This window comes from Vigna angularis, chromosome 5, assembly GCF_016808095.1.
Source record: "Vigna angularis cultivar LongXiaoDou No.4 chromosome 5, ASM1680809v1, whole genome shotgun sequence".
NCBI lineage: Eukaryota > Viridiplantae > Streptophyta > Magnoliopsida > Fabales > Fabaceae > Vigna > Vigna angularis.
The window spans coordinates 25,641,601-25,713,689 of record NC_068974.1 but is presented as its reverse complement, the minus strand read 5'-3'; the positions used below and the strand labels follow the sequence as shown (position 1 = coordinate 25,713,689).

The window sequence follows — 72,089 nt, the reverse complement described above, 5'->3', positions numbered from 1 at the left end:
GAAATACGAGTTTATAAGAGTATTGTTGTTGAATCAGAATATTAAACTTGTTCTGAAGAAAAGATTTGATGAAATATGAATGCAGATTATGGATTCTGATAGAAGAATAAGACTAAAAGTAGTTATAAAAGTTGGTAAGAAGAAAAAGGGTGATGAATGGCATGACGTAGTGAAGGGTAGGAAGAGGGTGAGAGATTTTATTAGGCAATTGATGAAGGAAATGTTCATAATGGGGACATTGCAATTGGTGGTGGTAGGCTTTTGCTATCAAACTGAGGCAGTCACGTGATGTGTTTGCTTTAAAGAAAGGGACCACTCAAGTTGCATGATTGGAATGCTGGGAAACACATGTGCACCAGTATTAGAAAGTGAGTTTATGCCTAACTCAACCCCACAAAACCGGCTTGTAAGGTGAGGTTTGCACCTCAATTATATATTATCATTTGGCCTTATCTCTAGTCGATGTGGGACTTCCAACACACCCCCTTCACGCCGAGGTATAGACATCTCGTGCGTGATAGTAGAAATTGGGTGGTCCGATAGCGGCCCGATTGCGGGTGGAAGAGAAGAATAGAATGCCCACTTAGAACTCGCTAGGATAGGCTCTAACCATGGCTCTGATACCATATTAGAAAGTGAGTTTATGCCTAACTCATCCCCACAAAACCGGCTTGTAAGGTGAGGTTTGCACCTCACTTATATATTATCATTTGGCCTTATCTCTAGTCGATGTGGGACTTCCAACACACCCCCTTCACGCCGAGGTATAGACATCTCGTGCGTGATAGTAGAAATTGGGTGGTCCGATAACGGCCCGATTGCGGGTGGAATAGAAGAATAGAATGTCCACTTAGAACTCGCTAGGATAGGCTCTAACTATGGCTCTGATACCATATTAGAAAGTGAGTTTATGCCTAACTCATCCCCACAAAACCGGCTTGTAGGGTGAGGTTTGCACCTCACTTATATATTATAATTTGGCCTTAACTCTAGTCGATGTGGGACTTCCAACACACCCCCTTCACGCCGAGGTATAGACATCTCGTGCGTGATAGTAGAAATTGGGTGGTCCGATAGCGGCCCGATTGCGGGTGGAAGAGAAGAATAGAATGCCCACTTAGAACTCGCTAGGATAGGCTCTAACCATGGCTCTGATACCATATTAGAAAGTGAGTTTATGCCTAACTCATCCCCACAAAACCGGCTTGTAAGGTGAGGTTTGCACCTCACTTATATATTATCATTTGGCCTTATCTCTAGTCGATGTGGGACTTCCAACACACCCCCTTCACGCCGAGGTATAGACATCTCGTGCGTGATAGTAGAAATTGGGTGGTCCGATAACGGCCCGATTGCGGGTGGAATAGAAGAATAGAATGTCCACTTAGAACTCGCTAGGATAGGCTCTAACTATGGCTCTGATACCATATTAGAAAGGCATAAACTCACTTTCTAATAACCAGTGACATCAAAGAAAGGGTGGAAGAAAAAAACAGTTGTGTCTGCTTTAACTACATGGGAGAGGGAGGTATCTGTCGGAGATTCTTTCAGTTTTTTTTTTCTTTTTTTTTTTATAATGATGTGTTATCTTGTCTTGAATCTGGATTCTTTTCGATTTTTGTTTATATTTTGTTGGGGGGCTTCAGTTCAAGTTGGAAAACAAAGACTAGTGGACGTGTGTGTTGGGATGGATGAAAGGAAGGTATGTTATTGTCAGTGAAAGTGTTGGCTCCTCTGGGTTTTGTTGTACTTTGTGTTACTGCTTTGAAGGGTTGTGATTATCTTTATTTGACGTGTTAATTTGAAGGGGGAAGAAAAAATCAAAGTGTAAATATTTAGTTAACTTGATTAAATTCTTGTAGTATATGGTGTTGTTTTTTTAACTGTTGCAAGAACTTTATTTGTTATGGATTTGATCATATATATACTCTCATAAACGAGTGGAAACTAGCTGTTTAAATTTCATTTGAGGATCAAAAACTGAACAGCAGAGAAAACATATCTCAAAGAAAGGTGGTGTGGAGGGAGGAAGACATAGGGACAAAATAACAAGAAAGAGAAAATAATTAATGTGATGAAAAATGTTAAAAAAATATTAAAAAATGAGATAAAGTGTGTGAAAAAAAGAGGAATTAATGTATGATGATATCGTCTAATTATATATGGTGAAGGATAAGTGTTAAACAAATTTATTAAATTTGAATTTAAAAAAAATGTAGAGTCACAGTTATTCCTTGGGATTAATTAAGGAAATATTGTATACAATATATAGTGAACCCGGAGTTATGATTTTAAGCCAAACGAGAGGTAGAATTTTAATGAAATAACAAATGGAAACTAATAATACCGATTCTTATATAAGTTGAGTCTGCAGTTGAACTTTCTCAAACAAGATTTCCCCTTTTACAATCATGCTATGGAGTTTCAAATTTTTTGGTTTACTAAGATCAAACAAATGATTAATTTAATACGAATTCGAAAATGCTTCATTTCTATAGAAAACACATGACACAAAAAATAGGTATTTATGTTAGGAAAACGATATAGAGGTTTTTGACAATATTTTGACACGATCATGTGTCAGTTACTTATTGGTCCATTTTTTAATTTTTTTATGCAGACGTGGAAACTAAAATTTACAGAAGTTTAATGGCGTACTGTTTTTAAAGTTTCGAGTTTTCATTTTTCTTTCGCAAACCTTCCTTGAGACTCGGCTATTCAACCTTTCTTCCTTTTATTTTGCTTGTGTATTGATATGTTTTGTGGTTCATGGTCATTGAAAGGTGAACTTTTGGACTTTCAGCCCCTAAAATTTAGGTTAAGATCGAACTATTTTGGCTTACCAGTTCTTCATTCTAAGTCACGACCTCATTTTTTATTGGCTGGTTTCTCTTGGTTGTTGGGCACCTTTTTCGACTAAGCATTGTTCCAAGTGTTCTTTGTTTTTCTATGTTTTGTCTTTCCGTCATTCTTGCAAAACTAAGTTGGTTGGTGATGTGAATCAAAAGGTTAACTATGGAATAAAAAGCTTTTATTGAAAACACACCTTTGGTTGGTTGATAAGGTTGAACGATTTCGTGAAGATTGATAGGAATGTCTTATCTGAGTTATGTGATAAATGGGTTGAAAGGAGGGGTGAGTTTTCTTTCGGGAAACAATTGTTGAATTTAATGTATTAGATGTATGTTTAAGATCAAGCCTGAGTGTGAGGGAAGAACAAATTAATTTAAATTAGATTGATGTAGACAGTGAATATAGAAAATACTTTAGTGATGGAAAAGTTGATGTTATTGTTATTTATGATTTTCTGTTGCAAGAACATCCAAATGTTCCTATAAGAACATTTTTGTAGTATTTATATTTTATCAGGGATATTTGAGTTTTTGTTACCAAATTGTAATAAAATAGTTTTTCTGATACTTTTTAACATTCTTGACGATTTCGAGTATGTTGGTAAATATAATTGGGATAGTTTAGTTTGTGAGCATTTGGTAGGGAGCTTGTGTAGTGCTTTAATAGCACTAAAGAATAAAAAACCATAACTTACTTCCATGTTGTTGGATGCGTTTATTTGTTGCAGGTAAATGATGTCTATGTACTTATCATTGAAATTAAATTTGTTTATATTGTATGATGATGTATAACTAGTTGTATGGTTTTGTTAATGTTTCAATTATGATTTTTTTTTATCATTCTGTCCAACCCAAAGTACAATTTCTGAGTATCAAAATTTTCGTGATTGTTGCATTGGATTATTGTCAAAGTAGGTGACAATGTTATCAGAAGTGTTTTGCAAAAGGCTGCGATGAGTATTTGTTTCTTTTTTGTTGCGTGTATTTCATAATATTTTATTTCCTTAATAAATTATTACCTTATTTTTTAAGTTGTTGTTGATGTTGGGGTGTTGAAAGAAGAGTTGTATCATCCTCTTGTCAAAGCAACATTTGAAAAATATGGTGTGAGATTTAAGAAACAAAATAGTATAGATAAGTAACACTTTATCTATGTTGTACAAGAACAAGAAAAGGTTGTTCGTGAACTCGAAGTTTTTGTTTCTAGGTTAGAAAATTTGGTTGAAGAAAGGACTAAAGAGCAACCTATGGAAAATATGGACGAAGATGGTGGTGCAAGTGTCGATGAGAATGAATTTCCTATAGTAGATAACATTTTTGGTTGTGGAGCTACATTGGTTGAACATCAGCACGACATCATGGAGGTTTAAGATAAGGTTCATACATACCAAAGCAATATGTGTATGCGAATGAAGGTTGGACCACAAGGACGGTTCAAGAGTCGTGCTATTAGAACCCCATTTACTGATTATGAGAGTAAAAGAGACTGAAATAGTTAGATGGTGTTGACATTGTTGTACACTTTAGTAAAAGAACATTAATTTGTTAAATTGATGTTTTACACATTGTTGTATTGTTTAGTACAATTACCTGTAAATGTAATTGATGTTGTACAATTTTGCAGTACATTAATTTTAATTTGTTATGTTAAGTTCTACTATGAGGAATTATATATGAGGTTTAATTGAAAATTGGTTTGAAGTCGTTCAAAATTTATTCATATCCTTAGATTCATGTTAATGTATGTGTGGAAAAAGTCCAAAAGAGATATCTAGTTTTTTGTACATTTCTAACCACTAATATATGATGTGTGGTTTAATAGTTATTATGTAAATAAAATTAAGTTATTAAAGAGCTTTCTATTTATATAACGCAAATGGTATTTGTGGAAACAATATGTTGGTCTTTGATTATTTTTCATGAATAACAACCGTGAAACTAACATCATCATGACTATGTTAAATATAATAACAAACAAGAAGAAAAATCATTGTTACCTACAGTCAAATCCGCATGTAAGCTCAAAAATTCATATGTAAAGTAGTGTTACATACGAGTTATATATGGATAAAAATATGTACATAAAATAGTCATAGATAATGTTATATATGAATATTTTCATATGTAATTAGAGATAAATTTATTTGTATGTAATCGCCTAACAAAATGACACAAAAAAATTGCTTGTATTAGTGTAATTTATTGACAAACCTAGACATATATATAAGAAAGGATCCATCACATGCACATTGAACACTTAAACCTCAAACAAATATTTCACATTTAATACATAAACATGATTGTCAATTATATAGAAGAACATTGTAATAAAGTCACAAAGATACGTTCTAAAATGCCTAATGCTAATAATCACGATAACCATTTTGTTCATTTTGTGGTTGATATTTTGGTTGAACGTCATTGCCTGGCTGATTTTGTTGTTCATTATTTTACAGTTGAAAAAATTGTTATGCAGCTAGAGCTACCAGAGGCGGAAGGTCATGATGACGCCAATAAAACTTTGAAATTGATAATTCATTTGTCAAATCTATTGATCATAGCTTGGTAATTGCATTTGAAGTTGAATAAAGTCCTCTGCATTTGGTTGCTGACTAGAAGATGTTCATGTTTGTCGTATGTAATTGTTGATGCAGTCATCTTGAGAACCCACATTTCCAATCTCATATATGCGTCCTTTGTACCTTCTACCCACACCCTCTAACCAACATTTGTTCCTCAACCTTTCCTCCTTTACAGGGTTTAAAGGACTGCATTTTGAGACACCAACAAATGTGTCAACACCCAATTTCGTACAGGCAAGACAATAAAGATAAACAAAATAAAAATAAACCAAATAAAAGAATAATAATTAATGGTGGGTAAAGAGAAAAAAGGAAGGAAAAATAAAATAATTTTCCTTAAAAGAATGTAAATAATTTTCAAACTTTTTGAAATATTTTTGAAATATTGGTTTCTAGATAAAGAAATGTTTAATATGGTAATAATTTGAATAAATATTATGTTAATAATTATAATCAATAATTAAAAATAATATATTGATATTATACTATAATTTGTTGTATTAGTTTCTTTTTAAAAAGAGAAGAAATATGATTTTAAAAATTGACAAAGTTTCTCACTAATTATAATAATGTCTTGAATTTTATTTGATTTGTTTTTTCTTTCAACCAAGACCATTTCTTGTCCTATTTTGTTCATTGTCAATTAATTCACAATTAAGGTAAGATTACCATAATATTATAATATGTGTATATAAATACCCTGTCAAAGAAAAAGGGGAGGGAAAAATAGAGAGAGACACTAGAAATAATACTGATAGAAAGAGAGGAAGAGAGTATAGAGGAAAATAAGTTCTCACGCGGGAGGGGCTATGTCAACAGAAACTATCAAGGAAGAACTAGGAGAATACCAAAAGCTGAAAAAGTATGTCACCTCTACACCCTGCTTTTTCTCTTTTGATTGTACTTTGAATTTTTTTCTAAAGGTATTATTTTTTTTACTACACACAAATAAAGATTTTTTAAAAATCATAAAAATAATATCTTTCTTCATGTCTTTTGGTATTGGTTACATCTCTCGCATCACGTGATATTTATTTTAAATTTTATAAAAAAATAATAAATAAAAAATTTCCAAAAAAATACAAGTACGTGTCAGCCTATGGCCAGTTTCTTTCCTTATTTTCCCACCATTCTTAAAATAAATAAAAAAATACAAAATCTTAAACAAAAAACAAAAAAATAGAATATTTTTAAACCAACTTTTTTTATACCAAAACTCTGTGATCCCTGATTTTCCATCATGAATGGAGATACATAGGAGCGAGATCAATTCTTGTCGGGTTCACTTTTCAAAAATCTAAAACAACCCATAATAACTTTCAAACAAATTTACAAACATTTTTCTAGATAAAGAATTATGCGATCCCTGATTTTTCATCATAAATGGATATACGTAGGAGCAAGTTCAATCCTTATCGGACTCATAAAACAAAAAATATTTTTTGTTTCTTAATAGTTTCTTTATATTATTATATGTAGGGAAAATTAAATATTTTGGAAAACCACGTCAACTTTATACATTTAATTTAAGATACTGTTTTTGGGCAGGCGTAATACAGTGATAATACCTTCCTTACGGGTAACCGATTCCCGAACCTAAAATCTAGTTTTCGTATACCACGCTTTTATTTTACGGTTTTCCATAGTTTTTCACGAATAAATTATGGTGGCGACTTCCAAAATTTTTTTTCTTAAACCTGTTTATTTTTAGTTCGTCGTCCCGTCGCGATCTCGGTTGCGACAAAATGCAATCTCAAATATTGCTTGAGAAAATCTTATTTGAAAATCTTCCAGTTAAATGAATAAATGTTTGTGTTAAATATATACCTAAGAGTTAGTAGCAACTAACATGTGTCCGCCTAGACCTTTCATCCAAAAATTATCCTATTGAGTGACAAATATGTGTCTGCTGAAAGATTTTGTCAACATGCACTGAGCGACCAAGCTCTTGTGATTGCAAACAAAATATGACTTGTTAACAAATATTGTAAAGTTTATAACTAGAAATTAAAGAAAATGTACTTGTCATACCAAACAAATAGCGTGATCATGCACACTAATAGATTCCCATGCAAACTGCTATCCCTTTCAGATGTCTGATTCTTCTTGGTCGTATCATACTTTTGCCTATAAATGTGTTTTGATTCTCAAAACAAAATTTATTATAAATCTTTGTTAAATGAGCTTTAATGTTGAAAATTTAGTGTAAATTTCTGGAGGTACTGAGATGGGTTTAAAAATAGATCCCAAATTGATCAACTTGATGAAGGACTTTGTACCTATGGAAATGGTGGTGAAAGGTAAGTTTATAAAGTTAAGTTTTTCTACTTGGCTTAGGAAGAGAAGCCTTCCCAGAAAGGAGGAGCATGTTTGAATCTCCTAAAAACTCTGAGTTTCAAAGAGAAGGATATTTGCATGTCTGATAGTAATGGATTTCAAGCCAAGTCTATAATGGAATGTGTGTGTGTGTGGAGTATCCTATTATTGGTATTGAAATCAAAGCAAAAATATTATTTCAGAAATGATAATTTGATACTTGACAATGTTTATTTTGGAGGGTAAGATTAAGCAAATTATTATGCATCACTGCTTGAAGGGCTTGCTGACCTTGCAAGCCCTATTAGTTCAATTAATGAAAGAGCTAAAAAAGCATCTTTAATATATCAAAATGAAAGATATCAAAAATTAAGATGGCAAAATTTATAGTAATATGAGTTTGTTCGAAAAACCACTTTCGGGCAAAAGTTGTTCAGTTTGATTTGGAGATATTATTAGAGCCCATTATTATTTTAACAATAAACAAAACTATACAAGTATCCTATGTCTAGGTGGCTACTAGTGAAGATCTCCGAGTTTATGTTTTAAGACCTGACATTGCACCTACTCTCATTTTTCATATTAACATAATGTGCATGAGTAATTCAAGAATCATGTACTTCAAGTGTTGTTGAGTTTGTTTATTGTTGATAAGTTTTAAAATTCTTCTTAAGAATCATACATAAGAGAAATATTCCTTACAAGTGGAGTATTACTTATTTAATTAAAGTAAAACATGGTACAAAGACTGATAGAAGAGTGATTAAACAACAATATATTCTTAACAAAAACGGATTTTTGGTGATGTAGGGCAATAATATTGTATACCAACACCATTTCTAGAAGAGGATCAATGAGATTTCATGATAATAAGGAGTAACAAAGAGATTTGGTTAGCTCTCTAACTGTTCTTGAAAGGTCCAAAAGAATCATTTGCAAGGCCTATAGTGATAGATACGAGAGCTATGTGATTGATGATCAAAAGGATTTAACAAATATTTCAGGGATAGAAGAGTCTACAACTACAAATATTCTCATTCCAGGTTTGCCATATGGGTCATTTGTGCTGCAGTTTGTGTCGAGGCATACATTCTTTGTAGTCTTGGAATTATTGGCAAATAGAACATGGATTTAACAGGAACTTGTTTTTAGTACTTGTTCATGTCTTGTGTTGTTGATACCTTGGCTTTCGCCAAAATTTGCATTCAACCAACGCATCATCATTCTTACCATATTCATTATCATAGAAGAGCATGCAACCATCCACACAATAATCAATCTTATGCAACTGTAATCCCAACTTTGATAGTAACTTTGTTTGCATTGTAGTAAGTTTTGGGCAAACCCGATTTCATGGGTATTACATCTAGAAGCATTTTTGCAATAAAATCTATGCATTGGTTAGGAATATTCCAATTGGACTTCCAAGCTAATAGCCTAACACACATTGATAATTTAAAGTCCGATGCTCTTTCATACAACGGCGTATTTGCCTCCAACAAAAGGTTAAAAAAAATCTCTTATTTTCTTCATTTGGAGCCTCTTCCACGTTAGAAGAATTTGATAGTTCACAAGGGTCATGTTGCATAAAAGCTATCATGCACCATGTCTTTTGTTGAAAGGTTTTTGGTTGCACAAAAGTCAACAAAACCTAGTCTCCACTAATGTAGTATAGGGGCAACCTAGGGAATCAATCCAAGGACTTGGTACATATTAAGAATAGAATTAAAACCTATTTATTTATTTACTAAAACTAGGTGAGGAAAATAAAAATGAATTTTTAAAAAAAATAAAAGAAACTGAATGCAAATGCATGATTAGACCTATCTGAATGATGTATGAAAAACAAATAAAGAAAACAAATACAGAAAAACCTGAATCAGTAAACGCAAGTAGGAAATGTAAATGGAACTAATGAACAAGCAAGGCTGTAAACTGAATCAAATTTAAAATTCTCATTACAAGAACATGAAAATGGAAATACAAGATACCAGAGTTTCTCAGAATCTCACTGCTTGTCATCCAATGGAAATGATCCAAGAACTCCAATGAAGCAAAGATTTTATCTACTTCTACGAAAGCTTAAAGTCTAGACAAAAACATGAAATTGATCTAAGTAGCGTCTGTCACCCACTACACATATCTTTACACTTTACTAGGTTCTTCAACCGTTCGAGCTTCGCACGTCCGATCATCTTTCTTATCTGATCACCTTATGGGCTGGCCTCCTTTGGTCCGATCATCCTTCTAGGCTTCTTTGAAAATGGCCCATGGAGCTCGCCTCAATTCTTCGTCACAACACTTCTTCTTCTTCGTCCAAAGTAACAAGGCCCCCCTCAGTTTGCTATCTTCGCAGCAGAGAAACGTCGTGTTTCATTAATCCACTCTAAAGGGCTGCAGCCCGATCCAGCAATCAACACATCTTTGCCCATATTAACACGGTTTTCTTCTCTATGTAGTAGCATTGTAGTGCAGTCCAACAGCAGCCCAGTCCATTTCCAGCAGCAGCAACCCAGCTATCCAAAGCTTTTCAATTGATTCCAGTCAGCAGCAGCAATTTCAATCTAATCAGATCCAATTCAAAACAGCCCATGGAGACCAGGGGTACCACTACAAAAAAGAGTGTTTAAACAGTAAAAAGAAAAAGTAAAAACCTATAACAAAAAAAAAGAATTTTATTTTTATTTTCTGAATATTTTTTTTAAAAATAAAATAGCCTATTTATTTAAAAACCTATTTTATTTAACTAAAAAGAGAAAATTAACACTATTTTTATCAAAAACTATTTTTACCCTAATTACTCTAAACTATCTTAATTATAGATAATTAAAAGCTAAAGTAACCTAAAAGAAGAGTATTAACACAAGAAATTTGAGAAAAAATAGAGTTAACATCTTCCATCGACATAAATTGGTCATTTAGTTCACCTTCCGTATCCACATCCCTCCAAGTTACATCATTATCTTCTGTCATTTTTTGTTTCACCATGATCCGTCCAAATGAAATAATTAGACTTGAAACTGTGTTTGTAAAGTTGAACCTTAACAACTCTTTTGTCAATAATCTTTGTTCAATCACATTTAATGCATGGACATCGAACTCCTTCATCATTGTGATAACGATCTAGTTCACAGGTTTTAGTTAGAAACTCTTCAACTCCCAATATAAACAACTCTTTCAAAACACATCTTCATTTATGACACTTATCATACATCCATGCACGATTTGATGGAACGTGATCCATTTTCTGTTCACATAAAAATTAATGAAAAATTCGGCAATATTTCAAACATGACTCCATATTAGGACTCTTACTCTCTAAAAAGCCTTCCTAATAAATAACCTAAAATAATTTAGGTCCTCTTCTCTTTATCTTATTATGTTTTTATACCTGTAAATCATTGAATACAGTCTTCTTTGAAGTTTCCAATTTAGATTGAAAACTTTCAACCTTCTGCATTGTTTTAAAGCTCTTATTTTGAGAAATGTATAAACAAACTAAATTTGTTTAAACTATGATTGTCAGATTAATTTTTGTGCTAAATAATTTTAATACAAACAAAATGTTAAACTATAAAACCCAATTAGATGAGTATGTAACATGCAAATGATATAACAGTTTGTAAGAGTTATATCACACCACAATAATTTAAGTATAATTGTATAAGCATAGGTTTGTTTATGTTCCTTTAATTATTAACTTTAGGTCTTACAACATGTTTTTGTTGATTGTAAAAATAAGTTTCTTATAGACTTAATGCTAAGTGGAACTGAAAAAAAAAAGTTAAGATCAATTATAAATCATTACAACTAGAGCGGTCAAAATGGGTCAAATCCGTGGGTCAATCCGGCTCACCACGGGTTCAGACCGAGTTGAGTTTGAAAAAATTGTATTTTTTTTATACGGGTCAGATTTCAACCCGGCTCATTTAAACCTGGCTGATGCGGGTTGAACCTGTGGTAGGCCGGGTTAGCCCACCAACCAACCTACCTAATTTTATTTTATTAAAATTTAATTTTAATTTTATAAAAAAATATTTATTATTTTTTTTTGCTTCAAGAAATTATTTAAGTTCTTTATTTTCAAAATTAATTAAACACTAGGAGTGAAATTTGGGAGTGAAATTTGGGAGTGAAATTTGTTTAGATTTAAATTATAAAAAGTTTGTAATTATTTTTTATTTTAAAAATATTGTAATTAAGTGAGTCAACCCATTTACCCACCAACCCGTGGTGAGTTGGGCCGAGTTTAGATTTTTCTGGCTCGCTAATAAATGAGCCGGATTGGATTGGCTCACTAAGTAACCAACCCGTGGTGGATCGAGTCAGATCGGGCTGGGTGACCCGTTTTGACAACTCTAATTACAACATAATATCTACAAATTATAATATAATATCGAAAATTGTATGATGTACTAAAACTGGCCAAACAACATAATATCTACGATATATTGATGATTCAACAGCGAATAAACTCTACTATCATAGGCTCACGGTCAAGTCCAACATCTACTACAATTCCTCACCAAACTAAAACTAAATTTGCACCAATCTACAATATAACCAATGGCAATAGCACTCCCAAACATCAGTTCTATCTGTCCAAAAATAACACTTCAAGCACCCTTCTAGTCTATTTAATTATTGCATCATGATACGTACACCAAGTCCATTTTAATCCACGTTGTACACTCCAAAGCCAACCCTCTAAACTAGTTTTTTGAACCACTACAAAGCCCCCAATATGGATCAGAAATTCTATCCAGCCAGAAAAACTGTCCAAAATGGAAGATGCCTCGCACAATTAGTCTAAGTGTCAGCAACAAACTACAAAAACACTGAGACTTCCATTACGAATTTGTAAATGGAAGTTCTACAAATGGTGAATCAAATGGTTGAGCAATACAAAAGTCAGTTCTTAGCAAACATAAAGGTTAACATAACGAGCCATGCAAGGCCATTACCACCACAAAGAAACATATCAATGAAAAAGACAAAACATCTTACCCTCTATGCTTGATATCGTTCAAAGATGAGTTGTATGTTGGGAATCCAAGTGTGAGTTCAAGTCTCACATATAGAAATGAGAAAGTAGAGATGAAAGATTCATTAACCCATTGGCTTAAGGTTTTGGGTAGAGAGTGGTGTCAATCTCTTATGTGGTTGGACTTAGTTCTCATTGGTGTTTGTGTCTCCCCGATGAACCTCCTCCTCATTAGACCCAACAGTGGTATCAGAGAGGTAAGCAAGTCTCTTTAAGTTGAACGACGATTGGAAAAGGCTACTCGTGGTTGTGGTCGGTTGAGAATGCTTCTGTTGGAGGGGGAGTGTACATATGTGGAAGGGACTCACCCTTGAGAGGGAGATTGTTGAGAATCCAAGTGTGAGTTAAAGTCTCACATTGGATAGAAATGAGAAAGTAGAGCATTATATAAATATGAAAGACTCATTAACCCATTGTCTTAAGGTTTTGGGTAGAGAGTGGTGACAATCTCTTATATGGTTGGACTCAGATGTCATTGATGTTGTATCTCCCTAGTAAATCTCCTCCTTGATATCAATTATTTATAAAATGGTGTAATTTGATTGATTGAAAAAAATTATCAATGGGACCTACTGTGTGTCACTTGAATGTTAAAGTAAGAAAGCTTACTGATATAGGAAGACAAAGACCAAAAAACCAAGAAAAGGTCATGGATTCAAAGCATATTGACGGGTATGATGGTAAATTAACAAAAAAAAACGTAAAATAACCACAAGGTTTAATGTATGATGTTAAATTAATCAACAAAAAAAACTTAAGATAACCAAAAGTTTAATGGATGATGGTAAATTAACCAAAAAAAAAAACTTAAAAATTTAAGAGGTATGTCAATTTCTTTAAAAAAAATTCATCTTAATTATTGAAAAATTAAAATAATTAAGTCTTTATCATTATTATCGTACTCTTAAAGAAAATATCACATGTTAGTTTCTAATTTTTTGTGTCACGTGACAATAACAATGTAATATGACAATGTCATGTGTCACTATAATGTCTCGTGTCATTGCATTAGTTTCAATTTGGTTCTTAGATTTTTATTTTGTCTCACTTGAGTCCTAATTTTTTTAAAATTAAACAATTTTATCATTTTCCAAATTCAAACCAAATTTAATTTGTATATATATGTTATACAAATATATTTTATTAAAATTGATATTTTTATAAAATATTTTTAACAAGATTAAATTTATTTATATTTATATTTAGTTAATTATGTTATTTAAATATATCTATAAGAGTTAAAAAAAATAATATTACACGTTGATGATTTGGTGAAAACTCTAATTAAAGATCGTTTATGTTGTTCTTTCTTCTTCCATGCTCTAAGACACCCTTCCACATTTTATTTCAATTCTTACTATCACCAATTACATCATTTTAACTTTTATATGTATATTTAAAGAAGATAATTAACATTTAGATAAAAATAACTATATATATATATATATATATATATATATATATATAAACTCAATCTTGTTAAAAATATTTAATAAAAATATCAATTTTAATAAAAATATTTATATAACTTTTGTATACAAATTAAATTTCGTTTAAATTTGAAGAGAAATAAAATTGTTTAACTTAAAAAATAAGACTAAATTGAGACAAAATAAAAATAAAAGAATCAATTAAAACTAATATAATGACATGTGACATCATGATAGTGACATGTGACACTACGTCATATTATCATTGTCATGTAGTACAATATTAGTTTGACATGTGATAAATTTTATTTTTAAGAAAAATTAAAAAAATTAAAATATATATATATATATATTTAAAAAAATTTTAAAAAAAATCACAAATTAATAACCGTCTCTTTGGCTATGTTAGTTCGATACTAAAGACACCAACATGATTGCTTCAATTTTTCAAAAATAAAAATTTAATTGAAATTAGAAAAATGAAAAACAATCGACAATTTAAAAAAAAGGACGAGTATAGACATGGATAAATGAGTATTTTCCATGACAATTTGTTTTCTTAGATAGTTAATAGATATTTTACCGAGTTCTTATAAAATACAACATTAATTTTAAATATTTACAACATTATAGTTTTATTGTATTTTTAAATACTAATGCAGAATATTTAATATATTTTATTAAATTTAGTTGCTAAAAGCTATTTAATAACTTTAAAGCCTTAATATAATAATAGTAGTGGTAATAAATAACATTATTTTTATTGAAGTATATTTTTGAAGTATTACTCTTTGTTGTTATTTTAAATTAACAGAAATTAATTATGTTAGTTATTTTTATTAAAATCTGTACAGTAACAATTCCAAAAAGCTTCATTACATAATTAAAAAATATATATATTCTTTTAAAATCCCTATCGAATTTGTGAGGTATACTGAGTTGGAGTAAAGATTTTCTCCTACGGTAAATATTATTATAACCAGTGACTTAGCAATATAATTCAGACGTCCATCTCAAAGGAAAGGAATTGATATTCAAATATAAATGCCTTAAATTTTAAATATTTGTTGCAATTCCTGGATATTTCTGTGTATCGTAATGGATTATTTTCATTTGAATTGTGATAATTTACACCAGTTTGAGCCCTCGGTAATTTCTATAGTAGAAGCATATAATTTAAACCATGTAACAAGTAACCGTTTGATCAATTTTAGTATTTTTAGTTCTTATTTAAGAACTATAAGCTTCTGATTACCACTCTAATCACTAGCTAAATTGTATTGTTGTCCTTACAAATTACGAGGGGCTAAACATTTTGAAAAGTATTTACTCTTGGGGCAAAGCCCTTCGCGGTGATACGACAACGTTTGGGTTCTTTCAATATGGGCATTGTTTTAATAGAACTGTTCCTTCCATAATAGCAATTTCATGCCTATTCAACATTTTTTGTTAAGGGAAAATGAAAAAATGGTGAAACTTTCATCATTTAAGAAAAAAATTAATTCGACGATGTTTTCCATTCAATATCATGTAAATTAACCCGTGGAGTTTTTCACTAATATACACACTAAGATGCCCATGACATTCCTCTTGCATTTGAAGCACTTGGTTACTGTTTTTGTTTGGATCTGGAAAGAAATAGAAATAAATTGTTTCACTTATAATGTTTACTACTGAATCTAAAATTTTATTTTCATATTATTTCTGCTCCCAGACAAAAGTGATAATTAGGTCCAGCCTGTTTACTTTTCCTGCAAAACCAGTTTACTATTTTTTTAAAATTAAAAATAAAAAAGGTTTGAACAATGTTTTGAAAATTCCCTTTATGCCTAACTCAGTCTATTGATTTCCGTCAGGTCTACCAGCCGAAGCTACACTTCCTGTCTTCATCAACTCCGACAAGAACGACAACACCCTTAACATCCTATTCTAATATCTAATAAAGAGGATTGGTGATTGGGATTATGAAAGCATATAAAAACGGTTATTGTTTCTTTCGTGCACATAACAGAGAAACAATTGAAAATCAGAAACTATCTCCTACCTGTTCTTGTATTTTACTTTCTAAAACAATGTTTTCAAAACAAATTTCAGAACTTCATATAACCGTTTCTCACAGTAGTTTTTAAATATAAAAAATGATAAGAGAAACAAATAAACCATTGGGTATATTTCTGTTTCATTTTCCTTCCACAACTCAAACAATGAATAAAATAATGACGAAACCTCACATAAGATTCCACTAGAGGTATTTAATTTTTTATCATAAAGATCACTCCATGCTGCAAGTTAGTTGCAAATTATGATTTTTACATACGTCTAATTCTCAAAATACTTTGTAAACAGATGCCCAACCCATTCCTCAAGTACCACTCAATCTCGTGATTCTAAGCATATTAATGGGCACGTCAAGGCACTAGCAGGGTTATCTCTTTCCAACAATGACACGTAATTAAGTACAACTTAAATATTGCACTCTATTAACCTCTAGTAGTAGTTTATACAGAAGGGCATAAACTTCTAAATAGCTGGGATGATAAAATGGTACTATCCTCAAGGTAACAAATTTCCATAATTTGGCCATCAAGGAAACAGGACTGGTAATGTAAAATGGATTTAATTTGATGTTGACGCCTAAATTTGAAGAGAACACTGAAAAGATGGATATCACAGATCAGGTTTCCCTTCTTACAGTCGAAGAAATTGATAAATCATGAAACGTGACTAATAACAAACATACATCAACAGTTGTCTCTGTTGATTTTTAAAAGTTAATACTACCAACCTTAACAGAATGAAGACCAAAATTCTACCACATGATATACTAACAACCTTCACAGTAACTGATAATGGATGGCGTTCCAAAGAATTCAACTATCCAATAAATCAATTTATTAATCCGACAAAAGATCACACAAATAAATGTTTCTAATATTTCTATAACTATCTGATCACATTTTTTCAACAAGATACTTGGTCAGAAGAAGGTGAAATGTCAACTGGAAGTGAGCATCAAACATAATTAAAATTGCTAGCAAGAATAACAGAGAACATAGAAATGCAAACACAATAAGTTTCCATAATTTGTGACTTCATCTCAAGATAATAAAAGGTAACAATTACCCTAATTAAAGGTCCTGGTTTCAAAATAAAGCTCTGTACATTATAATTATAATTATAAACATAAGCAACCAGCAGCCTTGAATTTGATATGAACTAAATTTAATCGAATTCTACTGAAAAAGCTAAACCTTACTAAGCAGTTTCTCCTTCAGCAGTTGGAGCGCTTTCAATAGGATCAGAAACCTTGCCATTAGTATTCACTTCTTTCAATTGTTTCATTTTGTCCTCCAAAGCCAGAAACCTCTCATTCAGAGATTCAACTCTACTCACATAAGCTTCAAATTTACCAGACCATTGAGATTCAAAATCAGTACAGTTCTTTTCAAACTCTGTCATAAAATCCCTTAACTTCGCCCTTTCTTCTGCTTCTTTCTTTAGACGTTCCTTCTCCACCTCCACCACAGTCAAAACAAGACCCCCGGAGCCAGGAACATCCGCGTAGAGTGGTTCGTCACCCTGAGGATAGCGTGCTCTATATTCAGCAAAAGCCTTTCGTGTTTCTTTCATGGCTTTTCTATATCCATCGACAAGGCTTTGCATCATATAAAGTTCTTTCTCAAACCTATATACCTCCATCTGTCTTTTCTGACTCTCCTCAAACTTCGCTTTATGCAAATGTTCAATCAAGTTATCTCGCTTTTGTAGCTCATTCATTAAGAGTTGCTGATTCATTGTAGATTCTTCGCAAGCCTGATCTTTTGCGGCATACATGATTCTAGCTTTCTCCGTCAAATGTTCTATCTGTTCCATGCATGTTTCAAAGTCCGCTGGTTTGGTGTTCCACGGGCTATCACTTCTCAGCCTCTTATTACTGCCATTCAAAGAATGATGAGAGTTATGATTATCAAGGGCAAGGTTGTCTCTCTTGTGACCATTACCAAAAAGTGATGAACCAGAAATCATCTGAGACTCATCCCTGGATGACAGGAAATCCCCGACCGGATTGTCACGAAGATCAATCCCAGAACCAAAAGGCAATTGTTCAGCATCCATCACATGAGCGAGACCATTCCCAGAAGCTATCCCCTCCATAGGAATACACTTTGGAGAGAGATGGAACCCACCCTCGTGCTCATCCTCTTCTCCATCCTCCTCCTCCTCCCCTTCCTCCTCTTGCTGCCCATCTTCTCCCTCGTCCTCTATCATTTGTTCACAGCCCAGACCCTTCACATCACCATGACAGGGCCGCAGAAATGGCTCTTCCACACAGCTCTTTTGATCCATAAGCCACATCCCAGGCTCTTCAACGTCCTTAACCTGCTCAAAATCCATCATTTGTTCCTGTCCACCCTGCTCCTTCTCCACTTCAACCTTCCCAACATTATTGTCTTGCCCAAGACTCAACTCAATGTGGTGCTCCTGCAATTCCTGAACCTGCCCTTCCAATTCCTGAACCCGTCCCTCTAACTCCTGAACCTGACCCCCATCAACCTCATCCATCTTAACATCCCCACTCCCATCCACCTCTTCCTTTACCCCCTCCTCATCTTCATCTTCCTCTTCTCCTTCCTCCTTCACCTCGTTCTCCTCTTCCCCAACCTCAACGGCCATCTCCAACAACTCCTTATGTTGCGTCTTAATCATAAGCTGCAAATGCGAAGCGTAATAACAATTCACCAACTGCGGCGCCCTCAATTCCTTCTCAACCATACACCAAATCATTCCTGCCCAATCAATCTTCTCGAAATTCCCCTCCTTGATCAAATCCAACCACCCTAAAATTTCACCAGTCATCATACAAGTCTCATAAGGCAAAAGCATCCAATGATACACTAACTCCTCAACAAACGCAGTAGATTCATTCAAGTCTACCGAATCATCAACCACAGCAACGGAAGCAGCGGCGCCAACGGTCTTCTTCGGCAGCTTCAGGGCGCGGCCGAGATCGGCGCGGCTGACATTGATCCTAAGCCCGTTGACGTAGCCGCATCGATAATTGGGGACATAGCTAACTATGAGCTGCGCAAGGAGATCGGCGCGGAGCGCTGAATCGAACTCGACGTGGACAAAATCCCAGAGCCCCAGACACTTCAAGAGGCTCTGGTGTTTATCGAATTCAAGGGTTTTCGCAGGCGTGAAGGGAATAGGTTTTAGGGTTTCGACGATACCCGGAATCTTCTCCCGCCACTTTCTCTCCTTCGCGGTCCTCTTGTTACCCATTTTCTTCTTCTTGGCCGTGCGCCGTGTGGCAGTACCGCCTCCACCGACGGCGCCGCCGGGGACATTGGGCTCCGCGTCATCAGGCTCCGTATCGTCAACGGTGACTATGGGAATCGGTTCGTGCATCATAGAATCATGATCTTGGTTAGGGTTAGACAATCGAGGATCGGGATCGGGTAGGGTTAGGGTTTCAGTTTGGGGAGATTGGGAAACGGTAGGTGGTGAGTTTTGCGGTGGAGATGGATCCTTTGATTGGCATTGATCGGCGGCGCTAGGGTTAAGGTCTTCGTCGGAGATTTCACTCTCGATTGGCTTGGTCATGGCGAGAGGGAAAACAAAAAAAAGGAAAAATTTTCGAAATGGTGAGAGAGTGAACTGTCAGAGATCAAAGGCGAAGTTTTAAAGACGGGTTTGGAATGCAAAGTGGGAACAGTTTGACTAATTGGGCCTTTGAGATATTAACTTTTGTCTTTTCAGATTCTTCTTACACATTATATTTTGAACATCAATGTAAATTTAAAATATTCTTAAAAGATATCAAAAATATTGTGATATTCAGTCAAAAAAAATTAAACATTAAACGAATCTTATTAAATGTAGATGGTGAGAATTTTTTAAAGGATTTAATTCAGATTTTCAAAATATTAAAAAATATTTGAATTTTATTGAATTATTTTCTTAGTTAAATACTTTTCAATTTTTTTATGTGTAAATCTCATTTTTAAATCAAATATGTTATTCAAATTTTTCTTGATCATAATCTTACAGTCTCATTACTTTCTTCCAATTTCAAATATATATATATATATATATATATATATATAAAAGGTAATTGTTTTGTGTTATTGTTTCTTACAATCAATTTTTAGTTTATTGTTAATATTATTATACATATTAATTCAATAAATAGATAAAACATTATATTTGTTCTTTAACTTATTTTTTGTTTAAATATTTTCTTGTTAATCCGAATACTATCAATATAAATATATATATATATATATATATATATATATATAAAAGATTTATGTTTATTATTATTATAATAAAAGGTTCATACAATCATCATTTTAGATTATACAAGATAACTTCTTTTTCTGAGTTTTTTTCTTTGTAAAAAGAATAAAGGATAAGCTTGTTTATATATTTTAAGAAAAAACAATTATTGTAATTTTTTACTTATTTATTTAAATTCTTAAAAACAACAAGTTATAACAAAAGTAAAAAATAATTTATTTTAATAAACTATTGAGAATAACTCATGATATAAACTATTGTGGAAAGTAATTACATAGACTCAAAAGTAAATTTTATAATTTCTTTTAATATTAAAACTACCTCTCTGTTTAAAAGCAAATGTCTCGTGTCTTCTTATCTTTTATACACTAACATCGCGTGTCTTTCGTTCTTTATTTTATCTTCATTCTTTATATATTTAAATAAAGGTAATAATATTATTATTATTAGGTTTAATGTTTTGGTAGGTCTCTATTTTCGTTTGGAATCTTAAATAGGTCCTTTTTTTTGGCGTCTCAATTGGATCCTTGTTTTTGTAAAATTAAAGCAATTAGATGTCTGTCGTCAAATTAGACAAACAGTCGTTTAAGTTTGGGTTACGTGGCATGGTCAGTGTATTCATTAATCACATGTGGCATTAAAAACGAGTTTTGGCATGCTGACGTGGCATGCTGACATCCTGGTGGTCGGTCACTCGGACTGGTGGTCAGTCATTCAGTCTGGTGATCGGTGTGATGGTTGGCCTTATACTCGGCCACTTAGTCTGGTGGTCGGCTTGATGTTCGGCCTGGTGGTCGACCACTCGGTCTGATGGTCGGTCGACCTGGTGGTGCCAGTCAGCCTGATGGTCGGCCTGGTGATCAGTCGACTTGGTGGTGCCAGTCGACTTGGTGGTGCCAGTCGGCCTGGTGATCAGTCGACTTGGTGGTGCCAGTCGGCCTGATGGTCGGCCTGGTGGTCGGTCACTCGATCTGGTGGTCGGCCGGACTGGTCAGTTTCCTAGCACCACCAGACCGACCACTAGGCCGAGTGGCCGACCACCAAACCGAGTGGCTAACTATCAAGCCAACTACCAGACTGAGTGGTTAACCACCAGGCCGACCACCAGGGTGTCAGCATGCCAAAAATCGTTTTTAATGCCACGTGTGATTAATGAATACACTGACCATGGCATGTAACTCAAACTTAAACGGTTTTGTCCAATTTGATGGCAGGCCTCTAATTGCTTCAAATTTACAAAAACAAGACCCAATTGAGACACCGAAAAAAAGGACCTATTTGAGATTCCAAACGAAAATAGGAACCTACCGAGACATTAAACCTTATTATTATTATATAGTATTATAACAAATATGATTTCTTTTCTTTTTCTTCAAAAATTATATCTCTATGTTCATCTCTTTTTGTTATTTTTTTATGCCAAAATCACAATAAATAAAATAGTTATAAAAATTTCTATTTTAGTGATTACATAATACGTACATATAAAATTAATTGAAACTAAAATTATAAGTCGATAAAAAAATGGATAATAGGCTTTTAACTTTAAAAAAATGGCATATAAATAAAAGTAGAAATATTTTAAAACTTTGAAAATTAAAATGGAAATAAATAAGTATTCGTAATTTAATTCAAGATTCCAAAAGGAGAAATACTTTATAACAATATAATAAATTAGAATGACAAAAAATTTAAAAAATAAGTCATTTTTTGGGGTTAAATTAGGTTTAAAGTTCACTTCTTAATCTGATAAAAGTTTTTTTCCTTGTTATTTATTATTTACATAATTAATAATTTAGAGACACACTAATTATGTTATAGTTATCCAAAATAATTATATTAGCATATAACAACGTTTACATCAACTTAATTTGAAAAACTAAAAATTGATCATATAACTACAACTATTTCAAAAGATAGAAGCTAAACATAAGTCATACGATTCTATATTTATATAGTTGCATCAACATCTTCCTCCTCAAATAAACTCACACTTATTTTCTTATCTACTCACACGAATAAATATCATAATTGCAAAAGAAGAACAACAAACACAATAAGCACAAGTACAGTAAATGGTAAGCTAGTTTGTAAAAGAAATAAGTGTATAGCAATTAAATTAATTTCACCATAAAATAGTGTATTTCAAACATTCATAAAAACAAATCAAATATACAATTACAGACTCTCTAGACTCAATTATCCATATTTAAGCATTGATGTATGATTATGTGAGTTTTTACACTTATGGTGACATCTACTGCTCTATAGAGTCATTATCAATGGGTTTCATCCTACCAAACACAAAGTTAGTCCCTTTAACCGTTAAAAGAACTTTGGGGTCGTTCTTAATGACAGAATCTCCTATCCCTCTTGCTACATAACTCATTCAACTCTACATGAGTCTTGAATGGATAGGATAAACCTTCAGTACTAACTTTTTACATCAATGCATACACTAAAAGAACTTCACCATATAATCTCCCTACAATATTCTTAAAATTAGGCCAAACTCATAGTTTCATCCACAAACATGATTTCACATCAAATTACAAATACCAAACAATCACCCATATTTGTATTCATCCATACTAACTAATATTTCCATACATGCTCATATCCATTAACAAACTCATCATCATCATCATCACAATTTAATATATCATTGTACACATACATATTCATCATTGAATTCATCAAAAAATTTATAAACAACCATATACATTCTCTTATTCCAAGATCAAACCAAAACCACACATAAGAAATGTTTTTTCACAAAAGAGAAACCTAAAATAGGACAAACATAAGAGACTAAATTTTCTAACTATGGACATCTAATCAAAGATCCCACTAGACTGACTTACCATTCTCAACACCTTAACTAATTGAAAACCTTGCATTTGTCCTATGTGATATGGTGTTCAACAGTGTAGATTGGCCTTGTCATTCCTCCCAAAGATAACTCCTCACTTCAAATTTAAAGTTTGAATAATCTTTTACTTTTGCCTGGTTGTTTATAAATTGATATATTAAAGTCATCTTCAACACATTTTCCAATACCTTTTGTAGGGCTTTACCAAAAACTAAAGATAACCTTGGGTCTTCTTCTAATACAAGTTAGTTAACACTTCACACCACCATATTCTCTCATTGATGTACCACTCAAACCGACAAGAAGTGAACACTTTTAGTCAACCGATTCACAACCACCCTCATAACATTCGCTTCCTTTACTTACTTTGGCTAGTGGGTAACAAAGTCCATAACAATGTTATCACACTTCCGTACTAGAATTTTCAACTATTGTAACGACAAAACCCATTCTAGCACTCTATCTTCCTTTTTTAATCCACTAACCAGTAACCATCCCTCAACAACATCTTGGTTTAACCTAAAATCACTAAATTGATTAGTACCTATTAACTCTATAGTACATCTCAACTTAAGATTGTTCGATTTGCCTTTTTTCAACCACTTTGGTTAAAGTTTGGACACTCAATCTTAATGTGTCATTGTTTTCCACAAGTAAAATTAGAAGTACTATTAGATTAATTTCTTTTAAATTGTACCTCTTTTTGATTACCTTTGTTACCTTTCCTCTTGAGAAATTATCCAAACGTCTTAACATGGAATTTTAAGTTTTCATTGTCATTGAACTGAACAACATATTCATCTAACTTATCATTCTTTCGAGTGATTGACTTTAATGCAATGTTCTTTACCTTTTTTCTCATCATTCTCTTGTTCATTCAATCGGTTCATATCAGTTCATGCTCCCTAAGCTTTTGAAACAAAGTAGTGGTTATTGTTGCAAGTCCTTAAATTTTAAGATTGTCATGACTTTAGGTTGCCAATTTCTATTAGGACACCTCAAGACTTTGACGTTCAACTCTTCTTTGTCAAAGTTCTTTCTCAAGCCAATAAGATGATTCACAATGTGTGTAAACCTTTTCTGAACTTCAATTATGGTTTCTCCTAAATGTATTCTAAAAAGCTCGTATTCTTTGATTAATGCATGCTTCCTTGCCCACTTCACATCATTGGTTCATTCGTGTGTGACTTCAAGCACATCACACATGTCCTTTTTCATAACTATATTGAGAAACCCTTAAAACTCATCCAAATTCAAGTCGAATGTCAAGATAATTTTGGCAACATAATCATATTAAGCCTTCTTTTTCTCATCCTTTGTCCAAAGGTTCCATGGCTTATCAACCTATTTTTATCAATAACATGCTTAGGAACGGATGGTTCATTCATGATAGCATTCCAAATCCCTTGGTTAATAGATTCTATAAAAAAAAGTTCATACATATTTTTCAAAATAGGTAGTTCACACCACTAAACATAAGAGGTATATGAATAGAGGCACCTTCAGCAAAGAGAAGCTTGCTTTAAGCCATTTAAAAAAAATGTTTTCAAGATCAAACTAATTTTCAAGAACCCGCTCTAATACCAATTACAATCCCAATAAGGGGGTTTAAGCCAATAAAGGGGGGTTGAATTGACCTTTTTTTCAAAACTTAGTTCTTTTATAAATCTATAAAAGACCTTTGTATAAAATTAACAAGAAAACATGAATCAACAATGCATCAGTTCAAGATCAGTCATTTTAACTGACTAAAAATTGAAATCAACGGGTTAAAACTTTAACAATGAATTTTACAATAAGGTCACTTAAAATATGATTTCAAGTTTGATTAATTTGATAACCAAGATCAATCATAATAATAACATGTACATTGATTTATCAATTTATTATGAAATCACACAAAGATTAATTATTATATATCAATCAAATTAATTTCCTTGATAAAAGCAACTTAGTGCAATAAACTACAAAAAAATTAAACCAATGAACACAATTTTTATACTGATTTAATCTAATTGAGCTACATCCTATTGGTCAAGATACCTAAGCTTGACCTTCACTAACACAAGATATTACAATAAAAATTAAATCAATGAACACAATTTCTATACTAATTCACTCTAATGGAGTTACATCTAGTTGGTCAAGACAACCTAAGCTTGATCTTCACTAACTCAAGAAATTACAATAGCCTTGCAATTGAATTCTTTAAAACATAAACCAAACAATACAAGTTTCTTGAATCACATAAGAGACAACAAACGCACAACAAGAATCCCTTTTGCAAACTTGAATAATGTTTCAGTTTTATTGTATTTTGGCATATGCTACATTTCAATTTGATTCTTGATTATGTTTGATTTGGATAGTGTTTGAAATCCTATGATTAAATGATATTGGGTAATCAATTTTAACTCTCTGTACTTCTACTTCTTGGATATTTATTTATGTTTTCATTCAATCTGTTTGTGAATTAGTTTGTACTTGTTGTTGAATCAATTAATCACTCATCTTATTTCAGTTTGAGATTGAGTGGGAACTGGTTTCAAGTTCTGATCCAACTAATTTTCCTCCTCCTGTTAGATGTTATGAATTGATCTAAGATTATAATTGGTTATAGAGTTTTTATCTTAATACAATCAATTCATTCAAGCAGTCATTGAGTGATCATACTAAAGTTTGATGATCTTAGACTCTAGTGATGATTTACATTTATCTTAATATAATTAATTCATTCTTGACTCTAGTGTCAAGAATGAATCTAGAGTTACATTTAAAGAGCACTCCTAGAACAATGAATGGTTTACGTAAGTACATAGACAAGATTAATAGTGGTGCAATGAAAGAGGATGAGATGAAATCCACTCATAGCCTCTAGTTCACTTAATATATATAATATATACTGCTATCAATATTTTCCAAATATAAAAATCGAAAAACAAACTACCAATATGATTACTAAATCCATGTGGATATGATAACCTCCCATTTGACTGTACTACAAATGACTTGATGCATTTGTCAATAGGTCACATAGTTTGATGAATAATTTAAACCTTGATACTTCATGATGTTAGGGATTTTGAGGGTTAAGCCTAATGAACATAAAAAATCATAACACAAGTTTACCTTATCATTAATCAATTATCCTAACTAAATTTTGAAAAAGAGTTATAACATTTCTCTAGAATAAACGACTATAATACGTGTTGATTGATTAAAAATGTCCTCTTTAATTGCAAAAACACATTGAATTGGTTATAAAAGATTTTAATCAATTTCAATATTGAGACCTCTAAAAACACTTAGAAACATTTTTTAGTGTAATGGGTTATGAAAATGGATAATAGATTATTATGTTTTAAACCTCTTATAAACAATGTAAGCGATTAGAAAAGGACTTACTCAATTAAAAACGTTCAAAAAACTTTTTATAGTGAGTTTTAACTTTACAAATTTTTTTATTTCAATTTCTTTTATTTTAGGTTGTGTGATGAATTAAAAAGTCCTTGTGAAGACCTTGTGTGAATGACACAAACAACAATTAAAGAAAGCTAAACTCTAAGACACATATTCAACAACAACATCTTTAATCATCATCAAAACATCTTCATCTTCACTTGAATCTTTAAGTTCAACTCAAATAACTAACAAATTGAACATTATTAAGGCCTGAAGCCTACCAGTGGAAAAACAGGATTCTATGACGGGCTATTATGATAGGTGAAATCTACCTATCATAATACATTGACCGGTGGCAATTTTGTAACAAAATTAAGATATATTATGATGTATTTTAAAAAATCTATCATAATAGTTGCAGCAGTGACATTTTCGTAATAAAAGTTACATATATTATGATAGGTAAAAGACCACCTATTATAATAAGTTAAACGCGGTGGCAAAATAGAAATTATGGGAAAAACATATTATGATAGATATTAAAACACCTATCATAAAATAGGTTGAAAACCCCTCTTTCAATTCACTTCTTTCAATCTCGTCATTCCCCCGTTTCATTTCTTCCCGTCCCGCACAAAAGATCTACCGCTTCCCCATTTCATTTCTTCCAATCCCACACAGCATTATTACAACTTTTCTTTCTCGTCCCCTCTTCCAATCCCGCACAACATTTTTTCTCTCATCCCAGGGCACAAACACACCTACACATCTGGAAACCCTACACGTCTCGAAGGCTTGACGACGCGCACACTCATCGAAGCCTCAACGCCGTCGACGACACGCCTCCACGTCGTCTCCTGGTGGCCGCCGAGGAATGCGAGCTTCCGGTCATCTATCTCAACCGCTTAGAGGACAGTGACGAGACTGTGAAGGAAGAGTACAAGCCGCACATTGCTAGGGCTTCACAGGAGTGGGGTTTCTTCCAGGTGGTCTCTCTCAAGTATGTCTCTTCACTCACTACTCACAGGAGTAGGGTTTCTATAACGCAACAACTACCAACTGAATCAGAGAGGAGCATTAGTTGTGACTGCAGTTTCGAAGAGAGTCATGTTGTGAAGATGTATGACTACGAAACTAGTTTATTTTCCTTGGGTTACGTGTTTTCGCGGTTTTACCTCTCGAATTTCCATATTCAGTTATCTAAATCAAGAAGTAGTCTCAAATTTCTGTTTTAGCCCTGATTAACAATGTTTATATGTTTTAGGACTCTCAAGCGACTTAGTATACCTGGCACACTCCCACCTCAACTGGCCAAACTACCTTTTCTCCAAGAAGTGTATGACCAATTTAAAAAAGTTAATCGTTGTTTCTTGTTAAGAAAATTGTAATGGGTGTTACAACTTGATTTGGTTCATTCCCGTTATGAACATTTTATAGTTTAGTGACTCTTTTATCTTAATATTTCCAAAAAAAATTCCTCTATGGACAGGGATTTTGCTTACAATTTCTTCATCGGTTCAATTCCAGAGGGGGCTTCAATGAAATTAGCTTTGATGTGAGTTTTAGTCTTTTCCAACTACTGCAAACTTTTCGCTCTATCATTCTTATTTTATATTACTGACATATTACATTCTTATTTAATAATGAAACTGAATATTTGTTTTTATGTAGAAGTATTGACACAATGAATGAAACAGTTTGGCATTGCTTCTGTTAGTTACCTAACAGGTAATGTGCTTAGTGGCAACATACCGAATTCAGTCTTAAAGGATGGAAGTAGCATGTAAGTTTCTTGTGGTTCAAAATTCTTTATCTATATTAATTTTCTGCAATTAAGGTTTTACTCTTGTAGATTTGGATTAGTATAGCTCAATAGATTTCTTAGTCATTGAGTATGTGGTTCACTGTAGAATAGAATGGCATAAAAAATCACGATGAAATTATTTCCTGAGTAAAAGCAATTGCATGTAGACAATACCCAGTTGGTTTCATACTTTATTCTAGATGTATTTCAGCACTATGTTAAAGGTCAGTAAAAGTCTTGGAATATTACTTCTTTGGACATTTAGATTACTGATATCAAGTGCAGTCAGTAGCATTTTTTTGTCATTGAGAAAAAAATGTTGGCTTTGACTTCCAGAGTCTTCATACTAAAGTTATTTTCTCTTTATCCACAGTATGCGGGTGAGCTTTATCTTCTAGCCATTGATCAAGGTTACATTAATCAGCCAGATCTGGTCTGGGAAAAACTGAATGAGGTAAAAAGTATTATTATATGATCTTTTTTGTTGGGATCATTTTAAAAATTTCCTTCTATGTTGCCACAGGTAAATGTAGATATTCTCAGCTAAACATCCTGAAAACTGAGTTTATATGCTTTGTGATTTGAACTCCATACTTAGGGACAAGTTGTGCATGCAATTTTTTTTAACTTGTAGTAAATTCTGTGTGCACGAATCTTTATTTAGTTTCATTTTTTATTATACTATTTGCATATCCTTCTCGTTCCATCTTATTCTATTGTGTATTTCCCTACTTTCGTTGAACAATATTGAATTGCAGAAAGTTTATGTTCTTATGTTTCAGGTCAATGGTGATTCATTGTTTATGACCAGTAATTTCAAGGAATTCAAGGTAGAAAATCATGAAAATAGCACATGGGATGAAAAAAATGCCTTGACCAGCACTACTGTATGTATATATATTCTTTTAAAAGGGGAATATATTAATATTTGCAAATCAACTTTTCTTAGATATTTGGACATCTTCTCATCAGGACTATCTTACCATCATCCATAGTGCAACACATGCAAACTTAGATATCAAGTAATTTTCATAATTTGTTGTTGGTCATGAAAACTTTTAAATTATTCGTTTTTTCAAAATTATAGTCTTAACTAGTGTGCAATTGTAACAATTTTGATATGCAATTAGCAATAGCCTTGCAACAGCAGGAATTTGAGCAACAACCATCACGCCAGAATTATTTACAACAATCATCTAATAGTGGTAACTCTAGACTGGTCACAGGACCCAGGAACATATGCCTTTACTACAACTAATTTAAAGTGTTTTTGGCAAATGATATTGTTGTCTGCAGTGTTTATATATAGTATGTATGTCACGTACACTGTTGCCAGTTTCCTTGTCTCATTGAGTGCCATTGGATGGGATCTTTTCAATTTGTTGGGAGGGGGATCTTTATTTTATCGATTAGCAAATCCAGAGATTGAAGCTTTAACTTAATTATTTTATTTGTAGATCTTTAATGATTGATTCCAATGGAAGCTCGAGACATTGAAGACATTAGAACTAAGTGGGCTTCTTTTATTTTAAGTGTTAGTAAATTGTACAAAATTTACTACAATGTAGTGTAGGTTAATGTTATATTTGGATTTAATATATGGTTTGATGTACAAATTATGTATTAAATATTATTAAACAATTTAATGTTTGAAATGAATTTCATTATGATAGTTTAATTGAATATGTTCATTTCATGTTATATTGATTATAAATTGATTTATGAGATGATAATACATGAAATTAATTGTAAATTGATTGGATATGTCAAATGTAATAATGAATTTTTTTTTAACAAAAGAAGTTTTTATGATAGGTGAACCATGTATGTAATAAAAGTTTATTTCTGAAAAGCATATATTATGATAAGTGAACAATTACTTGTTATAATATATTCGACATATTATGAAAGGTGAAAAAATTTATGTCATAAAACACTACATATTATGATAGGTAAATTCAGCTACATCATAATATATTCGCTATATTATGACTGATAAGTGTGCATTTGTTATAATACACTGGACCTATTATGATAGGTGACAAAAAGTACGTCATAATACGCTGGACCTATTATGATGGAGTTTTCTGTATGTCATAAAATGCGCAGACCTATTATGATGCCCAAAACTATGATGTCAAGTTACCTATCATAATAGGTCATATTTACCTATCATAAAAAGCGATTTTTCTACTAGTTTGAGGGTCTATATCAAATGTTACTCTAGCATTACCTAAGTGATTGAAAGCTAGATCTCGTAGCCATGTACATGTAAAAAAAACATCTTTAAGCACCATATTCAAATTGAACATAACCAAAGTTAGTATTAAAAAAAAAAACATTACTTATTTCGATTATGGAAGTATTAGAATTTTCTCCTTTAGTCCTTCATTATGCTAACTACGTGTATCATGTACTTTCATCCTTATAATCTTCCTTATTCAGAGAAGGTATTTGTCTTGAGAAACTATGGTACTTCTCTTTTAAATCATCATGTTGTTAGATGTAATAAAAACAAATCTGAAGATACAGATAAAATAATTTTAGGCATACAAGGAAGTTGAAGGCCAACAAGATAGATCAAGTGCTACATAGTGAATTGTTTTCTAATCTAATTAATAGGTGCAATTTGTCCTACAAAGGTGTTCGAGTGTCCAAAATATGACGTTGATAAACTACTTGTGTTTTTGAAGCATTTATAGTTTTTAATAACATTATTATAGGGAGAATGTATAATAAGAAAAAAGATTGTACTTAATAAAATACTTAATTTCCATTTTAGTGATTTACTTAACTTATGATTATAAACATCTATTAACAGTAACAATTTCATAAATTTAACTATCCATTTTATTGATTTAAATTGAAAGATAAATATAAATCTTAGTCTTTGTTGTATACCTTCTCCTTATGTGGATGTTGAATTGTTTAATAAAATTAATGCTTTTTTTTCGCAAGATTGAGAAATGAAGAAAAAATTATTTCTATTATTTTGGATAATTTTTATGATAAAATTTTTCTACAAAATACTTTAAAATGTCAACTTATTTTACAAATTAATTTATATGTGTTGTTGTACATCTTAATTTTAATTATTCATGAAGAATTAGACGTTCTTAGCGATGCTCTTAATCAAATTAGAAATAATATAAAATATGTGAAGGGTTTAGCACTAGAAAAGGCTTTTAACGTTTGTTATTTTGGGTCTTTTACGTTTGATTCTGACCCGACGTCTTTACAGGTGACGTCAAATGGGACGTCAGTTTGCATAGTCAGACGTCTATATAGACATCGGACATTATAGATCAGACGTCTATATAGATTTCTGAAACTACATATTAGACGTCTAAAACGTCGCCGTATTTGATTGGATCTTTTTTCGCTTGAGGCCTCTCGGGTTGCTCCTGACTCATGATGATTCGAGTTTACAACTTCATATTTAAGTTGAAGAGAATGGATTCTACGTTTTTTTTGTATTGGATGGTTTTAAAAACGTAGTGGAGGGAATTGGAGAACTGCAAAACGCAAGAAATCGCCGCCCAAGAATGCCGCCCAAGGACATGAGCAAAACTGCATCAAAACCCAACGAAAACGCATTTTAATCGGTTCAATGAAAGATAATTCATCAAAGAGTAATGTAATCGGAGTAAAATTAATTTAAAACGGTGCAAAATCGCCGCCCAAGAATGTCGCCAGAGGACATGAGCAAAACTGCACCAAAACCTAACGAAAACGCATTTTAATCGGTTCAATGAAAGATAATTCATCAAAGAGTAATGTAATCAGAGTAAAATTAATTTAAAACGGTGCAAAAGTGAGAAAACAAACCTGAAAAACATAGCCCATAGAGAGAAAACGCGAGGAAGATGATGAGCAGTGAGTGCACGTAACGGTTGTCTCGCGTTTGTGGTGTTTTAATGTAGACATTTAGAAGTCGGTTCCCTCATAACAGACGTCTAAAGGGCTTTAGAAGTCGGAGTGGCAGGATCAGACGTCTAAATGGAGTCAAAAAATGACTTTTAAAATTTCTAGGCTAAGTAATTAGAAGTCGGTTCCCCCCATAACAGACGTCTAAATGGCTTTAGAAGTCGGAGTGACGGGATCAGACGTCTAAATGGAGTCAAAAAGTAACTTTTTAAATTTATGGGCTAAGTACTTAGAAGTCGGTTCCCCCATAACAAAAGTCTAAATGGCTTTAGACACTAGTGCAAAACGCGGAAAAGAACGCGGCTAATACGTCTTGGTTTCCAGAAAATCGAAGTATATGTAAAGAGGGTGGCATTTTTGCAATTTAAATAAATTTATAGGCCTCGGTTCCCCTTGAATCGAAGCACAAAGGTCAAATTACCTCGGTTAATTGTCTAACCGAGGCATAATCTTCTGCTGTTTCCCACCTAACTCTAAGTCTTCCACTAACAACTTTTTGAAATTGACCAACAACTTCGGTTCAATTAAACCCGAGGCAGTAGGGTAATGTATAGGCATCGGGTTTAGTAAAGAACCGAGGCAATTTTTTTATTTTCACCCTCAAAGGAAATTACTTTACTCTGCACTATACTCTTCTTTTTCCTTTGCTCCCGCGAACTCCTTCGCTCCGCTGCATCCAACCTCTCCTTCATCGCCGCCGCTACAGGGTCACCGCTTCGTTGGTGCCTCTACAGTGTTTTCGCATTGCCTCTTCTCGCAGTTTTCTTCTTCTTCTACGCTCCAATGTCGCTCCTTGTGTTATCTGCTCTAAGCCCTGCCTCGCTGCCATCGGGAGCCACCACCACCTCGTCGTGTGCGACGGCTTCGAGTGCGACTTCCACCTCGCCTACGAGTGCATCGCCTTTGGAGTGAAGAGCAAGCGGTGGCCGTTGGGAGTGAAGAAGCTTCTCGATAACAGCTTTTAGGGTTCTAATCCAGATCCAGATCCCGATCCCCTTTCTCTCCCTTTTCTTTTTGTTTCTCAGATGGTGTTGTTCGTGGACCGCTTGGTGCGACCCGTGCCAGTGGTGGAGTCGCTGGCCTAGCACCCGCTTGCCGCTTGCCATCAGGAGCCGCTTCTCGCTTGTCGCTTGCCGTTGACGATTTTCAGAAACTAGGAAATGGGGTTTGAGGCTGGGACGGATTTTATTGCTGAAGCATGAAAATGAGGAGGTTATTGAGTACTTTGAGTGTGCAATTTCAAAAGTATGAATCCTTGGTTTCTTTTGATTTTTTTTTCCATTTGTTATGCTGGTTTTATATGCTCTATCATGTATCTATTACTCTGAACTATTATGAATCCTTGGTGTCTTCAACTCCTAATTATTTTCTGATTTTTTGATGCGGAAGAACTAGACCTTTTGATTCTTTCATCCCAGTGGACTGGAGTTGCTTGTGAACGATATGATAAGTGTAAAAAATTACATATACTGAGCACTTATTTTAATCTCCTTTGATGTATTATGGAGTAAAATCTCATGAAAAGTTGTATAAAATGTATATATAATTAATTTTATATCAATATGAGTGTTTTTGTGTGTTTATTTCGCAATAGAATAAGGATTGGAAAATATCAAAGAGACCCTACGTGCATCAGTAGCCCAGACAGAGTGCATTAGTGGCCTAGCCAAAGTGCATCAGTGGCCCAGCCAGAGCGCACCAGTGGCCCAGCGACCAGGACCCAGTGGCCCAGCGACTAGGACCCAGTGGCCCAGCGACTAGGACCCAGTGGCCTAGCGAGTTGACCCTACTCGCCCAACGAAAAATCACTTAAGACCCATCTCTTTAAGGACGCGAACCGGAGGCAGAGAAGGCAGTTTTGGAGGGGGAAACTCTCCAGAGCTCAGGGACGACGGTGTGGAGGTGCGACTTCACTGCAGAAGCTCATGAAGGTCGCTTGGGCATATGGAAGCATCTTTTTTCTCCTCCTTGGGTCTTCTTCTTCTTCCATCCACCATGTTTGTAAGCTTGAGGTTCTTCCATGGAAATGGAGAACCAAATTCATCTTGTTAAGAGTTGATGTAATTACTAGATTCTTGTGTATTTGTTGAATGATTTGAATATATATATGTCTGCTCTGTTAATTTCTAGTTTCTTGTTTCCAATCTTTAATGCTTTCTTGTAATGGAAACATTCATGAATTGATTTTTGGGATTCATGGGGTATGGGAAAGTATCTTGTGATCTAGATCTGAAACAAGTGGCCTAGTGGATGTATGAAATCTAGTAGGGAAATTACTACATTAGTTGTCTTAAGATCTTTGTTCTTTAATGCGGATTTTCTTATTAATTGATCATGGATTTGATTGTTAATAGAGGCTTTAGGCTTTTCACCTAAGAAATTAGGGATAAAGTAATTTCGATGGTTGACATTAGTAATTAATGGAGAGGAGATGAAACTTTTTATGCACAAGAGTGAAAATGGTGAAATCTAATCTGAGCAAAGCCGATCCATATCATTTATGACCTTTATCCATATCTAAGTGTCTTCACTACCAAAGTCCAACCTTGTAATTATGTATAAATTTATGTTTATGCACTTGTTTGTAAATTGATGTTATGTTATTGAGTCTAGATGAGTTGTTAATCGCACAATTCATTAGTATTACGAGTCTCTTGGGAAAACGATACTTGGACTTACCATTTTATATTACTTGAAGCGATTCGGTACACTTACCGAAATATTCGACCAACACGATAGCTTGTTCCTGACTTGCATACCCAAACCCAATACTGAGTATCTTGTTACTTGAGTGAAAATTGCACCTCAATTCTGCCTTAAAAACAAATTTTGGGAGTTGGTTTGTGTTTTGGAATTAGTTGGCTTGGTTGGGACAGGGCTGCTGTATTAAAGGTTTGAGGAAAAGGACCCAGCAGGTTCAGCAATTTTTTGAATTTTTTTTTATTGAATTTTCTAAGATACTGTCTCGATTCAAAAGAGGACCAAGGCGAAAATCGATCACTTTTTGACTCAGTTCACAAACGTGGCATTAAACTTATCCTTTTTATCTCGCCTGTATATGTCTCGGTTGTAGAACCGGTGCCTATAAGCGAAATTAACCGGTGTCATTTCCCTTTATTGCACTTGTGAGAAGTCGGTTCCCCCCATAACAGACATCTAAATAGAATACAAAATTAATTTTTTTTTAACTTTTTCGTTTAGTTTTGGCGTCCATTCGGGGGAGTCGACGTATATGAGTATTTAGAAGTTGGGTCCCCCATAGTCGACGTCTAATATAGTTGTTTTATTTACGAAAAATGCCACCGATAATTTTTTACGTTGGATATTCGAGGGTCGGACGTCTAAAGGGTGACGTTAAAGACCTTTTATGCACTAGTGTAGAGAGTGAATGATGAAATTCAATCAATGTTTTCAAAGGTTTAATGATATTTCTGCATCAAGTTGGTTGTGCTTGATGTCTTTACAAGATGAAATTCAACTTAATGCTTAAAAATTTCTTATATTATCAACATGTGTTTTGGAAGCTTGTATTTGGTTGGCAAATTTAATACATATTGTCCTTTAGAAAAAAAAGAGAAAATGAATAGAATAATTTGTAAGTTCGATTGTAATCATATGATATCATTACCTTAGTTTTGCTACAAGTTATCCTACTCTCAACTTGATTTTTTATTAGTTTGAAAAGTTAAACTTTTGTTAACGAAAAATGTAAAAGATGAGGATAAAGTGATTAGGAATATATCTAAATTGATAAGGGTGAAGTTTGAGAAATGTTAAGATGAATGTAGTGTTGTGTTTGCACTTAGTACAATTTTAAAATCGACGACGAAATTGGAGACATTGTGTTTTTCTATTAAAAATTTGATCCACTTATGTAGAAGCAAAATTTTGGAAAAATGAAGGAAGAAACCTATACAAGATTTTCACTTAAATGGATATGCTACAATGGTGGAAGAATAGCAATGTTTATAAGATTCTTTTTAATACTTAGTGGTTTGTTAATATGAATATGCATTTATGAGTGATTGTTAGATTCTTAAGTATAGAAATCATTTCTTACTTGAAAATATGAAAGCAATTATTAGTTGTTATAGTTGAAAACATGATTTTAAAAGATAATTCAAGTAATTTAATTAAGACTATTTACTTTAATTAATTTTTATTATTTTAATGCATGTAAATGTTGATAAGGAAAATAACAATGATGGAAAAGTTGAGGAAAGGAGTTATATCCGATGTTATTTAAACGGAAGAAGAACATAGTGATTGATTTATATGTTGTGTTATTTGATAATTGAATTATTTTGTTTTAAGATTTTATTGAAAAGTTATGTTGTATAATTTGTCACCTACATATTTTTCAAGGAAAAAAAACTAATATATATATATATATATATAATTGTAATCTATTTTAACATTGAGGGTGACTAGTTTCTATTGCTTCATGTTCATTTTCGTATTCATTCAATTTTGACATGTAAAAAGGAAAATGCTGGAAGGAAAGAAAATATAAAAATGAAGAAACATATAAAATGCAAGTGAAAATTTAAAAATATCAATATCAGATTAAAACATTTATGCATGCAATGCTAATTGTTTCGGGTATAAAATCGATTCACTTCAAACATCTACGTAATTCGATACTTAAGGCAACAAATTATTCATAAAGGAATTCAAAGCAATGGTATTAATTCGATACTTAAGGCAACAAATTATTCGTAAAGGAATTCAAAGCAATGATATTAATGCACAATAAATGCGATCACCTACCTCACCTTTGATTTATATTTATAGTTTTTGGTATGGGCTTGAGATTACTAAACCTTAATTTCGGTCTCATCTCAACCTAATACCCTTAAGAGAGTTGTTCCCTTCACCACCCCAAATGCTTCCTACACCTTCCCACTTTTTTTTATTCTAAAAATACCCTACATTAATTTAACTTTATTTACCTTTTTGCAACCTAAAATGATTTTTAAAAAAGTACCATGGGATTGTGACCACTACTGTAAAAGGGAAACAAGATCAAGGGCAAGAAGAATAATGCCAGTCCGCAAGTCGCACAACACTAGAAAATTGTAGAAGGTGTACAAATGAAATTAGCAATCTCGATCATTTAAAAATCAAACTAAAGACATGGATACACCCAAAATTATAAGAATAGAAACTCAAGATGTAATGACACCAATGCAGAACAAAATGAAACTTACATCAATTAATTAACTTTAGAAGATTTCTTCCAAAAGTCATATTCTGCTACTTAAGGTCTGTTAGAATATCATCATACAGGATTATTTTCATGCAAGATTTTGATGAGTTTTATTTATTCTAGAGCTATGGTATAGATATCATCATGATTGAGAAAACTGGACCAGGCTAGTCTGGACAACTGATTTGACTGTGAGCCAGTCCTTTGATCAGTTCAGTCTAGCCACTAAAAACTGGTTTATGCTATCTAGGAGTCATCCTTCTCATAATTTATGCTTAAACGGATATTAACATTTGTCCTTCAACATATATTATATCCGTTCATGGATATTAATATCTATTTAAGTAAATAGATTCAACGCATATTTATATTTGTTTAAATATTATTGAAGGGTAAAAGAGGAATAGGAAGATGGAGGGAGAACTGTGTGGCAGTGGAGGAAGTAATTCTCTATCTTTAATTACCATTTAATTTAATTCATGTAGAGAAAACATGTCTTATTTGCTGGTCCATAGACTTTTTCGTCGCTTAGCTGTTCTCTTTTTTTTCAGAGTCGTCTGATTTATTTGGTATAAACTATTATTTAGGACCGTCCTGCTTTTATGGTATACTAATATTATATTTTCACCGGACTTTTTTTCCTTCTCATTCATGCTTTTCAGAGAAAAGAAATGATGTATAATATGATCGAGAAATAACTTAAAATGTTTTTGTATAATATATGACTTGACTTATTATATTAATCAGAAAAATGAGTTAAGAAAATGTTAGAAAGCATGATATTAATTATTATACAGAATGTTATATCAAGTGAAATATTGCATTCATGATTTTTTTTTATTCAAGATATTTTTATATTAATTTGTTGTCGTGATTTTACATTTTACATTTTGGTACATTAAATTTTAACTTTTAATATGATATTTTACTGTTTTCCTAGAGCTTCTTGTTGATAAGACCAATCAATTATGCAAAATGATTTATGTTTTTCTATAAAATGAGCAAAATGAATATTTTAAGGGAGACTTAAATAAGTTTCATAATTTTATAAATTACACATGATCTGAATGGTGAAGAATGATAAATATAAAGTTTATTTTATAATCTTTTCAGATTGTAAATAAGTTATTATATTACCAAAAATAAGAAAGTAAATTTAGAAGCCAATAAATTATTCTGAAATTAAACTAAAATTTATCAAATAATTTGAGAAATATAATTTATTGGATACTCAACAAAATTCATCATAGAGCTAAATCTGTTTTAAATGTTTTAATACATAATCTACCCATAAGATGAAAACACTAAAACATATAATAGTAGAAAAGTAAGATTTATTTAAATTAAAGTTAATTTATTCTATATGAATTATATATATAAATGTAAATAAAATATTGGAACGTGTGAACGTTGCAAGCAGACAAAGTTCCAGATGTACCAGACAGTCACTGTTACAACTCCAAAACGTGTTCCTTTCTCTCATTCATTCTTTCTCTGTCTCTTCAATTTCCCCCTTCAACACAGAAACGGTCACATTTCCAACATCCCAATAACTCCACCATCTTTCATCTTCTTCTTCTTTTTCATCTTCTTCACACACTCTTAAATTCCACACATTAACCCAAATCCAAACCCAACCCATTTCACTTTCTTCATCTCCTTCACTTTCCAACCACTCTCCCACAATGTCCACATCAAAAAGCCTTGTTCTTTCGCTCCTCCTCCTTCTGGGATTCTCGCCGCTCATCGCCGCCGCCAATGGCAGCGCTCCGCCGCAGGAGCTCTGGTGTGTGGCGAAGAACAACGCGGACGACGCGTCGCTGCAGGCCGCGCTCGACTGGGCCTGCGGTGCCGGCGGCGCGGACTGCGGACCAATCCAGAGTGGTGGGCCCTGCTACGACCCCAGCAGCGTGCAGAATACGGCATCGTTTGCCTTCAACGACTACTTTCTCAAACACGGCATGACCGACGATAGCTGCAACTTCAACAACAACGCTGCCGTCACTTCCCTCAACCCTAGTCAGTGAAAACCCCCTTTCTCAATATGGGACAGTGAAAATAGTGTCTTCAGATTGGGTTTGTTGTTTAAGCAGAAGGCTCATTCTTTCTTCTTTTTGGGTGTATTTTTTTTCAGGTTTTGGCAACTGCAAGTTCCACTCCGGGTAAATTGAGCTTAGATTTTATTTTTTTATAATGAACTTCGTTTTTTTTTTATAGAGAAAGTTTTGATTTTGGTGATTGAACATTCATTTACGTTTATGCATTGATAAACTGAAACCGTTGGCTGGAGATAGAAAGGTTTGCATTTGAAATGCATATTTTAAGTTTGATCTCATTTACCAAACGAGTGAACGAGGAAATTCCCTGAATGCAGGTTATATCCTTGATATTTCAACACATTCATGATTTGTTATGTATGGACATAATATCGACTAGTTCTGGTTTTTCTTTCCAAATTTGTTACTATTTTCTTGAAAGTGAGTTGGATCCTGTCTTTGAGACATTCTTTTTGGTGATGCAGCATGGTAGGGAGCAATGGGAGTTTTGCTGGGTCGACACCTTCGTCTTCTGTTGGATTGGGACCAAGTGAAGATTTGAGTGGGTGCAGGAAAGTTTCCTGGGGGTGGTGGTTATGGTCTTTGATGTTTATGGTTTCTGTTTTTGGATCATAGGAGGTGGAAACTGAAAATAGCCCTTGATTTGATAGGGAATTGCAAAAGAGAAAGTTTTGCTTGTTCGCATTGCACAGGTTAGACATCGTAGGATATATATCAAATTTTGTTTTATGGCAACCTAGATCACAATGAATGTATCTGTTTTGCTGAGATTTGTGCCTTGTTTTTGAGTTTTGGTCAATGCTTTATTGTAGACACATGTTCAAATTGTGAGATTTAGTTTAAGTTACGAGGAAGAGAAAAGATTGGCAATTTACCCTAATCCCTCGATTGATAAATTTAGTCTAAATATATAAATATATTTCCTTTTAGACTCCCTTAGAAAAAAATGTTTGAGGAGATATATATAGAATATTGTGTGTTTATTTTCTTCTATACTCATATACCCTCTTTCAGTAGTAATGCTTTTTTGGAAACCCATCAACAAGTATTACTTTTGTGTGATATAATTGAATAAAAGCATACATAATTAAAATAGAGATAAGAAGAGAAGACGAAATGTGAGATTAAACTGGAAACTGTCATGAAGAAAAACAGAGGAAACTAACAAATAACGTGTTAAGAGTGATATAATTATATTGAAAATTGCTATGCATGAGGTGGTCCCTCCTTGACTTCTACAAATTAATTCTTGAAATAGGTATATGATGATGCCAGTTTTTGTATGACCATGTGATACATAACATAATATTCGTTAAGACATTCAATCCTGAAAAATCTGTCTATCGTTTTCTTTGAGAAAATTCTGCCTCAATAGTCGTCAACCTAAGTGTGAACATGTTATAAGGTTTGGAGAAATATATTTTATTATAAAATTTATTTCAACATCTAAGCAAACAAAGTCATGTTTACTTGTGATAAAAGAGATATGGGGAATTGGGTTGTAGCAAGTTGCGTAAAAATAACTGTTAGGCAAAAATATAATCAATCTCACACATTCAGCTTTAGATTCATGCTTTGATTCTCATAGAATGAAACCCCTCCAATATCAAAGCTAAAAATTCAGAATCTTGATGAATTTCCCAAAAAAAGAAATTAATTAACCACTCGCTGACAGAAACCAAAAGCCAAAAGAAGCTTACATGGTCTACCCTATAGTTTTCAGTAATTCAGACAATCTACAAGTTGGTGATTCAACACCAAATCTCTTCAACTTTAACTAATAACGCGTGAAAAGTAAATTGGCTAAAAGAAAATACTTAGTACTTTTCTAAAGTGTTTTTCTGATGTTTTGCAAGATATATATACGAGTTCATCTTATTAACCTGTGTTGGTGTTTCATACAAACTTTTACTTGTATACTTCACAAAAACATTGAGTTCGAATTTCAATTGAAGATCAATACAAAAAAAAAACAAACCCCAATTTAAGAACAAGTATTTGTATATTTCTCCTTCTGTATGTGCATCACTGACAAGAAAACTAAGAACACAGATTATGAGGACAACCTACCATAAACTCATTGTCTCTCCAAATCATGATCAACACCATCATCCTCATCATGGCCATTAGGTTGGACTCTTCTGGAAGATCTTTCCCTGCTAAGCATCCTTCTAAAAGAGCTCAACCGTGAATTCGAACCATTACCTTTGAAAGATTCACCATTATCAACACCATCATCAATCATAGGAGGTGGTGCATTATCAAGAGCAAGACTAACAGGACCTTCACGATCATGTGGTTGGATCCGAGGTTTAACCTCGGCCCGACAAAGAGGGCACGTAGAGTGAGAACCAAGCCACATGTCAATACAACTCACATGAAAAAAGTGGTTACAGTTGGGTAGCAGCTTCACTTTTTCTTCACCTTCCAGGGCATTCAAGCACACAACACACTCCATTACCGATGAAGCATCACCACCACCGCCACTCTTATTATTGTCACCACTACTATCTCTTAAAACCTTTGCCTTCACCGTGAACGTTGGCAGCGACGCTACTATGCCAGGATCGAGTCCTGTGTTCGCTGGTTCGATCCTGCGGTTTGCAGCGTCCATGTCGGCGACATGAAGGGCTGCAAGGTTGAGTCGGCGAACGGAGGCACGGTGGCGAGATCGGCGCGTGAGCATGCACCGCGCGTAGACGTAGAGGGAGAAGACAAGGAACAAGACAACCGTGAATGAAACCATGGATATGTAGAGTATCTTTTTGTTTTCGCTGGTGCCGTTGTCTGAATCGTCACTGTTTGGAACATATGGGAGGTCGTGTTCTTGATCATTGCGGAAGATATCCATGGTTTCGGGTGAGAGAGAAAGAGAAAGAAGAAAAGAGAGAAAGGGTATCTGTGTGATGGAAGAAAAGAACTGAGTGAAGAATGAAACTTTGTTTCGTAGTTATGCGTTTGAAGGTCGTTTGAAGGTGAAGAACATTCCAAGATCCTATGTGGTTGGTTCATACATAGGGACAAGTTAGTTAAGTAATTTTCTTTTTCTTACTTTTTATTCAAATTTAAAATATTCTATTTAAATATGTTGAATAATTGACTTTAATGTTTTTAATCTATAATATAAAAGGTTTTCACATCTAGAAATTCTGTTGACAAAGTATGGTGTAATAAGTTTATATTGTTTTAGCCTAGTGATAAATCTTAATAAAAAATTTTAGGCACTATCTCTAATAAAAGAAAATCTTTACGTATACTTTTCATACATATTGGATATTATTATTATTATTATTATTATTATTATTATTATAGCAAAAATATATATGATACTCTCTTTTTATAAAAATAAAAAGTAATAAAATTATTATTATAATTATAAAATAAATATAAATAATTTTTATAATTTTAATGTAAATAATTTATATTTATTTTATAGGCAATTTTATAATTTAAAAATTATTAAATTTTAAAAAAACAGTAAATTAGATAAAATAATTATTTTAATTTTAAAAATTATTTAAAACGTAAATTCGGAACAAAAATGTGGATAAAAATGGATAATTCTCTTTACAAGATCAGTATATTTAATTAATAAATTTAGTTATATATTTGCAACTTATTAGAGCTACTTTCTATTATTGATTTTCTATAAATTGTGACATACCGATTATATAGAAAAATATATATAATAAAAACGTTATCATGCATAATATAGGAAAGTAGTTAAGAGTAATTAGGATTACAGTCATCTTCAAAATAATTTCAGAATTTAAACTTTAATAAAAAAGGTCTAAACTGTAAACTTAAAGAGGAAAAATATTTCGAAATATCATCAAATGACTAAGAAACCCCTAGGAAGCCTAAACTGCAGCATTGTCGTCTTCTTCCAAAGTTGTCTCCAAGGAAACCTCCTCGCCATCTGCTCCCATCCAAGTGGATGATCATCGCAAAAGGAATCATACACAAACAAGCAAGGGTGAGCTAGGTATAAAAAAAACATGTTATACAGTCACACACACAGCATGCATACTTCACTCAAAACATGGTAAATGATATTACAAGACTTGTTGCATTATAAACCGACTCGTCCGGACTAGAATGATTGCCGAGCTATGGCGGGGTATGCACTCGTGGTGACCTCTATTGCTTTGCAAAGCCATTGTCAATGGGTTCCACCCTACCACACTCACGAGGTTAGTCCGTTCCGCGCCCTGGAGCATACTGGAAGCCTCCAAGACTAGGACCTCCTGCTACTACTCACCACATGATTCAATCCTCTCTACTTGAGAATGATTGATCATTGTAGTTTCAGGAAAACCCCCAAGACTGAGCTGCCATGCAATCATTCTACACACTACTAGGGCACCACCATGTATCCTCTCTTTGAGGATCATAGAATTACGTCCATGAACCATACTTGTTACACTTACGCCAATCACAACTTTGTTTCATACATACTTCCAAACTATAATTCACACACAATACAACATACCCTCAATCATGTTGCAAAATCAAGCCACCCAAATCAGTTATATAAACATACATACACCCTGGCAGTCAAACAACATCAAACAGCTCAAACAGATAAGGAAAAATGTGAAACTCACTGAACCAGGTCGCACAGCGCACCAGGGTGCAAGGCAAGACAACAAAAATTCGCACAGCGCACCACCCTTGGTGCGCTGAGCGAATTTTCCTGACGGGGGGAAACTTTTCAGCTAAAATTCGCATAGCGCACAGGGTGCGCTATGCGACTCTACATAATTTGCAGAACAAAATTCTGAAAATTTCAAGCACTCAACACCCTAGAACTCATTCTAGACCTCTTCCTTAACTTCTAATGATCCTAGATCGTAGTATAAGCCTAATTAAACTTGTCTATTTGATTATAAACATTATTAACATGATTCTAAAGTGATCAATATCCAACTTTTAGCTTAAAACTCCGATTTCATTAACCCAAGAACCCAATTTCAATTCTACCATTTTGAACATGACTTTACTCAGTTTTATGACCCTAACCAGTTCTAACTGACTCATCCAAGCTAGCAAAACTGCCCAATTGCACTCAAGAACACCTATGCTCAAATTTACTACCTCAGTTCCTCTCAAAAGACCTAAAATAGTACTCCAGTAACTGTTTACTCATCTAACAAGGCTAACGCATGATTTCCACCTCACACTCCTTGCTAACCCAATTGGCATCGGAGGAGAATCCAATGTCTGAACGCATCAGACTCACCGTCGACGCCAGCACATATGACTAGTCACAACTGACTGGATCAAACCAAAGCTGCTCTATGATCAGGGATGTGCCAACTCAGGTTTTTAAGATTCCTCTATCCTACCAACAAAGTACTCTCAACAAGTCACAATTGATTTATCTAAGTCACCCAAACTGTCCTATGGTGTTCTAGACTCCAATTGCCCAATTTCAATACCTTACTTCCCCTCACAGTAACCTAAAATAGTACCTGTGTACCTACTTACTATCCATATTAACGATATTACATAATTCTTAATCCAAACCTCTATAATAAAATCAAGTACAACCAACAAACTCATCCAAGTCAAATAATAATTAGCACACCATGGTTACACAAATTTCACATTATCAACAAATGCAACTCAACATGCTCACCACCAAAATATAGTATAACAGTAAGACAATTCACAATTTATCAAACATGCACATCATACAGCTCCTTAAAAAAATATAACTAGCTCCCCTTACCTGGGTTTCTCCAAGCACAACTAATTGAAAATGCCCTAACAGTACCCTTCACAGCACGAGAACTCAACCTGACCCTACAAACCACCAAAGTGGTGATAGCAACAACTTTTAAAGCTTGATTTGGTAGAAAATATGAAGACGAACCCCACTAGCAACATGCAACCAGTAACATTGCATGCCATAGGCTCCAGAAACAGCAAAGGAAAGGGGAAAAATCACTTACCGGTCCAATCGAAAATATGATTGGGTCAAAAGGAAACCTTTGTTGTGGTGAACGCCTGAGCACCTTCAAATCCAAGATTGAATGGTTCAGTGAATGAAAATTTTTAGAGAGAATGCAGAGATAATTTAGGGCAAAAGAGTTTTTAGAGAGAGCGCTCAAGCAACTGAATCAAACTTTTAAGAAATCTTTTCTAAAGCTAAGTTGTCCTTGGTTTGATGGGTCTACCTACCTCGCATAAGGCCCAATGACTCCTTTATATTTTTACATGCCCTCACATCCAATTATGTCTTAAAAGAATAAATCGAATTATTAAATGAAATGTTATACCGAGAAATGTCAATAAAAGAGAATATTTAGTGTTTTAAATTAAATTGGAATTTTGTCTCACCGAATTAGATTCCTAAAGGAATGTGGTTTCAATTATAAATAACATCAGATATTTATAATCATTTAAATAGATATAATGTTTTGTCCAATCTTGATTTTAATTTCTAGATTGATTAAAATTTAATTTTTTTTCTTTCAACCCTGTATTTGCTTCCTTTTCATTTATTTCTGCTTTATAGGTTTCATCTAGTAATATGTTTTAATTTAGTCAAAATGATTATATATCAGGCTTTTGGTAAAAAAATGATAGATATATGGTGATAATTATAAAATTAAATAATAAAAACTGTAATCCATCATTAAATATAAATATGGTGAATTTGAATTTCATTTTAACACGTAAATACTCATTTTTTTTCTCGTAATGGGAATATGTATTTTCAAGCAACAAATAATAGAAATTCTTGTTCTGACGTCGAGTGGAAGAGGAAACAGAAGAGTCAAAGAAACTTCCAATTTTTTTTCCAAAACTTTGACTGTGAAAATATATAATCAACGACGTTTAATAGAAAGGGACGGAACCATAGAGACTAAAATTTAGAAGTTTGTTTGTTGGAATTTTTTTTCTTGAAAATAAACATAAAATCAACCACCTAGAAGACCTAACACTTTATATTTTGTGAATAAATTTTCTAATTTTTTTCTTTTCATTTAAAGAATTTTAAATATTAATTTGTCATACTATTGAAAAATATATTTAATATATATTTTAATTAATAGTTATTTTAAAATTGTGTTAATATACAATTAATAAATATATTTAAATTATATAAAATTATGATTAAAGATTATTAATTTTTAGTATTAAAAATGTTAAACAATATAATGAGTAACAATAATCATAATTAATAATGTTTTAGTATTATACTAACATAATAATATTTGAGTGAGTATTTCTTGGAAAATATTAATTGGATTTATAAGATCCTCATTAACTGTGGACCTATGTTTATCATTGAAATAATACTTATCTCAAGTATATAATAACAAAATAGATAATAATAACAAAATGATACCTCATAATAAAAACTAACTATAATACCAAACTGCCAATATTAGTTATGATATGTGGATATTGTCCCCAATAAACATATGTTTGAGTTATTCTAAAATGGAAAGGCTTAATAGGCCTATTGGACCGTGCTCTTTAGTATGTCTGTTGGGCCAGGTAGGAACATAAGGCACCCTCAATCTTGGGAGTTTGATTTGCCATACATGATCTTGTATGATCTCTTGACCGGGCCTTGGCCCATTTTTATAGTTTGTAGGTGGATTGACCATTCGGTCGAGCTTGTATGTGGATTGACCCTTTGATTGAGCTTCGCAGGTAGATTGGCCATTTGATTGAGCTCATATGTGGATTGACCCTCCGACTGAGCTTCGCAGGTAGATTGGTCATTCGGCCGAGCTCGTAAGTAGATTGGCCCTCCGACCGAGTTTCGCAGGTAGTTTGGTCATTCGACCAAGGTCGTATGTGGATTCGTCCTCCAATCGAGATTCGTAGGTAATCGATTAGCTAAATGAGGAATCGATTATCATAGAGCAAGTTTTCATAAACAAAAGCTCATAATGGCTACTAGAATAATTCATTAGTAAGCATGATAATGGATTATTAATTGATTAAGACTTATAATAATCAAATAAGGTTAAATATGTTTTTCGTCCCTCAAGTATCAAGCGTTTTTGGGTTTCGTCCCTCTTCCAAACTTTGCTTTACTTTGATCATTTACCTTAAGAAACTCTAATTTTTAGTCCTCAAAAAGCAACAACGTTAAATTTAATTTGATTTGTCTAACGGTGTGCCACATCACTTTTGTTATTTTTTTCCTGAATCGTGTCAATTTGCATCTTCCGGCCGTGAGACTTCACTCTCTTATTCATCTCCATCAACCTCTTCAATGCTTTCAATGACGTTGTTAGGAAGTTACAAGTTTAGGTAAGAAGGAATAAAAGAGGAGGGAAGTAAATAGCGGGAAGGTGAAAGTTTGTTAGTTTGTTAGGGGAAGAGAGAGAGTATATAATAAAAGCTGAGATGTCGAGGAGGGTATGAGATATTTTGTTTGGGTTTAGACTGGACCTCTTGGCCAGTGGAGGAAGGGAGGCTTCCTTGGGGGATATCTATACTTGTATTTTCTTTCTACACATTACAGAGGAAATAAAAATACATATACATACAATTTCTTTTATATTGTTGAGTGTATGAGTGAGAAGAGAAGCTATTGTTTTGGTTCCTTGAATAAAGGAACCTAACAGTTTTGGTTCGACCTGCTGGATCTGTTTGGAGGGAAGAGGAGTGAGTTGTAGCGGAAAAGAATGGAGGGACGAATGGTGGCTATGGAATCGACGGTGGAAGAGTTGAAGGCAGAAATGCGAGCAATGACTCTCGAGTTCTGACGAGCTTTCGGACGACGCTCTGGGAACCGAGATCGGAGCTTCGAAGGGAGTTGGAATTCTGTCAATGTCGATTGAGAGCAACGATCATCGGAGAGTTCGGAGGAGGAATCAGAGGATGACCAAGGCGTAGTACAATGTAGCTGGATGAAGCGCGTTGAGCTCCCAACTTTTGAAGGTAGTGATCCCACGGGTTGGATCGCAAAGGCTGAGAAGTTTTTTTAAATCCAAGGAGTGACAAAAAAAGAGAAGATGAAGCTGATTTATATATGTATGGAGGGAGGCACTAACTACTAGTTCCGCTTCTGGCGAAGAAAACTAGACACCCAACATGGAAATTGTTTTCAGAGGCGCTAACGCGGACGTTCGAAGGACTGAATGTGGCACACTATATTTGAGAAGTTGGCTGTCGTGCAACAGAAAGGGAGCGTCGACGAGTATATCTAGGAATTCGAAGTACTCGTGGCGCAAGCAACCGGAGTAACTAAAGAGCAACTACTAGGATATTTTTTTGCTGGGTTGCAGGAGGGATTGCGCAACTTAGTAAGACCGCACAACCCACTAGACTTGTTGACGGCAATGGAACGAGCTCGCGACGTCGAATAAGCTGAGTTGGCACCGCGACGGAATGGTGGAGTTGGAGGAAAAGGAGGGGCATCGTGGGGAAGATACTCCGCGAGTTCCGGGATAATTGAGAGAACGAAAACCTTTCGAGGCCCATCGAAGGGGTCTGCGGAGGGCAAGGGATGAAAAAGGACATTAGTGCGAATAACTTGAATTCGAAGACGAGCTAGTTGCGGAGGACGAAACACTTTAGGAAGGGGAGGTCAGAACTCTGCCGTACCAGAGTATATTAAGAGACGTGAAGAGGGACGTTGCTTCGACTACAGCGGACCTTATAGTCCTGGTCATCGCTGCGCGAAGAGAAGCATGCATGTCATGATATTGGCGAAGAAGGATGGAGAAGACGAAGTAGAGGATAATGCCGAGATGGAACAAATGACGATGGAACTATTGGGGTTGTGGGCCGAAAGACTCACACAATCTAATACCATGAAGCTGCAAGGTTGGATGCAGAGGAGGAGAGTTCTGGTGTTAATTGACATCGGAGCTAGTCATAGTTTTATATCCACAATATTGGTGAAAGAGTTGGGTTTGGAAAGCACCGACACACATCCTTATAAAGTGTGCTTAGGGGATGGGCAAAAGAAAGTGACCAGTGGGTATTGTACAGGAGTCCCCGTGAAATTAGACGGTTTGGAAGTTAGAGATAAATTGTATCTCCTTAAGTTAGGCAGTGTGGATGTAATATTGGGAATGACTTGATTAGCTTCCCTAGGAGAGATTAAAGTGGATTAGGGACAACTCATTATGAAGGTGGAGCAGGAAGGGAAAGAAGTAGAGATAAAAGGGGATCCCACTTTGACACGTAGAATGGTGACACCCGAAGTTCTCTTAAAAGAAAAAGAGATAAAAGCCATGACTCTCGTGTGGAGCTTAAGTCAAACAGAAGCGATAGAGGTAGATGAGGACGCAGAGAGATGGGCACCAGTGCAAGAGGCAAGGCTGAAACAGATTATGTCAGACTTTGAGGGGGTATTTCGAGAACCTCAGGGGCTGCCACCTAAGAGAAAAGTAGACCACCGAATACTTTGAAGGAAGGCACCGAGCCCATAAGTGTCAGGCCATACTGCTACCTACATCTTATGAAAACGGAGATAGAGAGGCAAGTTGAGGAAATGCTTAATCTTGGCATTATTCGCCCTAGCAATAGGCCATTCTCAAGTCCAGTAATATTAATGAAAAAGAAGGATGAGAGCTGGAGATTTTGTGTGGATTACAGAGTACTTAATAGGGTCACTGTGGTGGATAAATATCCAATACCTGTTATAGAAGAATTGTTGGATGAGTTACAAGGGGCAACACATTTTTCTAAGATTGATTTAAAGGCTGGATATCATCAAATCAGGATGAAAACTGAAGATATTCCTAAGACAACCTTTAGAACGCATCAGGGGCACTATGAATTTCTCATGATGCCTTTTTGGGTTGACAAACACCCCTGCCACGTTCCAAGATTTGATGAATTCTGTCCTAAGGCCGTTTTTAAGGAGGTGTGTGTTAGTTTTTTTTAATGATATATTACTATATAGTAAGTCTTGGGATGAACATATATAGCATTTACACCAAGTTTTGGAGGTGTTAGTACAATAGAAATTATTTGCTAATAAAAACAAATGTGAATTTGGGAGAGAGCAAATTCGTTATTTGGGGCATAAAATTTCAAAGGCAGGAGTTGAGATGGATGAGGAGAAGGTTTCTACGGTGATAGCATGGTCCGAGCCCAAAAGTATTAGAGAGCTGAGAGGATTCTTGGGGTTGACTAGATACTACAGGAGATTCATCAAAGATTATAGGAAGATTGCATGGGCAGAGGCAATGCAGAGACTCAAAACAACAGTAACCACGACTCCGGTATTAGCATTACCTGATTTTGCCCAAACCTTCTAGGTGGAATGCAATGCTTCAGGCACCGATGTAGGAGCAGTTCTGTCTTAGAATAGAAAACCGATTTCTTATTTTAGCAAGGCTCTATCAGAAATGTCACTCACCAAATCGGTCTATGAGAAGGAATTGATGACTTTGGTGTTAGCCATCCAACACTAGCGACCCTACCTTTTGGGCCAAAGGTTCGTTGTTTATACTGACGAGAGGAGTTTGAGATATTTGTTGGAGCAACGTATTACTACCTAAAACCAACAAAATTGGCTGGCTAAATTGTTGGGATATGAATTTGATATTGTATATAGGACAGGGGCATCCAATAAGGTGGTGGATGGGCTCTCAAGGAAAGGGGAGGAATTGAAGGAGGGAGAAAAAGTGCTGCAAATGATATCCAGACCTATTTGGCCAAATTTTCAAGATTTAATGGAGGAGGTGGAGAGGGATGCTAATTTGAAGAAAATTATGAAGGAATTAAAAGTGATCCAAACTCTCATTCGGCTTATACAATGGAGAAAGGGAGATTACACTATAAAGGGAAACTAGTCCTCTCTGCCCAGTCTGAGTGGATACCTAAATTGTTAGCAGAATTTCACAACACGTTGATGGGAGGGCACTCGGGAGTTTATAGAACTTACAAGAGAATGACACATTCGCTCCATTGGGTGGGCATGAAGAAGACCGTAACAGAATATGTGGTTGCTTGCTTAGTTTGTCAACAACATAAGTATTTAGCATCTTATCCCCAAGGACTTCTTTACCCACTCCCTATTCCTAAGGCGATATGGGAGGAAATTAGAATGGATTTTGTGGTGAAACTCCAAAAATCCCAAGGATATGATGCGATAATGGTAGTAGTGGATAGGCTGAGTAAATATGGCCATTTTATTCCCATCAAACACCCCTACACGGCCAAATCTATCACAAAACTTTTTGTGAAGGAGGTGATTAGACTTCACGGGATTCCACTATCTATTGTGAGTGATAGAGACCCTACTTTCATCAGCCTATTTTGGAAAGAACTCTTCAAGTTGTAGGCAACACAGCTTCGTATGAGCACCGCTTACCATCCAGAAACGAATGGGAAAACTGAGGTCTTAAACCGGGTGTTGGAGACATATTTACGCTGCTTCAGCTCTGAACAACCCAAGGTTTGGAGTAGTGTCCTACCATGGGCATAATACTGGTACAACACCAGTTACCAAGGAGCCTCTAAATGCACACCTTTTGAGTCCGTTTATGGGAGACCAGCACCAACCATCACATGCTACATACCAGGCGAGACAGTAGTGGAAGTAGTCGCTCAGGATCTGCAAACTTGTGATGAAGCATTGAAACAGTTGCGGTATCATCTCGCAAGGGCCCAGGATCAGATGACTTATTATGCTAATAAGAAAAGAAAGGAAGCCATGATAAAGGAAGGGGATTAGGTCTTCCTTAAAATCAGACCCCATAAGCAAGTTTCTATGCCTACAAAATCACATCCCAAGTTGTCAACACATTATTATGGCCCATTTTTGGTGGAAAAACGAGTAGGACCAGTGGCTTTCAAGCTGCAGGTACCAGAAACAACAAGAATATACCCAGTATTCCATGTTTCACAGTTGAAAATTGCTATTGGTGAACATCATGTTGAAGGCGCACTACTAGTAGAGCTGCAGGCTGATAAACATGTGTATCGACCAATGAAAGTCCTCCAAAAACGAACCGTACAGTATCAAGGAAAGGAGCTACCCCAAGTGTTAATACAATGGCAGGAAGGTGGATTGGAGGGTGCTACTTGGGAAGAAGTGTAGTATATCAAACAATAGTTTCCAGATTTCAACCTTGAGGACAAGTTTGATGTTGAGGAAGCAGGTAATGTTAGGAAATTACAAGTTTATGTAAGAAGGAATAAAAGAGGAGGGAACTAAATAGCGGGAAAGTGAAAGTTTGTTAGTTTGTTAGGGGGAGAGAGAATATATAATAAAAGCTAAGATGTCGAGGAAAGTAGGGATATTTTGTTTGGATTTAGACTGGACCTCTTGGCCAGTGGAGGAAAGGAGGCTTCCTTGGGGGAGATCTATCCTTGTATTTTCTTTCTACACATTACAAAGGAAATAAAAATACATATACATACAATTTCTTTTCTGTTGTTGAGTGTGTGAGTGAGAAGATAAGCTATTGTTTGGATTCCTTGAATAAAGGAACCTAACAGACTTCAACAATGTTGTCAACGATGCCACCACAAGCACCATGATCACCCTCCTCCCTCACCCCTTCTCGTACTCCTCCTCTCCCATGTTGCTTAGGCAGTGGTAGTCGTTCCTTTATTCCTGGGTGCAACCTCCATACTTGATTCAAAATCACCATGTTAGTCAAAACTATAAACCAATGCCCAAATTTAAACACTCAAATAATCAACTGATTATACCCTCTCTAAAGTCGCTCTTGAATCTGCAAAGTTTAAAAAAAAGACAAAAATGGAATTTGGGAAAGAAGAATGAAATAATGGGGACATACAATACCTTTATTGTAGTTCCAAAGTTGTGTCTGGGTTTGATATTGAGACCAAATTTGGTGACATTAATTCGTATCAAACTAGATAATTAACTTTTTAAATAGATGAATTAAATCTCGCCAACAAATTTGGCATCACAATGAAGAAAGAAAAGTATATGATAGTAATTGGTGTAAAACCACAATATTCATCTGTTTTCATCACTATTTGTTTGAGACATTTTTTATTAGAAAACAGTAGATAATTATTGTCTGCTTTATTAAAATGTTCCTTAATATGGCTGCCAAGCTCAATACAATGAAGCGTCAGGTTTAAGAGCAAGTCCGTTCTTAACGACATCAAACAACATATCTTGTACATCTTGCTGCAAGGATTGCCCCAAAAGGCATTCATTGTCTTTTTATGTAGTTGACCGCAAAGTACTTTTGCATTGAGGCCAAAGGAGAGAAAACTTCCAAACTTTGCAGTTGTTAACTCTACTGTCTCATATGCCAAGGTAAAATAAGTTACTATTTTTTTTGGATTAAATTTTATCTTGTTTTTTCTTTCAACACATACACTCTCTAATATTTTTTGAGTTAATGTTTCTGTTGTGACTTTAATGTAACTGTTGAAAAAAAAAAGAGATACTAACTCATACTAATAAGTTTAGTTGTCATGTTTTCAAAGTAGACAAGTCCCCAGTGGTTAGTGGTTGCTTTGGTAGTTGATGACTTGATGTGTCCCTCTCTTCCATATTACTCAAAAATACTTGTTTGACATTTGAGAGGGTGAAAATAGGAACTTGCGGGAAGAATCTGATCTATCATTATAATCCCTCCCCCTAACCTTGGGGAGTTAGTTACACGATAAATTGTACACATTTTTATTTGAAGTTGACCCTGACTACTTGAAAATTAGAATAGTTATTCTAGTTGCAACTTTCAATGTTACAAAACTTATTTCAGAATCAAGAAGCCAAATCAACAAATACCTAAGATGATTTATGATCTATCTCAATGTGGTTTGTTAAAAAATAAAATTTAACTGTTGTCTATCACAATTATTTGAAAATGGTACGATTAAACAATGTCTTTATTTAGTTGTCAAAGTAGGTAACATTGTCAATGAAAGCTGAAAAGGTTTTGGAACAGAGAATGCAAAAGAATTTCAGAGGAGATGTAATATATAATGGAGAATATAATATCAAAATATGCATTTTGTAAATTGCTGTATTTCAGCGTGTGAGGAAGCCTTTTAGGAATGCATCATTTTTTTCTTTGTTTTTGAGAATAAATCATTTCTAGGTTGCTAAATTGTATAAACACTAGTTCTGGTTTTGGTTCTATTTCTGTGATATTTTTCTGTCATGGGTTTGTACATATTTTAGGCTAGAACTTCAAAATTAGATAACTTCAAAATGTTCTTAAAAACTTAAAAAAAAGAGGGTCGATCTTGAGCATTACATTGAAAATTCTCATTCCCCTCCCCAAACTACAAAAATTGTCTAATGGTGGTGAAAGATTGACATAAAATTTTTCCCTCCCTTTTTTCGTTCATCTAAATTTATCCTTGGACAAAGTACTTCCAATGAAACTCTTTGCTAAATTATTTAAATGAATAAAAAAATGTAAGCCATCCCCATCCTCTCTTCGCTTCACCTTCTCACTCCACGTGTCACCCTCACTTCTCGCGCAAGCTTCGATCTTTAGATTCTCATTCGCACTTGCATAGCAAACCTAAACCGCCGCCACTGAGAAACTCTAATTTGTGTCTCTTTGTTCGTGATTCAACCTCCATGCACAAAACCAATCGTGACCTCCATGAGCTAACCAGGTTGAAGAGGATGATGGAAATGAATCAAGGAGAGAGAGAGAGAGAAGTGTCACAGCCTGAAGATGTCTGAAGACGCAGATTGACACGTTTCAGAAAAAAAAAAGTGATGTGGCACACCGTTAGCTACATCATATTAAATTTAATGTCATTGCTTTTTGAGGACTAAAAATTAGAGTTTATTAAGGTAAAGGATCAAAGTGAAGTAAAGTTTGGAGGAGGGACGAAACCCAAAAACGCTTGATACTTGAGGGAAGAAAAACATATTTAACTCTAATCGATTATAACAACTAGCTATTGCAGTTTTCTGACATATTTTTGACCGTTGGACATTTCATTTAATGGTTAGTCGATTACCAAAGTGGGATAATTGATTATTACAACAGAAAAGTCTGAAAACAGATTTTGGAGGTGTCACTAAGTGAAGTCTTTATATAGAAGTTCTAGACTCTATTCAAGATACAAAATAACTCATTCTAAACGAAAGGGAAGTAAGAAGGTAGGGTTTTTGTGAAACTCTCTAAAAAAGCTTTGAAACTTGATGTGGGCTAGAGCGAGAACTTTCACTACAAGTGTGAACAAGTGTTGTTGCTATTGCTAAGTGAAGTCTGTCATCCTTCATGAGACTCAGAGGAAGTGTCCATCCCTTGTGGTGTTCAAGGGAAATGAGTATCATTTTTTGCAGTCTCAAGAAAGGTGTTTTCTAAACCTTAAACTTTGTATCTGTGGGATTGTAAGGTTTATTGGTTTTGTGATAATGAAAATGTTGATCTCTTTGAGGTATTAGGAACTGGACGTATGATTCTTTTGATCCAAACCAATATAAAATTATCTATGCAAATTTCTCTCTTCCCTTACTTTGTTCATTTTGTTTAATTATCTACTAAGTAAGTTTAATTAGAGAGAAAAATTTTAAAGGCACATGTTTTTGAAAAGAAACTCATTCACCTCCCTTCTTGGTTGATGTTAACACACAAACATTATGTGGCACCATTCTGACAATCACAATATCAGAATTGGATTTTGAAATTCAACAAACACAATATTAGAACAGGATTTCAAAATCTAATTACCAAAGTTGTGCTTATCGGATTTTGAAGTCCGATTACTAATATGGTGCTTACTTGATTTCGAATTTTGGTAACCAAAATCTAGTACACAAGTTTCACCATATTTCCAAATACGCTACTAAAATGTTTACCAAATTTCATAATTCAGTAATAATTTTGGTAAACTGAAATTCAAAATTAAGAGAATAACAAATTTTAACGTAACTGGATTTCAAAATTTAGTGATCATCTCTAAAAAAATAAATTTTAAAATCTGATTTATTATGTGTATTGTATTTATCAAAATTTGAAATCTAATTTCTAAAAATAGTCATTAAATTTTGAAATTCGATTTTGTTAGAATCTATTATTCATAAAAATTTTGAAATTTAGTTACCAATTCTAAAAATTGATTTTTGAAATCCGATACACGAACAAAGAATAAAGAAAATTATGAAATTCGGTTGATTCTTGCCAGAAAACTCCATATAGAATCGTGTACATGAAATACATGCCTATATTTCAAACGATCTGTAGATTCAACTCTCTTCTACTACCACAAATATATTTGACTTCAACCGACTTCAACCAACATGAAAACCAAGCATTGTTGCGAAGAATACAAACTCTCTTCGTTTGTGAAGAAATGAAGAAATGAATGCAGTTTGTGGTTAATGAAGAAAAATGACTTGAGAATACGCTAAAAGAAGTAAATAACGATATAAGAGTCCAATAAATATTTACAAGAGATTAACAATAATAATTACTACTTACCTAATTAATTTAATATATTGTATATTTAGGGTAAAAATGGCATGACCATAGAAACTTGGGGTGCATAAAGATATACGTGGGGTGTAGGAAGAATGCCTCTCCTCTTTTGTCCAACCCATAAAAAATGAATTGGACTGGTACATAATTCCAAAGTGAGTTAAAAATCTTTTATATGTCCTATAAAAAATAGGATTAATATATCTACACACTTAACTGCCAAAAAATATAGAAAATAATTGAAACTATTTATTTAATAAATTTAATTTAAACAAATTTTTTTAGGTAAAATGTAAGATATATCTATAATTTACTTTACATTTTATTTGAATATTAATTTATTTAGCATTAAATTAAATCTATAAAATAAATCGACAATAACAACCAAGACATATTTTAATTTTTCAAGATAAATAATTTCTTTTAAGAAAGTACACGACAAAACTTGAACATAAATTTTGAATGTTGCTTTTTATTTGTTGTTCTTTTAAAAGGATTTGCCCAATCGGTTGATTAAGGACCAAGACGAAATTGATTACGATGAGCAAACGAATTAAAATACTTAATTATTTTTAAATGAATTGAGTTTACCAACCTGAACCTAATTTACCATTTTAATTTTACTATATCTCACACTTTATGGATAATTCTGAAAAAACAGCTGATTTATTTCAGCACAAAATATCCATTTATCACATTGAATCAAACCAATGTTAATAAACTAAGTAATATGTGTCCAATCACTTGTTAGAAATTATAATTTCAATATCATCCACAGTATATAACGAGATTTCTCATTTTAATGCATACATTTCATATTTATATTTTATATTTAATTATATATTAAAACAGTACTATATACAATGAAGATTTTCCCGACACATTTCATATTTTTATTTTATTCTTAATATATTTTAAAATTAAAAAACCAATAATTTTTAAAAATATATAATAAAAATTCTATTTCTTAATATATACATTTTATTTTTATATTTTATCCTTAATTATATTTTAAAATAATAAAAAATATTTATCAACTGTTTTTTTATGGAAGTATTTTTTCCTTTTCTTAAAAAGTATAGAGGCGTGATGTGTTGTGTTTTGCCACTAATTTGGATACAGTGATTACACCAATCTCTCTTGCTAAAAATATCAGTGCACCTTTTGTTTCTCTATAAGTAGAAACTAATTTTGGACTATTATGCGATCATCATCATCCATTCTCACTTTTGTGAATAAGCTACAATTATAACTTTTATTAGGAAGTGATTTAAGGAGAAAAGGAAGTTTTATTGCTAATCACGTTGGCAAGTCTGTGAATCATTAAAGGTCACCAGACTTGCAGAATCAGATTTTCCATTTTCTAACCTTAGCCTACTATGTTTGGATATTCGTCTGAAAAGTACTTTAGTGTCAAACATACTTCTACAGAAGGATACTCTTTGTATTTTTTGATCTGAAAATGCTTTTTGAAGGATCTTAACAGCAATCCAAACATGCTGCAAAATATTTATGAACAAGATTAAGTTGTTTCATAGATCTAGCATCATTATTAAATTCACAATCCATTAAAGTTTGATATAATTCAAGTATGCACAGTTAAAGTCTTAGAAAGGTAGGATGAGCATTCAAATTCTAGGATGCTCATGGCAACTTTGACTTTCTTTTGTAAAAAGTGACATTAACACTAACACACTAAACAATGTATAGGTAGTTAGTTACTAATAGCCTGCAACACAGTTTTCTTCTAAATTTATTGTTCTTTAACTTTTCTTCTAAACTTGATGTCACATAGTTTGATTGTAAGCCTACAGTTATGTTTAGGGGATACTCATCATGAGGGATATTGACCATTATTTCTGCTGTTTCAACAACCACGTGCATGAATATACCACATAAAGAGCAAAAGAAAATAGATGAGTTTCATGAAAATGCTGGAACTATTCCACAAATCTCATTAAATGCAAAGGGGTGTCAGCCCTTTAAGTCAGAAACAAAAACAAATAATGTGCATACAATATGGAATTTCTAGTTTTCAATGACAGTACTATTGAGTGAAGTTGAAGCTGACAAACAAATACACTGTTACTGACCATATGGTTTAAGGAAATGTTTGACTTCCAAAATGTTCCTTTAAGGGTCGTACTTGAGGGGCAAGGAAAAGGGAAGCCATCTCTTCCTATTAGAGGGAAGAATAAGTCCAAATCAGATCCTGTTTCTTTAGATGTGGTTTTGCCAAGAATGGACATGGAACTTCTGATTTTCATCAGATATCAGATGAAATATGTTTTTCTCAACATTCAAAATACAGTAAGGACTATAACCACCAAACTCAACTCAATGACAATTTCATCAATGTAGATTATACATATAGATTGCAGGGTAAAATGAAGGGAACTCACATTAAATTTAAAACCAAAAAGGAAAGTCAAATTGAAAGGAAATCTTTGTAGATCATAACAATGTGCCTAAATAATCTTCACTCGGTTCCAAAATCTGGTAGAGAACACTCCTGCATGTAATGAGATGCATGAGAGAAAACTCAAAAAAATGAACGCACTCAATAAACAAAATGCATGATAGAAATTTAACAAGGAGTGGTTAATTGAAGAGGGGGATAAATAGCTTTGTTGCTTGGATTGAAGCTTTGCATGGGATATTGCTTCGCCTAGTTTATAATATTTGTTCCATAAAAGGCAGATTATGACAACTGTACTATTATTATCAGGAACAATTCTAAATATTCTTTCAACATATTCCTAATAATCCTTATACTTCATTTGCATAGTAAGTATTAAATGTGTTTTCATTTAGTCTTTTCTTTATAAAGTAGTAGATTGTAAGATGATACAACACTACTCTATTATGAGTAGAATACCTGATATGAAGACTACAGCATTGTTCAGTTCTTGTTGTGGGGTCGGTCAGTGGATAGAACTAGGAGAAGAAGATGGCCTATTGGAAGCATCTCCATGGTTCTCTTCCACATCTTGAATTCTATCTGGAATGCAGAAACCGGTTAATCCATCAGAGACAGCAAACCTGCTGCCAAAGATGGAAGGTTGGTGAACTGGTTGGGGCCTCTGATGCTCAGAGGAAGTCATTGGAAATGAAAAACTGGACTGAAGGGTCTCACTTTGAGCATAAGCTGAAGCAGAACCTTGGCCTATAAATGGCTGTGAGTTGAGAAAGAATCCCATTCTGCTCACATGATCCCCGGTTGTTGCTTCATTGTTCCAAGTCACAGTTCTTTGATAATGGTTCTCAAACGAAACTGGGGTTGAGCCAGCAAAAAGGGTTTGAATTTGGTGCTCATTTGAAGGAGGTGCTTGATTTGCACCTTGTTGCGATGGCCAGTTAATAAGGCCAGGGTGGTCTTGGAAACAGTGGAGAGATAGGCCAAGATCTTCTGAGTTGTTGTTGGTTTGAAAATTGATGGGGTCAGTGTCAACATGGGTAGAAATAAAGGCCCCCAGTTGCCTATGGAGCTGAAAGTTGTAGCCACAAGACTCTGACTGTTGTTGATGAGGTTCTTCTTGTTGTTGTTCAACGGCCATGATTCCACTTGATCCTGCAGCATCATTCTGCTTTTCCTCATGAATAGGTGGATGCCATGGAGGAAGCTCAGCAAGCTTGTCAATGGAAGACTTTGCCTTCTTGATGAGCCAGTCCACAGCCTTGCTTGGTCTGTCATAGCCAAGTCTGTCTTGAACGTCATAGAACTCAATGGCTGTGTGTGCTGAGAGTCTAACCCGGCGATCACGAGGCCCTTTGGAAGTATAGACCTTGCTGTGGCGATCTTTTCTACCCGTGGACCTAACAATGTGTCCTCCTTCCACTTGAACAATATCTCCTACACTGCTCCTCATGACCCTTGTGAATGTTCCTTCTCTATTATGCTTCCTGTGTTTTATGGCTTGGTCCAAAGTAGATGGTTCTATTCCGTGGGAACTTCTTCCTATACCTACAACATATGAAGGTTGGTTTTGAGATACCTGATAATGAGCTGTGTGTGTGCTGATCAAGTTTTGTTGTTGTGAGTCATGTGGACTTTGTATAGGACTTGGTGGATGATACTGATTCCCACTGAAATCCAGTTTTTTTTTTTTTTTTTCAATATCTCTCCCTTTTCTCTTCTATATGCGGCTCTATTATTTTTTTCTTGTAAGGGTTTGTTTTCTCATAGGTTTTCCTTAGGCAGACACACTTTGCTTTGCTTGCTGTTGCCCTTAACTATAGTTGCCTGTAGTCCTTCATCTGCTGCGGCTACCCACAGGCTTTGAATTGTGACAATTCTGCCACTGTGCTGGTCCCAAAAGGTCACACCTGCAATTGCAATCTTTCAGATTCCTTTTACCCACTCACAAAACCATATGAAAGAAAATATACAAACAAAAAGCTTAATTGCTCATGCTTCTTCATGTGACCTACGGTAATCTTATCTATGTTCTCTTCTTCTACAGAGAGTAAAAGGACAGGGTAAATCAGTAGATTTGTGATAAGTTAACTGATGACATCTACATGGGAACTCAAATCTTGGAGAAGAATTAAAATGCAGCAGTTTTTTTTTTTTTTTTTTTTTCAACTTGAACCTGTTGTACTAGGAGGGTAAAAGCACAAACTACTAGAACATTCAAGTATTGATTTATTGAACTTTGAGGTGAGGGTATATCACATGGCTCAAAAGGTTTGCAGCAAAGAATTGATGGACAGAGAGTGAGAAGGGAAAAGGTACCTTGGCCTATTGAAAAAGCTTGCGGATGCTTCTGCCAAGCGTGGCAGGGTGAGGTCAGAGATGAAATTAAAGATCTTTTGGTAGTTGGTAGCCCCACAAACGCAAATGTTAAGAAACCATGTCACTATGCTCTCTTGCAGTTATATATATCTCTTTGGATCTCAACCTTCTCTTTATCAGTCAATCCGGTATTTTCAACAGTCAAAAACTAAACAGATTCATGTAGCAAAACCACACTTCTCAACATGCATTATTTCATACACATAAACTGCACTACACTACACATACTTTAAGGGTGCGGTTATCCATCAATCATTCCAGACGATAATGATAATGATACCTCAACTTTCCTCTTCTACTGCACGTACCCTTTAACCTATATGGTAACTGTAATAACCCCACGTTGCTAGTGATGAGCTATGATTATCAAGTTCATGAATGATACACATGTAACTATCAATGGCCATCTCTTCCACCCACGCTTTTTCAAGGCTTTGATCATGACATGTTACATTTTGTTGCTTCCTTTTCCTCTATGTTAAGCAATTAGTGGTTCCTCTAAAACAACTGCATGCCCTATCATGCACTCTCATTTTTATCATCAAGTTCTTCTTCAAATTTTCTACCAACTCAATTAATGCTTCCTACAAGAGAGGAAATTTTTTCTTACAATACCTCATTCAAACCCATTGTCAAACAGGCCGCATGCATTTAACCAGCCTGATGGATCCTTTTTTGGCTGTAGGGAAACAAACAAAAGGTAAGAAACAGCAAAAGAGAGAACATGGAGACGGATTCAATAACCTTTTTCCGAGAAAATTCATCATAATTTTAATTAATTTTCATATATTAAATCAACAATTTCAATGTTTTTTAAAAAAAATTGAACTGCTTAAATCAATGCAAAAATTTAATCTGCCTACTTATTTACTTCCATATCTCCGTGACCAGATTCTTTATTATGTGTTTTTGGTACTATTATCTGCTCAACCTTTCAAATATACCGGTGTTAATAATAATATTAAAATTGTTTTTAACATATTTTAAAATGTCAAAATAAATAAAAAAAAATTTAGTAAAGAATCCAAATTCTATATTTCCTAAATAATATTGAAGGTTGAACTTATATTACCATTTAGTAGCCTTTAAGCCAAGAGTAAACATCTGATTTTCTTAAACTTTGATTAAGGAATGGTAAAATTCTTGATGTTTGTAAAATTTTGTTTCAAGAAAATATAAATATAAAATACGTATTATTTTATTTTTAAAAGTATTTACCATTCAAAACTAAAACATTATATTTTTCATGTTTGTTTTTTACAGACGAGTCTAAAGATTGATCTATAAAAGGATTTTTAGCAAGTTAATTTTAGTAAAGTGAAATGAAAATTGAACTCACCTTTTTAGAAAAGATTAAATTTTAGTCTAGATATTTTATCACTTAGATGAACACGCGTTATCTCTTTTTTTTTATTTTTTATTTTAAACTAATATTATGTAAATACTTAAAACAATCATCTAAATTTATTCTATTCCAAACTGTAAACGACACCCCAAAAGCCACATGCTATGACATATGTGAAGACTTAGATTTAAGTGATATTCTTTTCACATTCTTCCAAAACAATCAATATTGATATTTGGCAAAAATACAAAAAGAATGTAATTTTTTTTAATTATAAAAATGGAACATATTTAAGAAGAATTACAAAAATGGATAAATTATGTTAATTTCACATGATTTTTATCATAAAGAAATCATATTAACTTAGCATAATTTTTTACTCAATTAATATTACAATTATATTGAAATGATTATAATAAAATTATACTAAATTAATACGACTTACTTATTTTCATAATTTTTGTTTAAATTTGTCCCATTTTAATAATGTTAAAAAAATTATACCATTTTAATACTTTTTATCATCTTTACGAAAACAATAAATATACTTTTATTGGAAGTTACAATAAAATGTATTGAGTTAGTAATGTGAAATAATATTTCAGTTATCGATATTTCTTTATTTATTTATATTTTACTTTTTATTCCTAAACTAATGGATATCAAGACTGTATTTATTTGAATGTAAAACTAGTAACAACCAATTAATTGAGTTGAAAGAATTATACAGTAGAAATTATTTCTAGTTATACAATATTTTTTAATTTATTTTTCATTAAAATTAATAAAAGTTGTTTATATTTTTTAGTACTTATTTTTTTCCTGTGTTTTAGTCTCTTCAATGTTTGAAGTTTGTAGTTAGGCTTTTAAGATCACACAATTTCTTATTTAACTTCTAAGACATGAACAAAACAAATGGAGGACAAACATAAACCAAAATGTCACATCATTGGTTTTTCGGACATAATATTCTTTATATGACATAAATTAATAATTTAGCTTAATATATTAATATATTATTTACATATTCTGCTATATATATATATATATATTTATATAGATATATAGATATAGATATTAATAGTGTACAATGATTATTTCTTTAGAGAGGAGCAAAGGGGTGGGGATATATCAATGGTGAAAGAAGTTACAGTGTAGATGGATGGTGACAAGTGGAATCTAAGAAGGAAGATGTTGACCAGTAAAACCTATTGATTTTCAGTTTTCTCTTGGATATTCATGCATACCTTTCAAATTTTTTTATGCCTATTAATTTTTATCTTATTTATGTTTTTTACTTATATATTTATATAGCAAGAGGATATTAGGGTCACTTCTAATTTTGGAACTCAACCTTTTAAAAAAATTTCATTACATGCAATCACAAATATTGTACTACAGATTTAGACTTAATGACTTTGACTTTGAATCATAATAATATATATAAACACCTTTGCTAAATAATAAGAAGAAAAGTTTATTATTCATACATGATTGCCTATATATAAAAAAAAAAAGTAGATGTAAATGGTAGTAACCTAACCATGTACAGTGCAAGCTAGGGTGAGTAATGGTAAAGCTAGGTGTGATCAATCCTAGTCTCTATAATAAGTTAATTTTATGTGTGAAAGAATTTAATAGTTAATTATTTAATTAAATTTTAATTATTTTATTTTAATCATCATTATTATTAAAGTTTATTATATATCACATTTGAAATTATATTAAATTAATTTATAATAAAAATATTAAATTATAAATTTAAATGTAATCATTATCTTTAATGATGTTATTTTAATAAATTTAAAATTGAAACATTTTGTGTTTATGATAGAGACTACCATAAAAATTAAGAGTGAATAATAGAATCTTTCCAGTATATATATATATATATATATATATATATATATATATATATATATATATATATATACGTATCTTATTGTAAGTTAAAAAATTTTAAAAACATTGTAATATCTAAATAGTACAATATTATTAAATAAAAATTTAAATCCCCATTTATCCAAAATAATTATACTTATATATAACGAGAGTATACATAAAGTACTTTAAGAAATTAAAATTCACCACAAAATTACAAAGTTTTCGAAAGCTAAACCTAGCTCTCATAATTTTATATCTATACAATTGCACTAACATTTTCACATGAAGTACATCATTACTTGATTCTTCATATGTTCATATTGGTAAAGGTGATCATCAGAAAAGAAAAACAACAAACACAAGACACAAGCACAAGAGATGGTGCTAAATTATAAAAGAAACAATCATGTAACAGTTAAACTGATTTCATTATAAAATAACATGTTTCAAACATCTATATAATAATCAAACATACAATTATAAACTTTCTAGACTTAATTATCGAGATAGATGCATTTAATGTCAAAATCACTAGAGACATGTGTTTGTGGTGACCTCTAATGCTCTGCACAGTCATTACCAATGAGTTTCATCCTACCACTCACAATGTTAATCATCTTCACATCTTAGGTCATTATCATGCCTTCAAACTAGAATCTCCTAGTACTCTCACCACATAATTATTTCTAATCTATATGAGTGTCATGATCAATTACAACTGTTGGGATCATTATACTCGTCTGAGTCGGTCACCAAGACAAACCATTGACTTTGATACCACTGTTGGGTCTATCGAGGAGGAGGTTCCCTGTAGGTTACACAAACACCAATAACATTTGAGCCAACTATATAAGGGATCGACACCACTCTCTACCCAAAACCTTAAGGCAATGGGTTAATGGGTCTTTCATCTTTATATACTACTCTACTTTCTCATTTCTATCCAATGTGGGACTTAGACTCACACTTGGATACCCAACAATTCATCCATAAATCCATCAAACATTTCATAAACAACAATAATAACAAAAACACAAAACCAAAGAATATGAAAAACAACAAAGCAGAACACAAAGCAGATATGTGTTAAGTAGTAAAAGGGTGACACTCAATGCTGAAGCTTTCAGAAAAATTGGCACAACACAGAAGCTCTCAACAAAAGTGGCACTCAGTAGTGAAAATCTTCGCTCAACGCCCTATCACGAAAATGCCATTATTTTCAAAGTTTTAAATTTGGCGCTCAGCGCCTTTATACTACTACTCAGCATCATGACAACAATTTTCTGAATTTATAAAGTTTAACTTGCATAATCACTCAAATTGGAACTTTCCATTTTCTTAACCCAAATAATTGTGAAAGTCGACCATGAGATGTATCAATCTGAACAATTGCTCAAGTACAACTTCTTCATTCAATCATACACTAAAAATCAATAACACATTTCAAGCAAACAAAAACACATTTGAAATATAAAACTTAATTGCTTTACTTATATAGTTCATCAATACATTTCAAGCAACATATTAATCATTTCAACATCACACCAAAATTCATTCAAAAATGTAAATAACTAGCCACCTTTAAAATCATTGAATTTAACTTCCCTCACTTGTGAAAGCACATCAAACAACTCTAGATTCTCAAAACACCTTTAGTCTTACAAGATACTCTCTCTACACATGGAAACACCACAAGATCAACTAGGACATACGGTTATGATCATTGGAAGCAAAGACTCATGCTGATTATTTGAAGAGCACAGACAAGCATGAAATGTCCACATGCAAGACAAAACAGATTGGATAATAGAGAAAGACAAAAAACTTGACTTACACGATCATATAAACTGATTGGTCCAAACTAAAGAACTCATAACAAGGATCACTTCTACAATCTTGAATCTTTAATCGACGAATGGAGAGTGAGAACTCCTAGAGAGAAGTTTAAAAACTCTAGAAATGTGATTTCTAGAGATGACGTGTTTTAATATAATGAAACTCATTTATAAAACTTCTTATTTATATAAAATCTTTTTAAAAGTTAAAACAATTGAGTCTTACTATTTTTAAACCACTTTCAATTCTAAAATATCATTTTCTAGGTCTCATAAACACAATATTAAAATATTTGTATAAAAAAATAAATGTTAAATTCTTTTTGTATTTTCACTATAATAAATAATGTTCAACAAACTTTATATTATTTGTTCTTAACTAATAAGGTTACTTGCTAGCATTTATTTAGTTTTAATTTAGCAATATAAGATATTTAATACTGAAAATGTTTCTAACATATTGTAATGAATGATTGAAAATATTTTTTTCAAATAAATTAGTAACTTAATTTTGTTTTTGTTCAAAGAAAAAAATTATAGAGATACTGGACATAATTGAATTTTGCATTTACATGTTTGTGAAAGTAAAATTTGAAAGGTTTTCTTGTATTAGTAAAATTTAGGAGCTTATAGATTATATATTTTATCAACAAATAGATTTGGTAAAATTAGGAAATTGTCAAATCACATAAATTTAGTCGAGTGGTCTATATATAGACCTTGCATAAATTTTATTTATTAGTATTAGGAATGATTAGGAAAGTATTTAAAGTGTTTTTGAGTAGTAATAATGACTAAGTGAAGAAAAAAAGCTATACTAGTCACCAATTAATACTAACAACACATTATTTGACAACATTTTTTATTACATTCATTTTAATACAAATCACAAAATTAGGACAAAAATTCATTAATATAACGTGAAATTTAATAAATTTTACCATTATAAATAAATTTTAATCAATAGAAGAGAGTATATTAAAAAAGAAACAAGAAATGTGTTTTAAATATTTTTTTCATATTGATGTCTCATAATTTTCTTTATTTTATTTGTAAGAGAATGATAATTAATAAGAATTAATGTATGTTTTTTTTACTTTATTGAAAATATCATTCTCTAAACCAGTTTTTTACACAGCATTTTAATTAGGTTTAAAAGTAGTGCAAAATTTAGATAAATAAGTCAAGTTTAGTTGTTGTAAATAAACCATTATTCAATGTACCTATTCTTCTACATATGCATTGTATCTACAATGTGTGCATTGTATCTGCAATGTGACTGTGAGTTTGTTGTGATTTTCTATCTAAATAAATATCAATGAAGATAATTAATATATAAGGTTACCATTGATAGGTTAGGATGACTTTGAAAATCTTGATTTGGAACTAAAATTATGTTAGCAAAGAATATTTTTAAAAACGAGTTTAACCTAGGCAAACTTTAGTCTCTATGACAGAATTTTAAATTCAAAATCTTAAAATTTCTTTATTCTTTTTTCTTTTTTTTAAAGTGTTCAACATTTTTATGTCTAAACTTAGACTCATATTACTTAAAATACCAATAAATAATCAGCAATCACCTTGTATATTCTTTATTATTACAATTTTTTTTTTCTAAAACCCTATTATTGTGTCTACTTATTGATTAAAAATTTTTGTTTTTTTATTAGGTTAATAAAAAATTATAAAAACTTAATTCACATGTTCTGTCTAATTAATATGTTTAGTGATCTAGCTCAACGAAACTCTTTCAACTTTAGAAATATTCTAATATGTACTTATCGGTGTAAATATTCATATATTAACAATATATGTGACAAAATCTCAGTAGTTTGATTATGTTATGATATTCCTTAATATCAATATTTGGTGAATATTTGGTATATCAGGTAGGTGACAATTATCATGATTATTCCACTAATTATCATATGTTTAATAAGTTATTATTTTAGTGATTTTTTTTATATTGGTATTACCAGTTTTATCACATTATTTATAAGGTTTAAAAATTATATAAGTACACAGTATTTTACCAGAAAATACACACTCTCTCGTACTCACTCTTAGTCTCTTTTCGGGATTCCTCAATCCACTTAGATCTTTCTACTTATGGAGCCAAAAATAAGGTTCTAAAGACAAATCATTGATTCTCTTAAGCCCTCCATTGGGGATGAATCCTTATTCCCCTTAGACCTCAAGTGAGGGGCTTATGTTCAGGTACATCCAATAGTCCCACATTGCTTAGTCGAGCCCAAAGACAATGTAAATACTTCATTCTCCTTCAACAATTTAAGGCACCTTTTAAGGACAAAACTGTGACAAAGCTTTAGGCTCCAATGTGAACAATACCTCAGATGCACAATAATTAACCCTAACGATGATAGTCGACTGACTTGGAATCAAAACATTAGCGCGCACCGTGGGGCTCGAACTCACGACCAGAGCTCCCAACCAAAAGGCAACAACTCTCACGGTGCTCTTTGAACGATGATGGGTCCTCCAACAAGAAAGGCAATGAGGCAACAATTATTTTAGAAGAATCTGACGATCTCATCCTTAAACAAGACATCTACTTCAATTTCAGTGCGTCACACAATCAAACAAAGGATGAGGCCTTGATCTACAGACTAAAACTAGCCTATGAGCTCAAAGTAAAGAAGTTATGTTGCTATAATGACTCTCAACTTCTCACGGGCCAAGTAAAAGGAAGTTGTCAAACTAAATATCCCTCCTTGTAGCAATACCTCCACATGGTAAAGAACCTTTCAGAACAATTTGATGAGTTCAAGATCAACCATGTGTCAAGAGAAGAAAATGACAAGGTCGATGTGTTATCCAAACTAGCTAGCATGAAGAAACCTGACCAACATAGTACTCTCATTCAACAGACCCTTTCAACATCAAGTTAGGATCGAGAAGACATACTTGAGATCTCCTCAACCTCTGAGTTGGATGACTTCAATCCTAAGTTATCTAACTACAAAAGTGTTACCCGCCAACCCAACAAAATCAAGGTCGATATGTAGTCAGATGACATTATACACTATGTATAATGGGGAACACTAGCACTAGTACAAAAACACCGTATAACGTTGGTGTTTTTTGGCCTTTCACGTCGAATTCGAGGTCAACGTCATATCGGGAGACGTTAAATTGACGTCGAACATAAAACAATTCGACGTTCATAGTAAAGCAAATTAACGTCGAATCTTGTCAATACTCGACGTTAATAAACTTTTTTTGTTTTTTTAATTAATTGTGATCCTTTTTTACAACTCTACGAGACCTGAAAAGTATAAAAACAACAAATTTCAATTTTTGGTATTTTATAAAGCATGAACTATGAACGTGTAGTGTAGTATCAATAACAAACAACAATAGCAAACAATAAAATAGTTCAATCAAACAACAACAACAAACCGGTTCAACCAAACAAAAACAATAAACAAGTTCAACAAAAAAAACACAACAAATAAGTTCTTTAAAATGAAAACGAAAACTAACCTTCAAAAGGTGGTTCGTCGAAAAAAAGTGTTGCCGCCAGTGAGAGAGAAAGCAAAATGCACCTATGAAGGACAAGAACACGAAAATAATCGGTCAAAACATACGAAAATCATACCTAAAGTAGTTAATTAACATGGATTTGTAACAAATAAAAGAAAGGTTACATGTGATGATCGTCAAACTTCATTCCAGAAAAGTTTGAGCAGAGAAGAGGGTATCGTGCGTTAAGATAAAGTGAATGAATTTTCAATCTCGCGCTCAAATTTTTATTGAATTCACTAACCTTTTAACGTCTAACGCTGAGGCATTCGACGTTTTATATCATTTTAACGTCTAATTCTAGGGAATTGGACGTCATACATAAATACATTTTCACCTTTGTGCCAAACATTTTCGCAAAATTTACCCAATATAACAAATTCACGTCGAATTACAATTCTAAACGACGTCTAATAATTACATTTATTTACAAAAATGCCACCAGTCATTTTTAACATTGGCTATTTAGTGGTTGGATATTGAACACGTGATGTTATACGTTATTTCTGCACTAGTGTAGGTCGAGAGAACACTCATAGACATAGATAAATTTGTCCTCATTCTTACTAGGTCGAGAGAACACTCTTTCACTAAAAGAACAAGGAAGGGCAATAAGCCCATCGGAATAGAAGTTGAAAGTAGCCACCAGCTTGAATACTCTTGCTTCAGTCACAAACTCAAAGACATGAAAAACTACCTCGTTTTGAATCCAAGTATACCTAGAGTTCCTAATAGGGGAAATCAGTCGTGCCTTTTGGCCATCGATGCAAGTGGCTCAACCCACATCGTAGGCAATGCAACCTTCTTACCTTAGCATCTTCTTCTTCTTTTTCTTGGGAGCCACAATAGTGACCCTAGAAGAAGCCACTACGGGAGGAGCGACAATGAGGGGCTCTAGTAAGGATACCCCTCATCAAAAGAAGAAGGAGACACAAGGGAAGAACCCTCACTCAATCTCCCTCTCCAATATGGAACGACGATAACCATGACCAATATCAAATGAGAAAGTAGAAGACATACCTATGGTATTGAAGAAAACATTGTGATGGAGGAAAAGGCTCGAAAGGGATGGCTCAGAATGCAAAGACGTAGACAAAGTATATGAACAACAGAAAAAGGAGGAAATTTTGAGTGTAAGGAAGAAATGCGAAAAGGAAGGGCCAAAAAGTGAAGAATTAAAAATGAAACAACGACTTATCAAACGTCATTTCCCTCAAAGTTGTGCAAAACTCTTAGCACTTTATCTCTTGGGTTCAACTGCTAAGATGCAGCCTCGTTAACTTTAATTAAAGCCATTTAATGTGAGTTTTGCATTCCAAAGTTATCATGCCAACGTTTTATAAAAATCCCTCATTAATGCTCTATAATTACCAATAAAGCTAACATTATCTCGACAATATGAGAACTAGAGTTTGCTTAAGCCGGCAACATAAAGTAAAACCTGTCTAAGTCGACAACACAAAGTAAGATCTACCTAAGTCAACAGAACAAAATAAAGTCTGTCTAAGTCGACAATACTTGTA

At 33.3% G+C, this 72,089-nt stretch overlaps 6 protein-coding genes across 11 annotated transcripts in view; 3 read left to right on the top strand and 3 right to left on the bottom strand.

Moving 5' to 3' along the window:
- LOC108339001 (basic leucine zipper 61) overlaps window positions 1-4,359 on the top strand; it is a 7,228-nt gene extending 2,869 nt beyond the window's left edge. The window contains exon 5 of one of the 3 annotated variants that reach the window (XR_001833091.2): window positions 86-4,029. Coding sequence is in view for 1 of the 3 variants with exons in the window: in XM_017576118.2 (XP_017431607.1) it covers window positions 4,060-4,064 (5 nt within the window). In the remaining 2 variants the exon portion in view is untranslated. Of the gene's footprint in view, window positions 4,030-4,059 lie in introns of those variants that run through there. The other 2 variants (XM_017576118.2, XM_017576117.2) reach the window with 2 other exon arrangements.
- A 12,920-nt stretch (window positions 4,360-17,279) lies between these two features.
- LOC108340737 (uncharacterized) lies at window positions 17,280-19,951 on the bottom strand. Its single transcript, XM_017578285.2, has one exon. The coding sequence runs from the start codon at window positions 19,826-19,828 to the stop codon at window positions 17,480-17,482; it is 2,349 nt and encodes a 782-aa protein (XP_017433774.1). The 5' UTR covers window positions 19,829-19,951; the 3' UTR covers window positions 17,280-17,479.
- Window positions 19,952-27,099: 7,148 nt separating this feature from the next.
- Window positions 27,100-30,274, top strand: LOC108339317 (uncharacterized). The gene is made up of 8 exons (XM_017576454.2): window positions 27,100-27,119; window positions 27,361-27,918; window positions 28,063-28,134; window positions 28,288-28,353; window positions 28,470-28,581; window positions 28,976-29,056; window positions 29,385-29,489; window positions 30,060-30,274. Exons 1-5 carry the CDS (start codon window positions 27,100-27,102, stop codon window positions 28,513-28,515), a joined length of 762 nt encoding a protein of 253 aa, XP_017431943.1. The 3' UTR covers window positions 28,516-28,581; window positions 28,976-29,056; window positions 29,385-29,489; window positions 30,060-30,274.
- Window positions 30,275-39,163: 8,889 nt separating this feature from the next.
- LOC108339041 (PLASMODESMATA CALLOSE-BINDING PROTEIN 5) lies at window positions 39,164-41,921 on the top strand. 2 transcript variants are annotated; one of them, XR_001833095.2, is made up of 4 exons: window positions 39,164-39,757; window positions 39,873-39,900; window positions 40,260-40,487; window positions 41,848-41,921. XR_001833095.2 is itself a non-coding variant. In XM_017576192.2 (3 exons), the coding sequence occupies exons 1-3, from the start codon at window positions 39,424-39,426 to the stop codon at window positions 40,408-40,410; spliced, it is 513 nt and encodes a 170-aa protein (XP_017431681.1). In that variant the 5' UTR covers window positions 39,164-39,423; the 3' UTR covers window positions 40,411-40,563. The 2 variants fall into 2 exon arrangements, 1 of the variants encoding a protein (XP_017431681.1); XM_017576192.2 differs by lacking the exon at window positions 41,848-41,921 and having other exon boundaries at window positions 40,260-40,563.
- On the bottom strand, window positions 41,779-42,817 carry LOC108339040 (RING-H2 finger protein ATL40). Its single transcript, XM_017576191.2, has one exon. It carries the CDS (start codon window positions 42,644-42,646, stop codon window positions 41,873-41,875), a length of 774 nt encoding a protein of 257 aa, XP_017431680.1. The 5' UTR covers window positions 42,647-42,817; the 3' UTR covers window positions 41,779-41,872.
- A 16,607-nt stretch (window positions 42,818-59,424) lies between these two features.
- LOC108339659 (transcription factor TCP4) lies at window positions 59,425-62,556 on the bottom strand. Of its 3 annotated transcripts, none has more exons than XM_052878519.1 (3): window positions 62,240-62,556; window positions 60,043-61,490; window positions 59,425-59,676 (listed from the first exon to the last, which is right to left on the bottom strand). In XM_052878519.1, exon 2 carries the CDS (start codon window positions 61,031-61,033, stop codon window positions 60,089-60,091), a length of 945 nt encoding a protein of 314 aa, XP_052734479.1. In that variant the 5' UTR covers window positions 61,034-61,490; window positions 62,240-62,556; the 3' UTR covers window positions 59,425-59,676; window positions 60,043-60,088. The 3 variants fall into 3 exon arrangements, with proteins under 3 accessions (XP_052734479.1, XP_017432329.1, XP_017432331.1); XM_017576840.2 differs by lacking the exon at window positions 62,240-62,556 and adding an exon at window positions 61,900-62,231; XM_017576842.2 differs by lacking the exon at window positions 62,240-62,556 and adding an exon at window positions 61,596-61,868.
- Between the last annotated feature and the right edge of the window lie 9,533 nt (window positions 62,557-72,089).

Coding starts and splice junctions, on each gene's coding strand:
- LOC108340737 (XM_017578285.2), bottom strand. CDS start 19,828: ATGACCAAGCCAATCGAGAGTGAAATCTCCGACGAAGACCTTAACCCT.
- LOC108339317 (XM_017576454.2), top strand. CDS start 27,100: ATGACGGGCTATTATGATAG. Junction 27,919..28,062: donor GAGAGTCATGTTGTGAAGAT/GTATGACTACGA, acceptor TATATGTTTTAG/GACTCTCAAGCGACTTAGTA. Junction 28,354..28,469: donor TCAATGAAATTAGCTTTGAT/GTGAGTTTTAGT, acceptor GTTTTTATGTAG/AAGTATTGACACAATGAATG.
- LOC108339041 (XM_017576192.2), top strand. CDS start 39,424: ATGTCCACATCAAAAAGCCTTGTTCTTTCGCTCCTCCTCCTTCTGGGA. Junction 39,758..39,872: donor CGTCACTTCCCTCAACCCTA/GTCAGTGAAAAC, acceptor ATTTTTTTTCAG/GTTTTGGCAACTGCAAGTTC. Junction 39,901..40,259: donor AACTGCAAGTTCCACTCCGG/GTAAATTGAGCT, acceptor TTGGTGATGCAG/CATGGTAGGGAGCAATGGGA.
- LOC108339040 (XM_017576191.2), bottom strand. CDS start 42,646: ATGGATATCTTCCGCAATGATCAAGAACACGACCTCCCATATGTTCCA.
- LOC108339659 (XM_052878519.1), bottom strand. CDS start 61,033: ATGAGGAGCAGTGTAGGAGATATTGTTCAAGTGGAAGGAGGACACATT.